The sequence below is a fragment of the Dipodomys merriami genome, unplaced genomic scaffold, assembly GCF_024711535.1.
Source record: "Dipodomys merriami isolate MVZ:Mamm:240054 unplaced genomic scaffold, mDipMer1.0.p SCAF_8, whole genome shotgun sequence".
NCBI classification, from domain to species: domain Eukaryota; kingdom Metazoa; phylum Chordata; class Mammalia; order Rodentia; family Heteromyidae; genus Dipodomys; species Dipodomys merriami.
In genome coordinates this window covers 54747318-54818916 of record NW_027206401.1, presented here as the reverse complement: position 1 = coordinate 54818916, position 71599 = coordinate 54747318, and the positions used below count along the sequence as shown (strand labels likewise).

The 71599-nt window shown below is 45.7% G+C and overlaps 2 long non-coding RNA genes across 4 annotated transcripts; both read left to right on the top strand.

Moving 5' to 3' along the window:
- Positions 1 to 19420: 19420 nt before the first annotated feature.
- Positions 19421 to 68937, top strand: LOC138818937 (uncharacterized). Of its 3 annotated transcripts, XR_011369278.1 has the most exons (5): positions 19421 to 19496; positions 19629 to 19751; positions 30444 to 30615; positions 30835 to 30958; positions 32378 to 32661. It is a non-coding gene; the product is annotated as an uncharacterized lncRNA (long non-coding RNA). The 3 variants fall into 3 exon arrangements; XR_011369277.1 differs by lacking the exons at positions 30444 to 30615; positions 32378 to 32661 and adding an exon at positions 68831 to 68937; XR_011369276.1 differs by lacking the exon at positions 30444 to 30615.
- LOC138819471 (uncharacterized) lies at positions 60142 to 66426 on the top strand. The gene is made up of 2 exons (XR_011369448.1): positions 60142 to 60326; positions 60975 to 66426. It is a non-coding gene; the product is annotated as an uncharacterized lncRNA (long non-coding RNA).
- Positions 68938 to 71599: the final 2662 nt, after the last annotated feature.

The window sequence follows — 71599 nt, the reverse complement described above, 5'->3', positions numbered from 1 at the left end:
ACTTTCTCTTTCAATTTCATTGAAGAATTGGAGGAGTATTGGTGTGAGTTCTGCTTTGAAGGCCTTGTAGAATTCCACTGTAAAACCATCTGGTCCTGGTCTTTTCTTAGATAGGAGGTCTCTTATTGTTGTTTCTATTTCAATACTTGATATGGGCTTTTTAAGATGGTTTAACTCATTTTGGTTTAGTTTCAGCATGTCCATATTTACTAGGAAAAGGTCCATTTCTGCCAAGTTCTCAAACTTATTAGCATAAAGGTTTGAGAAGTATTCCCTTATAATGCTCTGAATCTTGGATGTTTCTGTGGTGATGTTTCTATTCTCATTTCTGAGTTTATTTATTTGGGTGTGTTCACTTCTTTTTCTGATAAGATTTGCTAAGGGTCTGTCTATTTTGTTAATTTTTTTGAAGAACCAACTCTTTGTTTTGTTGATTCTTTCTATGTTTTTTTTGGATTCTAATTCATTTAATTCTGATTTAATTTTGATTATTTCTTTCCATCTACTGGATTGGATTTTATCTTGCTGCTCATTTTCAAGGAGGCTCAGATGTCTCACTAAATTGTTGGTTTCAGATCTCTCCAATTTTTTGATGTAGGAGCTCAGCCTATAGCCATCTAATCCCATAAAGGAGCTAAAAAATATAGAATGGAAAAAAGACAGTCTCTTCAGTAAATAGTGCTGGCAAAATTGGTTAACTACTTGTAGAAAACTAAAGCTAGATCCTTATATATCACCCTGAACCAGAATCAACTCCAAATGGATCAAAGACCTTGGAATTAAAACAGACACTCTGAAAACATTACAGGGTGAAATAGGAGAAACCCTAGGACTCCTTGGCACAAGCCCAAATTTTCTTAATAAAGACCCAGAAACACAAGAAATCAAAGAATGGTTGGACAAATGGGATTGCATGAAATTGCAGAGCTTCTGCATGGCAAAGGTCATAGCTAGCAAGATCAATAGAAAGCCCATGGATTGGGAGAAGATCATCACTAGCCATAAAATGGACAAGGGTCTCATATCTAAAATATACCTGGAACTCAAAAAATTAAATCCCCAACAACAAATCTTCAAAGAAACAATTGCCCAATAAATAAGTGGGCTAAAGACTTAAAGAGAAACTACTCTGAAGAGGAAAGAAGGATGGCCAATAGACACATGAAGAAATGCTCAACCTCTCTAGCCATAAAAGAAATGCAAATCAAAACAACATTGAGATACCACTTCACCCCAGTTAGAATGGCTGTAATCAAGAACTCTAGTAACAATAGATGCTGGAGGGGATGTGAACAAAAGGGAACTTTACTACATTGTTGGTGGGAGTGTAAACTTGTTCAACCACTTTGGAAAGGAGTATGGAGGTTCCTCAACAGACTCCACATAGAGCTTCCCTATGACCCAGCAATCCCACTTTTGGGCATTTACCCAAATGTTCACAAACAAGACCACACTAAAGCTACCCAGCACAAATATGTTTATTGCAGCATTATTTGTCATAGCTAAGATATGGAACCAACCCAGATGCCCCTCAGTAGATGAATGGATCAAGAAAATGTGGTATATATACACAATGGAATTCTATGCCTCCATCGGATAGAATGACATTGCTCCATTTGTTAGGAAATGGAAAGACTTAGAAAAAATTATATTAAGTCAAGTAAGCCAGGCCCAAAGAAACACAGGTCCCATGGTTTCCCTTATTTGCAATAACTAGTATATGTCTGAGACAAGCAGAAACGGTCAGATAAGTTGAATTTAGGTGAAATGGACCCCAAGATAAGGACTCAAATGTTTTATTTTCTTGTGATTGTTTCTAACATATTTATAAGATGATTTCTATGTTGCTTTGTATGTCCCTCCCCCATGGTATAACCCCTGCTTTAACTGTATTTGATGTTGGTATAATTTGTGGAGGGGAAGGGGAAAAACAAATCATTTAACTAGGGATACAGGTGGACCCATTGCAAGAATGAGATGTACAAGTCTTTATGTTGAAAATGAACTTTACAACTTTGGTGTGGGAGGAGGACCAGGTGGGGGAAAGGGAGGGGAGGATGGGAAGGGATGGGAAGGGGAAACAAAGAGGAGGCTACAATGCTTGATAAGAAACGTACTCATTATCTTGCCCATGTAATTGTAACTCCCCTGTACAGTATTTTCACAATAAAAAAAAAAAAAAAGAGCACCGAGAGATGGAAAAGAAGGTCATTTCTGAGGCCACTGGTTCATAGATCTTGCACAGAACATTCCTGCATCTGGAGTCTGCTCCCCAGAGCTGCGCCTGCGGGAAGCGGGGTGAGACCACGCGTGGACACCGTGACCAGAAGGTCCATTCTCGCGGGCTGGCCTTTGCCTGGCCTGTCTGCACCCCTGTCTGCGCTCCTGTCTGCGCCCCTGTCTGTCTGCACCCCCCTGTCTCTCTGTCTGTACCTCTGTCTGCCTGTGCCCTTGTCTGTCTGTGCCCCTGTCTGTGCCCCTGTCTGCGTCCCTGTCTGTCTGCGACCCTGTTTGCATCCCATATGTTTACGCCCCTCTCTACCTGCGACCCTGTCTATCTGCGCCCTTGTCTGTGGTCCTGTCTGAGTCTGGTGAACTAGAGCCCTGGCCTCCCTCCATGGCAACTCCGCCCTAGGCCTTGTGAAGAGTCGGTGCACCGCATGTCCTCCCCAGGTCTGTCCTCTGGCCGGCCGCATGGCACGGAGGGAGGGGCTGTTTGACCCTCTGGGGGAGGGTTCTCCGTGAACTACGCAGGACTCTATGGCATCCACGGGTCCCCGAGCATGGACGCCCGCTGTCCCTGCACGTGGACGCCCGCTGTCCCTGCACGTGGACGCCCGCTGCGTCTCCGCACGTGGATGCCTACTGCGTGTCTGCGTGTGGATGCCCGCTGTCCCCATGCGCCTCCTCCTCCATCCCACATGGGCTGCGGATCCTCCAGGACTGGTGCTGGCCCGGCCGGGCTGGACGAGGATGGGTGCACCATCCACGCACCATCCCCACACCCGCACTGCGGTGGGGTCACCATGAACACGCTCGCTGAGATCTGTAGGTTTCCTCCGACTCCCCACAGACCACTCCTGAGTCCCGGGGTCCATTCCTGGGGCGCAGCCGCTCACACCAGTAGAGATGGAGACATGAGCTCCTCATGCAAATCCAGCGGGGCGGGGAAGTCTGCCACAAAAGTGTGGCTCCAGTGATAGAACACTAAAACCCTTGCCAGCTAAATCCTGAGCTCAAGCCCCAGGGCCTCAGTTCAGGAAAGAGAGAGAGAAAGACAGACAGAGAGGAGGGGGGAGGGAGGGAGAGACAGAGAGAGGGAGAGGGAAGAAGGAAGAGAAGAAAGGAGGGAAGGAAGGAAGGAAGGAAGGAAGGAAGGAAGGAAGGAAGGAAGGAAGGAAGGAAGGAAGGAAGGAAGGAAGGAAGGAAGGAAGGAAGGAAGGAAGGAAGGAAGGAAGGAAGGAAGGAAGGAAACTGTTGCTACTCAAAGCCACCCATTCCACTAGCACCTGGGGTTAAAGCCAAGGCCTTTTTCTTACTAGCAGGTGCTCTGCCCCTTGAGTTCCAAGTCCACACTTGTCTCTTTCATTTTGTTTTGAATATAGAGTTTTAAGTTTTCTGACTTGCCATAGTTGGACTAGAAATCATGATCTGTCTTTACATAATAAGTCAAAATATAATATTAAACTTGCACAATTTAGAATTATCTGAATGCTTATCCTATCATATTTAAAATCATCTACTTATCCTATCATATATTGAAAATTGTAGTTGATGTTATTATTTAGAGTAAATGTCTCAGAATGTGCATCTGAGGTGCATGTTACAGATTTGTTTCTGCTTGGGTGTGACTTAGTACACATAATAATGCTACTAAGTCTTCATTAATATGGATTCTATCAACACTAACTTAAAAAATGAAATTTGAATCGAAAAGGAAGTAAAATGTTATCATACAAGGTAAATTTTAATCTTGACTGAAAATTTTAATTTATAAGTGTATATAATGCCTGTTTTTTTAAAAAAAAAAGTGATAAAAATCAATGCAAAAAGATATTTTATAATATACCCGTGTTTTGGAGTTAATTAATAAATAGCAAATCTCTACACTGCTTAGCATAGTTCTTTTGTTGTTGTTTTGCCCAAAACTTGAGCAACAAGGAAACTGAGCTTTCACTTCACTTGACAGGTAGAAGAGTAGAGAAGGAAGCAGGGTGGCCAGATCGTTCTTAACATGGCTTCCCCCTGCCAGGCTCTGCCCCAACCCCGGGCTGGCAGACTCAACATCACCAGAGCCATTGCTGCATCATAGCAACAGTGACAGTCCTGGCCTTTCTGGAGTTCCTCCATAAACAAAGCCTCCACAGACACCTGCCCTTCCAGTTGGCTCTCCAGAAAACAATATTGACAGCTATAGATGTATGTGGAGGCAAAAATAAGTTGTGAGAAACATGAGACTGGCAAAAACTAAACAAGAAAGGAAACCAGCTCAGAAGCCAGGTGCTGGTGGCTATGCCAGTAATCCTAACTACTCAGGAGGCTGAGATCTGAGGATCAGTGTTCAAGGACAGCCCGGGCAGTAAAGTCCATGAGACTAATCACAGGAAAACCTGGATGTGGCATTGTGGCACAGATCGTAGAGGTTGGCCTTGAGCAAAAACAAGCTCAGAGACAGCATCCAGGCCAGGACTGCAGAGAGAAAGAGAGAGAGAGAGAGAGAAGAGAGAGAGAGAGAGAGAGAGAGAGAGAGAGAGAGAGAGAGAGAGAGAGAGAGAGAGAGAGAGAGAGAGGAGTGGGGGTGGGGGAGAACAGAGATCAGATATCATATGGTCTTCTCTAAAAGCCAATGGCACACCTCCAATCCTTGTTACTCAGGAGTCTGAGATATGAGGATGGCAGTTCAAAGCCAGCCTGGCAGCAAAGTCCAGGGTGTTGGTGCTATGTAATTCATTGGGATGCATTTTGTCAAGAGTTTCTGTGCAAAGTATTCATCTGAGGAATACTTGATTTGGAGTATGAACAGAAAATAGCATACCTGACCACTGCATTTGTTAATAACTCGAGCTAATTAGCATCTGCTGAATAAAGGAATAAAATAAGCCTTGCTTCTTTGTGTCCAAATCTTCTAATACCACTAATGTCTTCATTTATAATTATGATTATTTTAATGTCATTTTCCTAATCCAAAAATCATGTTATTTGCTAAAATAAGCCTTGCTTCTTTTTGTCCAAATCTTCTGATACTACTGTCTTCATTTATAATTATGATTATTTTAATGTCATTTTCCTAATCCAAAAATCATGTTATTTGCTAAAATTAAGGAAAAGTCCATTTATTATGATAGTACAAATTGCTATAGAATGTTTCCCCCATAACTTGGTTTTTATAGTAGAATGTAGGGCTATCACTTATATCAAGAAAGCTGTCTTGAATACAAGTTCCCATCATAGATTTTATAATCAGAAGCCAAAAATAGATTTGCAAAACACCATTATGTCTTTTGAAATGATGAATAATCAATTTTTTTCATATTTGAATTACACCATGATTTTGATGGTTCTATTCATTTAGCTAGCCTTTAAAATACATGTAGTTATTTGAAATTCAACTAGAACTATGACATAAAGTAGAATGAGGGCATTTTGCTCTTTTTTAGTTAACAATGTAATCACCTTTAAAATCATTGTAAGAAAGAGTAAACATGACTGGAAGCTAGATCTGAAAAATATTTTTTGGCATTTATTCTTGAATTCTCTCTTTAGGACTCATATTCTTTATTATAGTGCTCAGAAAGCTTTCAAACCATATTCTGATAAATACCAGATCCTTTCTGGGTGCAGTGGCTCACACCTGTATTCCAAATTACTGGATGAAGAATGTCAAGTGTAAGAATCCTAATTTGACTTAAGCTTAAGAAAACTTCACATAATTATAAACATTTGAAAGTAATACTCTAAAATAGAATTGTAAAATACTTTAATTAGTACCAATGTTTTTCCTTTTCATGTATTCTATAAAATACAGGCAAGAATTCATTGTAAATACCACAATGTGCAGTTACTTAAAGATTTTAAATATAATTTTAAAAATACTGAATATTTCACTAATACATTGATAGAGACTCTGACAATGTATAGCTTTTCACTTCTAATAATTACAGATACTGTTATTGGTTTATTTAATTAGTGGATGTGGGCATTGCTCTATCTATATGGTTTCAAGGGCTTTACTGCCTTCGCATTTATTGACTTAGAATGTAAAATGGTATGTGTCCTTGAAGGTCTAGCCTGCAGAATTTGCCTTCTTCCATCTTATCTACATCTACCCGTGATGCTTTATTCTTGTAATCTTTATGAGCTTCAATATAACCACATTTTCTCCTTTTGTGACACTTGCAGAGCGTAGCAAGGCTCGCTCTCATCCCCATGACTCCATTTCTCTCTGACCCTGTCAATGACCGCATAGCTGTCTCAGTTCTGTATGTTTTTTAAGTGATGTTTCCAAGAGCCTAAGAAACTTCTCATTTCATAGATTCTGCCAGCTCTCCATTGTATTGACACATAAATGAAACTGTTTCTACATTCCACATTCTGGCCTAGTCTTTTTCTTTTCTTCATCTGATTTTTTTCCCCTACCAATTTTATTACAGATTTTCTTGGCATTGATTTTTCTTAGAATTTTTCCAATGAGACAGAAAGGTCATCTTCATGTTAGATACATAATTTTCCTCTGCCTCAAAAAAAAAAAAGAATGTCTCCCAAAAATATGCTTCCATCTATTTCTTTCTACTAATTATTCTCTGTTTGGGAAACAAAAATCAATTTTAGGATGGTGACTTGTTCTGTCTTAAAGTCTGCCTTCCAAATACATTTTTAGCTTATCCCTGTCATATTTTAAACAAATGATTGTGTTATCAGCACAAGTATATTTAATTTTGTTACTACTCTATAGCTTTTCTATTTCAATTTTCTTGCTTTCCATTTATGTTCTGAAACATGAGGCCGGAGAGCTACGACTGGCCTTGTGATGAGTGAGGGGAATTTCATCTCACTTCTGTTTTCTTGTATCTCAAGAAGGGCATCTTGTCAGCTTCTCTTCTCCATTTTTATTTGGAAAACAATATGAATCTCATTTCCAACACTCTCTTATTTCTGCTTTGGGAATGGCCTGCCTGCATGATGGTGGATCTTTAACTGTTCATTTACTTGATGAACAGACTTTAATCATGGCCTTCAACATGCAGAAATCACAGGGTAAGGAATGAAGAAATGAGCACAAATAGCTTCAAACTGTTTTCACAATTGCCATCCTATTTTCTCAGATTCTCGCTTTATTTCCTAGTATGGATGAAAATGCTGTCCAAATTTTTTTCCATTTGTCAGATTTGACAAGGCTATTCCCATAAATCATTGATAGCAAACTACAAGGCTAGGATGAGTAGGAACATAGCTTACGTGATAGAATGCTGGCTCCACCAGCCCAAGCACTGAATTCAAATCTCACTCATAAAAAAGGTAAGGATCTATTTCCTCGAATTTAAACTTCTCTCTTCAGTTGCACCTGGCCAATTAAAAAACAAACAAACAAACAACAACACAAAACCTCCAGCAAAGGAAAGGAAATTGACTCCAATTGGGAAAACTAAATAAAGGAATGAATTTATTTTTTTAGAATTTCTTTCATGACATTCTTTTTCTGTGTTCCTGTGCCCCTGCTCTGGGCTTCTATCCACACTCCTGGACAATCATTTTTGTCTTGTTCACGCCTTGGCTTTCAAACTTACGTTATTTAATATCTAGGAAAATATGAACTTCCGCTGTTCTGCAGTGTATTTCAGGAAAGAGGCTTGTCCCTAGAATTGAGAATCATTGAGAAATCATGACAAACCCTCTGTTTGATCTTCACTCACAGCCTCATGAGTGTGGTGGTACACGCCTGTAATCCCAGAGACTCAGGAGGTGGAGGGAAGATGCCTCCCTCCTCCCCAGCAGATGAATAATAGAGCTACTGCCACACAGTCGGAAATAATCCAGTACTCTTCTCCATTTAAGTACTAGAGAACACAACTTCTTTCCATAGCTTGAAGATAGTTTAAATCAAGATAACCGTGGGCATTCTGAGCTCCCATGATGGACAGCTGTCATGCTTTTGGTGGCGCACACAGGCCTGGCTGCCCTGATGAGCTCTGCTTACCAACGTCTGCCTGGAGAGTCCTCCATTTGCAGCAGGCGCCGCCACCTGAGGCGGGCAGCCACCAACAAGCTTTTGTGGGCATGGCGACCCTTTCCACCTCTTGTTCAGCTTCCATCCTGGTGTCTCTGTGCGCAAACCACACCACTTTCAGAAGCAGTTCCGTGGATCTGAATAACCAGGACTCCGGCATCGGGTTATGGTCGCCACAACTGACTGAGACAACAAGTGTGTGCTTTGGATTTCACACGTTTCATTTCAACAGCTCTTCCAGAAGATCGGTGTGGAAGCACCTGCCTGTAATCCCAGCTACTCGGGGAATAGAGGCTGAGGGTTGTGAGTTCACAGCCAACTAGGGAAAGGGTACAAATTACACAAAGCATCAGTGAAGAGGATGGAGGAGGAGTTCGTGGAATCTAGCCTGTGCCGGGATGTGGGCTGAGGCCTTGGAATGGAAAATCCAATGATACAACGCGCATCCTTGATCATTCCCGCAGCTGGGGACTTGGAAAGGTTCAAGGGATGCTCACTGAGCTCAGGGTTCCGGGGTGCAAGGCGCCGGGCTTCTGCCAGTCCATGCTGAGGTCCTCCTGTAAGTGGCCACGCGGTGTGGGAGTGGACGGGGTCCGCACTCCACCAGTGTCACACCACGGGGTGGGTGGTGGTGTCCACACCCAATGGCGCAGGGCAGAGTGTGCAGGCAACCCTGGCTCACACAGAGCAGAGCTCGGAGGAAAGCCCACTGGGTGAAACCCAGGATTCCCTGAGATTGATCCAGGAGGCTGGGCGGGTTAGTTGCACAGCGCGGGCAGTTTGGACATGTCTGGCCACCCCTAACATGGGGCTGCTCTCCTCGAGCAACCACGTGAAAGGAAAGCTCTGAAGTCCTCCACCACCCACCAAACATGACCACAGGGGGCCAGCCTCTGACAGACGAGTTATGTGAAGTCCACTTCATATCCAGAACACAGTACAGTGTGCCAGGAGAACACAGACTGCACAACAATGTGTTTCCTGCCAGACGCCCCAGGCTCGGGCCTGTAATCCTCTCTTCTCAGGAGGATGGGATCTAAGGACTGCGATTTGAAGTCAGCTGGGGCAGTCTGTAAGACTTGTATCTCTAAAATCTAAGCCCTCACCTCTCCCCCACCCAAAAAGCCAAAGGAGAGGTGTGGCTGAAGCGGTAGAGTGCTAGCCTTGAGTAAGATAAGCTCAAGGACAGTGCCCAGGCCCTAAGTTCAAGTCCCAAAACTGACACAGAAACAATAATAGTAATAATAACAATAACATATGATATGAGCTATAACATAGTGTGAATGTACAAGATCCAAATGTCAATCATCTGCAGAGTGGAGAGTCAGACATACCTTTATGACAGAGGCCAGGCTAATGCCAGTATTATCTTTCTTTCACACCAAAGCTGTCACACACAAAATCTGCATCCAACTTCTTTGCTATTAAATGACTCAAAGGCTCTTTATGAGTGGGGAATCAGTGAAGACTTGTTACCTTTTTTATTGTTGTTGTTGGTGGTGGTGGTGGTTGTGGGGCTTGATCTCTGGGTCTGAGCACTGTCCCTCAGCTTTTCAGCTCAAGGCTAGCTCTACCACTTGAGCTACAGCGCCACTTCTAGTTTTCTGGGTGGTTTATTGGAGATAAGAGTCTCATGGGCTTTCCTGCTTGTGCTGGCTTTGAACCATGATCTTCAGATCTCAGCCTCCTGAGTAGCTAGGATTACAGACATGAGCCACCAGCACCTGGCTTTCAAGTTACCATTTTTTACTGTATCTGGAGCATAAATCTGAGAGTCTCAGCATTGGGCTGGGTAGGTTAGGAGAGATGGGAGAACAGTAGAAGGGCAGACATTGATCAAGCTACATGTACTAATGAACTGGCACATTGAACTGAAGCCTCATTGTACAACTACTTAAAGACAACTTAGAAAAAAAACCAAATATGAAAGAAATCTTCCTAGTCAATGGTTAAAAAAATTAGTAGGTCTTACTCAACTGGGATGTGTATGTGTGACGGACCAGCTCGGCCAGAGCACTGGAACCGACGGGACAGGGATCTTGGGATAGGTGGGCAAGGAGTCGGTGAAGTGACAGACAGACTCAGACTCAAAAGAGTTGCATCTGAGTGTATCTTTATTGAGAAGAATTAACATTTTTATACAGTGTGTGTTTGTGACATAGATTCTTTATTTAAGCACATAATCAATTTTTTTAAGGCAAAGCATTGATGAATTACATGAAAATTGATGACTATCCCACCAACTGTTTAAGCTAAGTGGTGTGAAACAAGTCTAGCATATTGTTTAATAGAATGCTTCATCTATTCAGCCTTTTTATGTTTAATAATTAACAAACCTAAGACAGGGCTGTACTTATATTCTACTCTTTTTACTTTTATTTTTATCCAACTATTTTCATCTTTATAAGCTCCTGAATAAGAAAATGGTTCTTCAGTTGGTTCAGGAAATATGATGTTACTAACTTTATATTTTGTGTGAAACCACCATCTATTCCCTATAACGTAAGTTGGACTAAACTTAATCATAACTGTTGGGAGAATCTTTCTTTTTCTTTTATAATCAGAGGTCCCTTTTTTTTAGAACTCTCTGAACTACTGGGATAACTCTTTCTAACTTAGTTTAATTCACTGATTTTTGTCTGTTGGACATATCTGGAAATTTTAAGTCTCTATATTTACTATGCGTGAGCTGCAAAACCACTTGTGAAGTTGTAGGAGTTTCTGGAGGCAGCGTCACATCAGATGATAGATTGATTGGGGCATTGCCCACATTTAATCTTTGATCTTAGTCTTTATTACTTAGAGAAGCCATCTCTATTGGACTGGAAAGATACAACATGCTCTGTTCGCAGATCAATAGAAAAATAGCCAAAATGAGAATAAAGGCAACGAATGTACAGCCAAGAAGAATATAGTAAGAATAAAGGTAGAGGCTATAAACGTGCAGCCAAGTGTATGGGAAGCCTTGAACCAACACCCCTTCCTGCAGGCATGCTTCCTTGAAGCTCTTTGTCTAACGTGATCTCATGCAGACTCCGCAGAAGGTGGCGTGGCACCCACTGGCCACAGAAAGAGTTCCACTCAGCTGGAGATATCAGGAACCACTGGAAGTGCAGAAACTTAAGTGTTTGGCCTTGTTTCTCTGGCCAGAGACTATTCATTGAATTGGCAGCCCCTTATTCTGTTGCCGATGTCAAATCAGAAGCCATCTATCCACCACATGCAGCTTTATTAGATGTTCAAATTGGTTATGGAAGTGCCCTGCCCACCTGCACTGGCCTCTCTGCTGAACCCAGCTAAGGACTCCTTGCAGACACATCTTCATGGCTGCTTTGCCTGCTGTGATCTCTGCTCCTTTCCAAACGCTTGCTTCGGCAGCTTCCCCTCCATTGTGCCTGTGCCTCTCAGACTGGGTTCCCATGGTGGTTGGATACTGAGCTGCTTGTTAGAGGAGGAAACAGGGGTTGTTGTGTACAATGGCAGGCCTGAACTGGCCTGGAGGCAGGACAGATGCTCTCCCAGGTGGGACTTGTCAGGGCACAGGGCAGGCATCCTGCCACTGGGCCCTGGGTCACTGTGGTGAGCAGCAGTCACACTGGAACTTCTCTTTCTCAGAGAATAACGGGTTAAGTCTGACCAGATTGTCTTTTTTAGAGAATCCGGTTCTCCACCAACTCCTGGGGGATGCCTGGGGCTTGAGTCTATGCCAGGCTCCACTCCTGTCCAGAACCTTTCATTCCAGAAGTTTCAACCAAGCGTATGTGGCGTGGCACATATGCAATACCATATGGACTTAAAAGTGTGTATGTTTTGGTCATTACTAGATAATTCCCAGGGGATACTATGTGTGAAATATGAAATTCCCTTATTTAACTTACATTCTCAGATTGACTTTGATAATATCTCAATGAACTTCTTTGCCTTAAGACCCTAATGTGTTTTAGATAAGTTGATGAGTTTTATCATCTGCTTTCAACCTTGGAAGTACTTTTTGAGCACTGTTCTGAACCTACTTTGAGGTTAAATAATTGCATGGTTAATATTTTAGGAAGAGTGAATGGGAAGAGTAGCTCATAAAGACCAGACATCTTTGTCACAGCTATAATCGGAGCCTGAGATGACCCAGCTCCCGAGGAGAGGAAGAGAGTTCTGTCTGCACTGTGCCAGCTCATTTGTCTCTGTTACATTGATGAATTCATTTTCCTGACAATACTGGGTCTGAATAATGAAAAGCTGAAGGAGAGTCTGATGGTCAAGATGGAATATTTAAAATTTTCATTCCAATTATGGCTAAGCATCTTTTTGTGATTCACTACTGAGGCGATCAATCATTTTGGGAGAACAAAAATTGTTACATGCTATTTCTCAGCTAGATTACAAGTCAGTTAAAGCTATCATCTTTTTTTATTATATATTTTAATTCTCAGGCCATGGCATAGTCTTAAAAACAAATACTTAGAATACATAGAACTTTACAATGCATTTCCAAATTTTGGTTTGCTAATGGTTTGAATATGTATTAGAAAGGCTGTCTGAAGGAAAGGCAACCTTTATAAAATAAATCAGTGTTATCCTGATATGCCCATTCCCATATGCTTTTGCTACTTTAACGAATTCATTCCATTTGATCTGAAGATAGAGTCAGACAACGGTTTCTAAAAGTTGTTGCAAGTCATCTTCTCAGAGCTTCCTCTACCTATGAAGCATATGAGAATAGTAAAGAGCAAGACAAAGCATTGTAGGATCTGGCCTGGGGCCTGAACTCAGGGCCTGGGCATTGTTCCTGGGCTCTTTTGCTCAAGGCTGGTGCTCTACCACTGTTTCCACAGCACCACTTCAGGCTTATGGGTAGCTGATTGTCTCACAAGATGTTTCTGCCCAGGCTCGTTTTACACTGCAATTCTCAAGTCTCAGCCTCCTTCCCGGTCAGCTAGGATTACAGACGTAAGCCACTGACACGGGCTGTTATTTGCCACAGATGTGCACTTTGTGTTTGGTGTAACTCTGTAGGTGAGCAGTCCCTGTGTGTGAGTGTTGTCTGTTGAGGATTTCATGCTCTATGACAGCACACTTGAAATTCTCACTATTCAGATTTGAATCTGATTTTCTAGAGGCAATCTGAGCAGAGTAGGAAGCATGCCTTTAGTCTAGAGGAGGTCTGAGCAGACTAGGAAGCATGCATTTAGTCTAAGAAGGCCAGCATGTGCCCTGCTCACTCCTGTTTTCTCATGTCACACTCCCAGATGCTTGCTTGCTGGTTTCCCCAAGACTCTCGGGTCCCCTGACTCCCGCTGGCCTCATCTGAGGGTTCATTGCCCACGTCTCCCTCTCCCTTCCCCAAGCTCCACTTTTTCTGTTTAAATGAGTGGTTTAGCTTTTTATCTCAGAGCTTCTCTTACTGATAGCATTATTTACCTCTAGCTCTCAATAGTTTTTAATGAAATTATTAGTTGGCCAGAGGCGGTGGCTCACACCTATAATCCTAGCTACTCAGGAGGCTGAGATCTGAAGATCATGGTTCAAAACCAATCTGGGCAAAGAAGTCTGTCAGACTCTTGTCTCCAGTCAACCACCAAAAAGCCAGAAGTGGAGCTGTGGCTCAAGGGATAGGGTGCTACCTTTTATGGAATAAAACTCAGGAACCACTCTCAGGTCCTGAGTTCAAGCCCCAGAAATGGGTGTGTACACACACACACACACACACACACACACACACACACAACCAAAGTGACTTTTTAAATACAGGTAGTAATGCTTTTATGGACATTATAAGAAGGATGGAGGTGGTGCAACCTTTTGAGAAATAAATCAGTGTCACTCATGATCTCTGTTAGATGTCTCTTTGCTTGAAATAGCTCAAACAATTTCACCTTTCCTGAGGGGTTACAGTGTGACAAGTCTGGGACATTAAACTGAATCCAAGGAAAGCTCCACTTCTCCTGTAATGTAAAATTTTCTAGGCTATTGGAGAGGGATTTCTACTGATTGTTGTGGAAGTGATACAACTGAGGGAATTATCTATGAATAGTTTTGGAGAACCCTGAAACAAGATGCTCAGGTGCACAGGTGAGCATTGAATTAGTGCGGAGGCATGGTTTGCTCAAACAGGTAGAAATTCCAAGATGGACCTGGGTCACCCGGGTGCAATGCCTGCAGAAATTTCACAGGGCTGACAAAACAACCCCATGAACAACAACTCCCTCACCAGAAATGCAAGCATAGAGACACTTGTTCTCAGCTCCAGACTTCCATTCAGGGTTTGGATACATAAAAGAACGTAGTTACTTAGAAGGTTGTAATTTTTTTCTCGCTAGATTTCAGGATTCACAACAGTATAGATTTGGTAGGGTATCTTAAAGTGCTGACCACAGCCATTCACATAACTCAGTATGAAGCCTGGTGGTTGAGATCTGAGGAGCACGGTTTGAATCCAGCCTGGGCAGATAAATGTGACAGACTTATCTCCAATTAACCAGTGAAGAAGACAGAGGTGGATCTGCAAATCAAGTGGTAGGACACTAGCCTTGAGCAAAATAAAAAAAGCACAGGGACAATACCTAAGTCAATGTTCAAGCCCCAGGGCTGGCACAAAATTAAATGCATAAGTGAAAGGACTATTACACAGAACTCCAGTTATTTGTAATTCTCTGATTAAATCTACTTTATTCCCTTACTTGCTCACCTATAGGCAAAGAAAACCACCATTGTGACTGATAAAGTCGGATGAATATTCTTGTTAACAACTCTGGCACTACTTCCAAGAATATTGGAGAGAAATAAACTATCTGCACTTTGGTGTCTTTTACTTCATAAGCAAATTTTAAGATCATACCACAGTATGCCTCATCAAGACCCCGCTCCATTTCACTGGCATAATTTTGACAAAAATGCTTGGAAAAATCAATGCATCCTCTCTGGACTTGGATTCGCTCCTGAATCCAATTACATTGTTTCATCATAAAATGCATCAAAGTGAAAATTATTGATGGGGCTTTTTTGTGAGCCCTGTTGACTCTAAATATAAATATTCTAATGGCACAATTTCTCATTATTATGGAAAAGAAAACAAAGAAATCAAATTTCCAATATGAAATGGTAAACCATTTACTTTCCTACAAAGCTCTTACTCAAAATATATACGCAATGCTAGTTCATCAACAATTTGCAAGCAAGAGTGTTTTAAACAGCTATGATTAACCATTCTAGGTTAAAATTATATGAGAATATAATTAAACAAAAGTATTAGTTTGCCAATACTGGGTCTTGAACTCGAGGCCTGGGGGTGGTCACTTAGCCTTTTGCAATCAAGTTTAGAGCTCTGCCACTTAAGAGACTGCTTCACTTCTGGCTTCTTGCTGCTTGATTGGAGATTCGAATCTCACAGCTTTTCTGCACAGACTGGCTTCCAGATCTCAGTCTTCTGAGGAGTTAGGATTGAAGGTGTGAGCTATCTGAACTAGGCAGCAATTATAATTTTTACTTCTTCAGAAAATGTGTTGTCTATATGTCTTATTTGAAATAACTCAGAAAAGATGCATTGGGTTGAATTTGTTTTTATTGTAGAGGATTTTACTTTCCCTCTGAGGAGCAGATACATATTAAGTGAAAGAAGTGTGGTATATTGCATTTCAGGTCTTATTCCTTGGTGCTAATTCAAATTCACTTTTCCTAGTGTCCTTTTTTTTCTTTTCTTCTGGTTTAATCATTAATCAAGTGTTCTATGTTCTTAGACACTAATGCAATGGAACACATAAATCGAACAGCAGTTACTGAAAGTGAGATTTTGTTTTTAATTTCTTTGCCGGAGACTAGCATAGTACTCTATTTTTCTCTCCAAAAATGGAAAACATAAGGATGAAGATCCAACTATGTAGATTTTAGATTTTGCCAACTATAATCAGACATTAGGAATCTGGCAGATAAGCAGAACCAATAGTGTTTTTAAATGCCAGTGGGTGTCTCTATGATACCCTATGTATTAGTTGGAAACTGATTTCTACTTTGTATATAATTATTAACATTAAATCTTCAGTATTTCCATCACATGGTACATTAATATTAAATGTAAAGTTTCTTTTTGACTACACTTGTTTTATGAAGATGATGTTAAACGTAGTAATTATCTAACAAGCTTATAGAAATCCTGATAGTAGTATTTATTCATTTATTTATTTAGTGCTGGTCCTGGGACTTGAACTCAAGGTTTTCTGCTTAAAGCTGGCACTTTACTTCTTGAGCCGCAGCTCCACTTCCAAGTTTTTGCTGATTAATTATAGGTAAGTATTTCACTAGACTTCCCTGCCCAGGCTGGCTGTAAGCCATGAGCATCGGATCCTGAGTAGCCAGGATTGCACACCGGCATCACACCTGGGTAACTGATATTAATTTTCTATCCCTCTCTTTTACACAGAGGTCATAGATGATGTACAGCAGTGGAGTTGTGTGCTGTGGAAGAGACTATGTGGTCAGTGATTTTCTATCCAGAATCTGCTTGGTTGCCTCTTAGTTTTCAAGACATCGGCTTTGTGTGATGAATCCCCAGAGGATGGGGCAGCTGTCTGTTGTCTGGAATCTCAGTGTGTCTGAGCAGATGTTTCGTGGTTGGCTGACTGGAGCCTCAGTGTCTGGCTTCCTGGAAACTCAGGGGCTGACCGTCTGGCATCTCAGGGGTTGGCTGTGTGGATCCCAGTATGTCTAGATCTCAGAATGTCTAACTTACTACCTTTTTTGAAATGCTGGCTATACCTGCCATCCTCCACATGTTCCACATTTTCAAAAATAGAATAAAACTTTGCCTTAATATGAATAAAAAAGAACATGAAGAAGTGTTCTGTATGTTCATTGGAGATCAGGAGTCTCAGATTTGTCTGCTGCCGGTGGTTTTGAGCCATAATCCTGAATCTCAGCCTCCTAAGGAGTTGAGGGTACAGGTGTTAGTACCAGCAGTTGGCTTCCTTAGGATCCTTCTGGAGAGTGATTCTGTGAGGCAGGTGTGATTCATGGTCATCTTCCAGAAAGGCCTGGTACTCAGGGACACACTGCCTCTTCCAGGCTTCAGTGCACGCACTTCTGCTGCAGCCTCCACTCCAAACTTGCACGTCAAGATTTTAAATGTGCTACTTGGAATATTTGTAATATTAACCATTATTTTATACATTAAGGATTATTACAGCTCCACATGATGATCAAACAAGACTGTTAGTATTGATGAATTGTATCATTATGCGCATATACCCACTCTCAGAACTAAATACATGATTGAGTACAAGTGTTTAAAATCTGTAATGGGTTCTGTATCCCTAAGGATGGTATTGATTGTTGGGCGTGAAGCCAGCCATAGGCCACAAAAGAAATTTTGCTACTCAATTGAAACAGCATGTAAGTGTGGAATTGAGTCAATTACTTTTATTTTACCAACATCAGCACTTTGACAATGTTCCTTGGGGTGGGGCTGACTCAAACAACAACACTTAATGGTATTTGAGTGCTTGCATCATGTATATTTTACATTTTTATTAATGTAAATTAATTGCATAATTGTGCTATTTCCTTATATGCACATATGATGTACTTGGGTCAAATTCACCCTCCCCCATTGCGCACCTCAACTTTCCTTTCTCCTTTCCTCCCTTCAAGAATAGTGGTTAGCCGGGTGCTGTTGGCTCATGTCTGTAATTCTAGCTACTCAGGAGGCTGAGATCTGAGGACCACAGTTCAAAACCAGCCTGGGCAGGAAAGTCCATGAGACTCTTATCTCCAATAAAACCACTAGAAAACCGGAAGTGGTGCTGCGGCTCAAGTGGTAGAGCACTCGCCTTGACATGAAGAGCTGAGGGAAAGCGCCCAGGCCCAGAGTTGAAGCCCCAAGAACAACAAAAAGAAAAAGAAAAAAGAAAATAGTGGTTACTGAGTATCCTTATGGAAGATTTACACATTTTTAATTTAATATATTTTAATTTATATATTATAAAAAATTGCAGATCTATATCAGTATTTGCAGTACGCTTTTATGTTTCTGTGCCGGGCCGGGGGGCTTGAACTAAGGCCTTGGCACTGTCCTGTTTTCCACTCAAGCCTGGTCCTCTACCACTTGAGCCAGAGCTCCACCGCTGGCTCTTTGCTGCCCAATTGTCGAGTGGCCTATTCAGCCAGGCGGGTTTCAACCCAGAATCCGAAGATCCCAGGCTCCTCAGTGGCTAGGATGGCAGCGTGAGCCACAGTGCTTGGCTTATGGTGCAACTTTCAATCTTAAAATACGCAAGGAAGTTTCAGCCCAGAGCCGGGCAAGGGATGGCCCCAGGCTGAGGGTGAGCCCCAGGCCGGGGTTCCCTGGGTGGGGGAGGGAGCTCTGCCCCAGGGTCCTGTGGGAATGGCTGGGACAAAGCCCCGCCCACTTCTGGCCCCGCCCACTACCAGGCCCCTCCTCCCGCTGGGCGCTCCTCCCGTTGAGTTGCTGCAGCTGCTTAGCCACTACTGTGGCACGGCCACTGGCCACGCCCACTTCCAGGCTCTCCCACTTCGGGGCCCTCCCACTTCCGGCCCCTCCCACTAACGGGCCCCTCCTCTCACTGGACGGTCCTCACCTTGGGTTGGGTTGCTGCAGCTGTTGACCACTCCTGTGGCCCAGCCACTTGGCCCTGGCCCCTCCCACTTCCGGCCCCTCCCACTAACGGGCCCTCCCACTACCGGGCCCCTCCTCCCACCCAACGCTCCTGACATAGGGATGCTGCTGCCGTTAAACTGCTCTTGTGACCCAGCTAACTGGCAACACCCACTTCTGGTCCCACCCACTTCTGGACATACTTCCTGCCCCACCCACTTCCAGACACACCCACTTCCTGTCCCACCCACTCTGGCCCCTCAGTACCAGCCCCTCCCATTATCATGTTGCTCCTATGGCCCAGCCACCTGGCCACACCCACGTCCTGCCCCACCTACTTCCAGACACACCTACTTCAGGACACACTCACTTCCTGTCCCGCCTACTGTCTTGCCCCACCCAATACCAGCCCCTCCCATTACCGGGTTGCTCCTGTGGCCCAGCCACCTGGTCATACCTACTTCCGGCCCTTGCCACTACCAGGACCAGCCCACTTCCGGGCCCAACCGCTTCCAGGCCCGCGCACTTCTGGGACCGCCCACTTCCGGACCCCTCCTCCTTCTGGGCACTTTGGCCGTTGGGTTGCTGCAGTTGCTGGTGGCTCGGCCACCAGGCCATGCCCCTACCCGCCCCTCCACACTGGCCATTCCCGAGGGCCATTCCGGCCTCCAGGTAAACCATGTATCTAAAGCAGAATAAAACATGGACTGATGCCAATACTTTAATTTTTTCTAACATTTTATGTGAAAATGCCTGGCCCTCAGATCACTCATATTTCATTGATTTTCTTTGCGTGCCTTCCAGTGTGAAGTGTTTAGATATTACCAACATACCACTTTGAAGCATTGTTAACATTCCTGCCCGGGCTGGTCTTGAACTGCAGTCTTGCCATCTTGAGGAACCAACTCGACATGATTTCTAACCATGGTATGTACATGTGTTCCTGCATCTCATGATAATTTGTGTATTTTATTTTAACACAACCTGTAATAGAAAAATAGTTCAAAATTTAATATGCAATTACCTCTTAATTTAATTTTGAATGTAGTGACCCATGACATGTGCATTTAGAAAGAATATATTGAAGATGAACAAAAATTTCCAAATTAGTATTGTGAAGATAGCTCTCAGAAGTACAAAAAAGTAGAATTCTGATGGTATGATATGTCAATGGATGTATTTCAGTTCAGAGATTTAATTTGCAAAGAGGCTTATGTATCTGGTTTGATGGGAGTTGTTTTCATATATTTGCAATTTTTAATATTTAATTATATCTCTAAATATGGATTTCTTAAAAATAACTCATTTGTGTAATAACCAGCAGGGCCCCGATAATCAGCAATAACAATAAAAAACATATTCCAAGCAATCTCTACATTATTTCCACTTAATTCATTTTCTAGACAAGTAATGGATGGAGATTCTAGTATTTCTTCAGAAAAATCTCTTTAGGGGCTATTGCAAAAGTATTTTAGCAAATATGAATGAAAAAGAAGCTGTGCTATTAAATGAAGAGTTTATCAAATGAAGATTTTCATCTCATTCTGCCATTTCAGAGACCAGGTGCTAGAGCCTTCCCTGTAAAACTTGTTCTCTTTCATCTGTCTCTGTTCCTAAACCTCCTTTTCCCTCCCCTCCATGCCTCCCACACTCTTGCACACTCTCTTCCCCTTGCTCTCTAAATATCATGATTGGAGCATTGCTTCATTAATAATAATCACTTTCTGGTGGCTTCCAATTTAATAGAATTTCCATCTGAAGTTAAACTTAAATTGACATTCTCTTTGGGCACAAGCTTCTTTACAAATATTTTGTACTTGATATATTATTGTATATCAAAATTATTGAAAGCATAAATTGCCTTTCCCCTTTCTGTGTCCTATAATTCATAGATTCCATAAATCAGTCGAGTAAAAAAACCATAAACTGAACTCAATCCTAGTCAGAGTTCGCCAGATTCCCCACTGTCTAGGTAATATGAGTAAAGCATTTTTCTATAAACTCCAATTTTCTACACATAGAGCTCCCCTATGTCCCAGCAATCCCACTTTTAGGCATTCACCCAAACGATCACAAACAAGGCCATACTAAAGCTACCAGCACAACTATGTTTATCTATAGCAGCATTATTCACCATAACTAAGAGATTGAACAAACCCAGATGTCCCTCAGTAGATGAAGGGATCAAGAAAATGTGGTATACATATACAATGGTATTTGCCTCCATCAGAAAGAATGACATGGCCCCATTTGTTAGGAAATGCAAAGACTTGGAAAAAATTATATTAAGTGAAGTAAGCTAGACTCAAAGAAACAGGTCCCATGGTTTCTCTTATCTATAATAGCTAGTATATGTCTAGGACAAACAAAAAAGATCAAAAACAATGTACATATGACCAGATAAGATGATGCTAAGCAAAATGAACCCCAAGATAGGGACACAAGAGGTTTTATCTTTGTTGGTATTCTTTTTAATGTACTATTCTTATAATGTACTATGTAATTTATTTTTTTGTTTCTTTGTATGTTCTTTTCCCATCGTCTAACCCCTGTGGTCACTGTATTTGATTCAGGTGTCCTGCATCTTTTATATACATTTATCTAATTTGGGGAAGGGAAAGGAAATAACAAAATGCTGAAATAAGGATACAGGATGGCCCATTGTAACAATGAAATGTACAAGACACTATATTGAAAACCAACTTTACAACTGTAGGGGGGAGGAGTTGGAGAGGTGGGGAGGGAAGGGATGGTAGGGAAAAATTAAAGGAGGAGGTAACAATGTTCGATAGGAAATGGACTCATTACCTTGCTCATGTGACTGTAACCCCTCTGTACAGCATATTTACAATAATATATATATATATGTATATATGTGGAATAAAAAAACAACATTTCCTTCAGGGCACTGGTGGGTCATGCCTGTAATCCTAGCTACTCAGGAGGCTGAGATCTCAGAATACAGGTTCCAAGCCAGCTGGGGCAGGAAACTCCATGAGACTCTTCTCCTCAATTAGCCACCAGAAAGCTACAAGTGGTGCTGTGGCTTAAAATGTTAGAAAGCTAGCCTTGAGCAGAAAATCTCAAAGACAGTGTCCAGGACCTGAGTTCAAGCCCCACAACAGACAAAAAAATCCTAATATTTTAAAATATAAGTGTATTTTCTGCTATAATTATTTTTATGAGCATATATATCTATGACATATATCCAAGAAAGAATACATTTGTGTCCAACCTTAAGTGCAAAAAAATAGATACTTTTAACTCAAATCCAGCCCACTGATTATATATCTCTGAAGTATTGTTGGGTTGCACCCTTCAGTGAATGTTACAACCCTGGAAATAACTCAGCTTCACATTGGAAAATTACCACATGCTAATGTTCTGTTGGGTCAATAGAAGAAAGGACACCCACATTTCCAGAGATTGTACATTTTTTGATTAAGAGATCTTCAGTTTAATATTTAATTTTAATGTGACCACGATAACTTCTTTGAAAAGCTGGCAAAGTAATCATATTCTCAACAAGTCTGACGTTTTGTACCTACAATTCACATAACAGTAGAGAAAATGAGGTTGAAAGGTGCCAACACAGCACATAAATACACAGGAGAAAGAGTGTTGTCCTACAAAACCACTTCCAGAGTAATCGCTGTATTTAAGGTCACTTTAGTTTAGATAATAACAACATTTAGTGACTCTAAAGGCAACTGTAAATAGCAATCATTATTAAGATATTATTTTGGACCCTCCAAAATCCTTGCAGGATACTTCTGTTTAAGCTTGTGTGTGTGTGTGTGTGTGTGTGTGTGTGTGTGTGTGTGTGTGTGTGTGTGTGTGTGTGTGTGTGTGTGTACCAGTATTGGACTTGAACTCAGGATCTTGCACTTTGACTTGACTCTCTCAAGGCTAGCGCTCTACCACTTGAACTACAATGTGACTTCTAGAGTCGGGGTGGTTCATTGAAGATAGGCCTCTTGTGTACTTTTCAGCCCAGCATGGCTTTGAATGATGATCCTCAGATTTCAACCTCTTACGTAGCTAAGATTGCAGGCAGGAGTTACCAGCACCCAGCTCCTTTAATTACTTGTAATCTTTCCAAATGGACTTTGTGTAAGGGAGCAAGTAGAAATCCCATAGAGTAGGGAAAGTTTCCTTTTATGGAATACAAGGCCAACTTGGTGAAACCAATAATAAAAGGAAGAAGGATAGACAGACATTCATGTTCTTGATCTAGGGGCATCTGGAGCTCCAATTTATGCATATTACATTTGGTGGTGCTGCTTTCTGTGCACTCACTACAAGTAATATCAAGCTTATGACTAGACTTAGGAAGTGTGGTTCTTTTTTTTTCATTCTTTTTTTTTTTTAATTTTGGTTGTGGGGCCTAGGCATTGTCCCTGAGCTTTTGTGCTCAATGCCAACACTCTACCACTTTGAGCCATAGCACCATTTCTGGTTTGCCTGTGGTTAATTGCCTGGGCTGGCTTAGATCTCAGCCTCCTGAGTAGCTGAGATTACCGGTATGAGCCACAGGTACCTGGCAATTGCAGTTATTTCCATCCCTAAGTTTTGGTTAGAGAGGATGATTTCATGTGGTTGGAAATTCTAGTGGAATTTGTGCACCGCTGAAGTGATTGTAATATTTTAATAAATCATTTTTTAGGAAATTGTTTAATTCCCACCTTAGTTGTAATTACAGAATTTGTTCTTTCACGTTTGTTTTTGTTCTTTCACTATCCTTTATTTGATAAAACGATGCAGAAGATGCAGCCTGTCCCTGAATACACAATCCCACCCCCATTTTCTTGTGGTAGCATTCATTCTTTATTTAAGTATCCAGTTATTTTTTTCTTCTTGACAAGAATTAAGCCATAGTAGTTGAATATAATCAGGATCAGCAAGATAAGTATCCCAACATGGAAAAGAAAAAGAACAGCAACTATATATATATATATTTTTTTTTTTTTCTGATACTCTCCTTGTCAGAAATAGCCAGCATTTCTCAGGAAAGAAGCTGGGTCTTCTATTCACCTATACACTTCACATGGTGTCCAGCAGGCCTGCCAACAGTGCTGAGTCATCATCTTAAGGGACATGACTAAGAGTCATCCTGCATAGCTGGGCACTGGTGCTCAGGAGCCTGAGATCTGACAGTCCTGTTTTGAAGCCAGCCTGCCCAAGCCATGTAAGAAAACAAGCCCCAGTATGTGTGTGTGTGTGTGTGTGTGTGTGTGTGTGAGAGAGAGAGAGAGAGAGAGAGAGAGAGAGAGAGAGAGAGAGAGAGAAGAGAGAGAGAGGTGTCGTTGCATGGTTTATTTGGTGATTATTTGGTTACCATATTATAGGATTTCTAGAGGCTCTGTGGACTAAATTACGTGAACATTATGTTTGAAATACTGTTATATTTTCAGTAGACCCAATGATGAACATATTAATTAGGAAAATAACCTTAGTTATTTGTGCTTAAATATTATCTGGGCCATTATTTCTCTTTGAATGATTAAATTAGACTTTTTCCCCCCAAAGTTAATTTGCTTACAGACCTGATAGGACATGAATTTTTTCATACTTATTTGTAACAGAACCTGTCCACATAAAGCACAGAGGTATTTGACTTACCCAGCAGTGTAGGAGAACCATCTGGGAAGTCCGGGCTAAAGCTGGCAGAAGAGCAGGCTCCTGTGCAGGTGAAATGTGTCCTTCTCCTCTCTCCTCTGATGGTGGGCATGCTCACTGGCTAGAAACAGGCAAAAGCTGCAGATGATGCCTGACCCAACCATCGAAATGATGGGCAGAGTAGATCCCTGCCTTGGCACCTCATTGTCTACTGGACACTTTACATGCAGTCACTGGAAGCCCCGATTTCCAGTAGCTATGGAGAGCTAAAACCAATGACCTGCACGTCCCAGTAAAATAGTGCTTCATTTGATAAACTACCAAATGTGTTTATCAATTGCCACCTTACATTTTAAGTATGCATTCTATAATGAAGAATGATACTAAGTATTAATCACATCAAATTCATATGCACTAAGGAAATCTGAGACATATTATTCCAATATTGAATTTAGTGATTCAATAAACACTCATTTAAGTTCTATTATTACCTTTAGCAATGAATAGTTTATACATTACCAAAGAAAATGCACTTTCATAGACCTATTAGAAAGTTTATTATTATTTCAATTTTGATAGATGCTTATGATATTACTCATTCTATTGAACGAGTACTTGAAGACATTGTAATTGAACAAGCGCACTTGTTTCAATGAAATGCTTTCTAATGAAAAATAGATTGTAATGTTCATTGTTAAAGATGACTGAATGTGTTAGTATTATTTATTAAATCTGAGGCACACATATTACCCAAACATATCTAAACCTACACATTTTTGTGTATTACTCTTATCAGCTCTCTATTATCATCATAATCTGTCTCATATATATATGTTTATTAAGGAATAAAATTATCAATAATAGTTTTAGTGCAACACAAGAATATAACATGATTTGTTAGACTGTTTACTTCTTATGTGTTGACTATTAGCATTTTATCTGAATATAAATTAATGATAAAATATCTCTAATAAATGCTGTCTATGCAGTGAAGGGTCTGTGATTTGACACATCTTATAAACCATTAATAAAATTCACAACTCATTCATTATAATACATGGCTTCCCACATGTTAAAAATGAGCTGCAGCAGTATATCTGAGTATTATAAAACTATTATTTGTTAATACATTATCCAATATTTGTTAATGGATCATAAGACACTACAGAACAAACAGCATATATGAATTTCTTTATAAACATAATCATGTATCTATAACTAAATGTTTATTTAATTTCACTAAAAGGAAAATGCCAAATATAAATTTTTCTTCCTCTCTGAATTACATGATTGAGTACCAGGTTGCTAATATTATTTTTTCCTTTTCTTTTTTGGATGGCCATAGGGCTTGGATCTTTTTACTTTTTTAGAAGCAAGATTAAAAACAGTCGAGATGCATAAAATGTATTTAATTCTTCTGGTGGATCTAAGTTTTGTTTGAGAACAGATTTTCTAGGCCAACTTTAAAAACCTGTAAATGAGATGGAAATATAAAAACCACAACTGCTGGTGCCAAATTACAGATGCTGTTGAATTCAAACCATCACTTTTTGTGAAAATATGTAAGTTAAAACTGTTTTGATTGCTGAATGTTGGAATCTGGCCCATGTTTTGCTGGGGCTTTTGTCATAGCCATTCGATTTGAACTTATTCCCTGAATTTAATTTTCTCATCTAGTTGTCTTGTTCTTCTATTGCTTTGTGATTTATTTTTCTTTTCTTTTTTTGACTGTGAGGGTGATGTACAGAAGGGTTACAGTTACACAAGTCAGGTAATAAGTATGTTTCTCCTTGAACAGTGTCACTTCTTCCCTGCTTTCCTCTCAGTTTTTCCCTCCCAACTCCTTTGCCCATAAGTGGTGTAGTTCATTTCCAACATAGTGTCTAGTGAGCAACACTGCTGCATTTGCTCACCCTTTGCCCCTCCATTTCTATGCTCCTCATCAGGAGTCTGAGATCAGGTGTAGGAGCCAGCTTTGACTTTGAAAAAATCCTTGAGACTTTTATCTTCAATTAACTAATGACCAAAAACTCAGAAGTAGAATTGTGGCTCAGGTTGTAGAGCACCAGCCTTGTGGAGAAAAAAGTAAGGGACAGCACCCAGGCTCTGAGTTCACTTCCCAGGACTGGTGCATGTGAGTGCACACACACACACACACACACACACACACACACACACACACACACACACACACAATCTAAGTATATTTGCAATACATGGATGAACCATTTCTGTACCTTTGCAAACACATCAGTGTAAAGCAATTGATAATTTGTGATAAGAAATAAAGCACTAAGAAGATAAGGTACTTCTCAGTCAAGAGAAAGCTTTTGCAGTGATTAAGAGAAATGAACAGGTGGAGAATGCATTGCTCCCAGTTGGGGCAAATTCCATAATTCTCTCCACAGAGCAATGAGCACCAAATCCATCTCACAGTAAATAATTTCAATCAGCCCAACAACACATTCAGTCAAAGCGACATACCATACTCTGCGTTGTTTCAGAGAATTTTTTCCATATATTTCAGTAAGTTCTGTAAATCTCAGTGTGCAAATATAAACACTACACAGGCTGATTCCTCCTGTAGCCACCCTGTCCTCTAGCTAAATTTAGATAACATACAAGATTTAAATAATCCTCTTTGTCTAGAAGAGAGTATACCATCACTCCTGGGAAACAAACGATCTATATCCATGTATAGATAGAGATACTTTAGATGATATAGCTATATAAATAAAAGATATAGATGATACAACTGTAGACATAATGAGAGATAGAGACTAGATAGATTGATACAGAGATTCATAGTTCTGGAATCCGTTAGTTGTGTAAAGGGATTTCTTTGGCACACTTCTGCACAGATAACCAGCCTCACCCTCCCTGTCCTGCTCCTTCAGCCCCTTCTGAAACAACTTTATAGCTTTGCTTTGTTCTGTTTTCACACATGAAATTAAACCACATGGACCACAGTCTCCTCCCTTTCACATCCCCCTCCCCACCACTGCTGCCCACTTTTAAATACCCCAATGTAATTACGTGGGAAGAGAGAGGTAATCGGGGCAGATACATGCCTGTCTTGATCATCATCATTCAGACTACAATGGTCTTTCTGGTTGCAATGGGTGTGGACGTTCAGATCTGCTGTGACTGCTTAATCCCACGTTAACCAGGAAACTTCTTTTTCTTCCCAACAACTGGGATGAACAGACTGGCTCTGTGCACCTCGTCTCTCCATCCTCCTTTCCCACACATAGATTCTTCTCCATGCGCTCTCTTGTTGGGAGAGATGTCTCGCATGCCATGTAGTGCTCCGGATGCTAGCCAATGTGGCCAAGCATGCCGGTCCATCTTGTAATCCCGGCTGTGATGGAGGTGTAGGTGGGACGATGCCAGCCCATGGCCAGCTTTGGACAGAAGGCAGGAGACCCAATACGAAACATAACCAAAATGAGAAAGGAGTGGTGTTGTCACTCAGCTGGAAGAACACTGGCCTAGCAAACGCAGAGTCCTGAGTTAGAACCCAAGTCCTACCAAAACAAAACTAAAAATCTAACTAAGAAGGAAGAACAATAGTGGATTGGGCGTCCTAACAATATAATTTGCAGGTAGTAAAGAATTTCATCCTTTTTACTTTTATTTGATGTCCATGAAAATAAGAAATTACATATCCAACACCAGTCATAGTAACATATTTGGGGAGGGGAGTAAGAATACTGTTGCTATTTAGTTATGTCTTCAGCAACTCAGCAACTCACATCAACCTGATCTATCTCTTCACTTAGTGAAAAATTACTGAACACATGTCCTGGGACCAGCAGTGACCCTAAAGATTCAGTATCTGCTATCTTCTGAGTGAGGAAGAGAAGGATTTCACAAATAAGATCTATATTGAATAATTCATGTTTTATAAAGGGAAAGAACAGAGGGATGCTGGTCCAGGAACTCATTGCCATTTTACCTGCATTGGTTTAGTCAGTCAATGAAGGCAGTTCACTCTTTACATTTCTTTGAAGGATTTGGATTCTCTTCCAGATCATGTCCAACCAATCTCTCCTGTCTCATCTTTATTGGGAAACAAAATCAAATTCCTCCCTGGTTTTGAAAGGCTGAACACCTTCATGACTATTTAAATATATTATGTCTTTTCTCCAGTTTTTGCCCAGCCTGAGGCATGTGAATTATTCTTCTTCTCATTGCCTTACTCACCCAATCCCTGAACCACAGAACTGAGCCACTCAAAGGTACAAAATAAACTTAAGACAATTCTGGATCACTAATCCAGGATAGTGAAATGAGTGTAATAAAGATAGCCAATGGATTCTGAATTAAAAGGAAAGGTGGAAGAAAGTCAACTAGACCCAATAAAGAAAGATGGGAACAAAACACAATGTAAAGAAGGAGAAACAGAGAAAGAAAGAAGAAAGAGAAGAAAACTATATACAGGCATGTAGTTCAGTCCTGGTGGCTCACTCCTGTAATCCTAACTTCTCAGGAAGCTAAGATCTGAGGACAGAAGTCTGAAGCTAGTCACAATAGAAAAGTTCACCAGAATCATTACTCTAAATAACTGTGAAAAGCATGGAAGCAGAGTTGTGGCTCAAGTGGCAGAGATCCTGCCTTGAGTGAAAAAGCTAAGGGACAGCGCCCAGACCCTGAGTTTAAGCCCCAGATCTGGCACAGAAATTTTTTAAAAGGGCTGAGGCTGTAAGAGAAAATCATTGCTGTGCATTAATGTGTCAAAGACATAAACACAAGAACTCTTGAGGATATTAATGAAACCCCTTGATTTACATTTGTAACAGCAAAGAAATTAAGAGCATATTAAGAAATCAACAAAACTAAAGATTGCGTTAAAAAACCAAAGAGATCATTGCCTGTCACTAATCTTAGGTTCAAGAGCCACATTATCTACTTACTACCCTTTAGAAAACTAGTTATGAAGATGTAGGTGAACCTTGATCTACTATCTGATTGTCTGATTAACTTTTAGACATTTTTACCTCTCAATCTCTCTTCCAAGTTTTTAAGATTTTTCCCCCAAAGTCCTACAGACTACTCTCTCCTTAGATTTAACCCATTAATAGTTTTAGGACAAGAAACAATTTTGATTAAAATATTCTTAACTTTCAATGTTTTAAAGTATTTTCAGATATTTATTTCATAACAAAAAAAAAAACACAAAAAATATTCCAGTACTGAGGCTTGAACTCAGGGCCTGGGCATTCTCCCTCAGCTGTTTTTGCTCAAGGCTGGTGCTCTACCACTAGAGCCACAGTTCCACTTGTGACTTTTTAATGGTTAATTGTAGATAAGAGCCTCAGAATTTTCTGCTTGAGCTGGCTTCCTACCACAATCGTCAGATCTCACTCAGCCTCTTGAGCAGCTCAGATTACAAATATAAGCCACCGGGCGCCTGCTTCCTACATGACTCCTTAAATACGCATTCATCTTCATAACCTTTGGGTTATGTTACCTCACCTGCTCAGCTCTGCACACTTCTATAATGTGATTTTGTTTTGCTTTAGCTTTCCAGGGAGGCACAAAGCACTGCAATATCTCCTGAGCCTTCTACGTACAGCACTATGCAAGGAACTTTTCTGAACATATCTTGGAATGCCATTCTATTGATTTCATTGAATGAATTCTTATAATAGCCTATCTCATAATGGACTCAGGAACAGGACTGATTGTCTCAGGCACCAAGCAGGGCTCTACTCTAGGGGAGATGCTTGTTGTGCATGTGTGTGCATGTGTGTGTGTGTGTGTGTGTGTGTGTGTGTGAGTGTGAGCACACATGCACATGCGCATGGGCACATGCACGTGTGCTGATACAGGTGTTTAAACTTTGGGCCTCCATTTCTGGGGCATTTTGCTAGTTAATTGAATACAGGAGTCTGTCTCTTGAGTTCAAATTACAATCCTCGGATGACTACCTCCTAGGAAGCTTGGATTACAGGTGTGAGCTACCAGTGGCTGATGAGAACATCATCTTCATTGCAGCCCTGGTCCTGCTGGGTACTCTTGGTCTAAGGATGAGAGGTAACACCATATCAGTGTGAACACGGCTATGTCCCAGGTGTGGTATTTGCAGGTCATCTTGGAACCAGGGAGAAAGCTGAATGGTGAACGTACCTACACACCTCACACCTCTAGGCTTGTTCCTATTGTGCAGGTTTGTTTGAAATTTTTTTCTTCTTTATAGTTGTATATATGTTACCTAGATTTTGAGTTTTATTTCCAAAGTTTGCCAGCTATTAACTAATTACAAGACAATTAGTGGCTTAACACGAATAATAACACCACCTCTCCTTGCAGTTTAGAGAAGAGAGTTGTGGGGGACACAGCTTTTGGAATGAGGGAGGGTTTGTCTTCCTGTTTTGGATTAATACAGGCTGCCAGGAGTCCAAGAAGCACACAGAGTGAAAAATGGCACCTGACATGCTCCAAAGTTTGGTGGCACAGAACCTGACATACTTTTTCTGCATTCAAAGCATGTCTATCTGCCCAGGAGACAGGTAAGAACCTCATATGTCTTATTTTTCAATTGTCAACAATGATATCTTCTCTCACTTAGGAGATCAAACAATATAAAATTTATTACTTAAAAATACTTTAGAAGCTGTGTACCAGGGGCTCATGTAATGTAAGGCTCAGGAAGCTGAGATCTGAGGATCAGAATTTGAAGCCAGCAGAGGCAGAAAAGTCTATGACACTCTTGTCTCCAATTAATCATAAAAAGCCAGAAGTAGAGCTGTGGCTCAAGTGGTAGAGCGAAAAGGAGCTCAGGGTCAGTGTCCAGGCCTAGAGTTCAAGCCTTAGCACCAGGGAAAAAAAAATACAGGGTGTAGCAGGATGATGGTGGAGAAAGGTTTTCCTGGTGACCGTTTCCCTACAAACACAACTTAACCAGACATTTAAACACCTTCTCTATGGCTGAGGAAGCCAGGGTAAGAGGTTAAACTTCTGCTCTTAATGAAAAAGAAATCAAAACAGGAAAGAACATAACTGGTGCCATTGATCAAGATGCACTGCACCCATACAGTGACAAGCTGAATGGAAATTCCTTTGTACAACTGAAGATAATTAATTTTAAAAAGATGCGGTCACTGAGGAGCAAGATGGCATATAATCCTGCCCCTAGACACGAAGCACAGCGATAGTGCCCAGACATGGCAGATCTGGTCCTGGACAAAGCATGATCCCAAAGCCAGCGCCCCAGGTGGAGCCTCCAGAGAAATTACCTCAGCTCTCCCCAGCCCTGGAGGCCTCGGGATCACCAATTTTGCATTCTTCATGCCTGCAAAACTCGGTGGCCCAGGTCTGCCTCCAGTGCATTCAGGAACCTCCATGATCTTGAGGCATCTGTAGCAGCTGCTGAGGCTCTGAATGGTGAGGAGATTCCCCGAAGCCTTCGCAGGCCGGGGGGAAGGAAGGGGGAACAGAGATTGGGGCCCAGGGCACACTAAAGTTGCCACTGGATTTCTCCATGTAGAAATGCCCTATGCTCTGTTAATTCTGGATAATTACTTGCTGCAAGGTTTTGTTATTACTTTTTATGAGAAGAGTCCCGTACAGAATGATAATATGCAGATAGTCTCGAGATCAGTAAATATAGTATATTCTGGAAAACGGTCAAAGAAAATAATTAATACCTATCTGGTTTTGTTTTACTAATATGTAAGCTCTGCTCCCTGAAAAAAAATACTTCTATTAGAGTTGTCCTCAGACTAAGATTCAACACAGATTGTGTCAAAGATGTGTCACTTCTTTATACATGTATAACAATATATAAAGTGAAATCCCACATGGAATGCTTTGAGGTTTCTTTATCCCTCACTAGTTTATCATTTTCTGATCGAAGGCTGCAGATTAATGGTAAGGATAATTTAAAATCACATGTAGAGAGCTCAAAGCTTCTTCATCTTATTATGCAGGAAAGAAATATTTGTGGAGAGGATCACATGCCATTCATCCTGTTGGAGATGTGAAAGTGAAAAACATTTTCTTTTAAAAGATTTAATTAACAGCTAATATGTTGATGCAATCATCTATGCCAAGAACATTTTTTTAAATTTAATTTTATTTTATTTGTGAACATACTGTACAGAGGGGTTACAATTACATGGGCAGGATAATGCATACATTTCTTACCAAGCATTGCAGCCTCCTCCTTTGTTTACCCTTCACACCCCTTCCCAGCCTCCCAATCCCAATCCCAATCCTTCCCCTCCCCCCCACCCCACCCCCACTCCCGCACCGACAAAAGCTCGTTTTGGACATGACAACTTGTACTTCTCATTGTTGCAACAGGTCCACCTGTATCCTTAAACGACTTGTTTTTCCCCATCTCCTCCACAAGTTATACTGACTATATTTGTGAAAGCAGGGGTTATACTGTGGGGGAGGGACATACAAAGCAACAAGGAAGTGATCTTATAAATGCGTTAGAAACACATGCATGAAAGAAAAAAAACATTAAAATACATATCCAAGGGTTCATTCTCTTAACATCACATTATCTGACCTTTTCCGCTTGACTCACACATATACTAGATATTGCAAATAAGGGAAACCATGGGACTTATGTTTCTTTGGGCCTGGCTTACTTCACTTAATATAATTTTTTCCAAGTTTTTCCATTTCCTAACAAATGGGGCAATGCCATTCTTTCTGATGGAGGCATAGAATTCCATTGAGTATATATACCACATTTTCTTGATCCATTCATCTGCTGAGGGGCATCTGGGTTGGTTCCATATCTTAGCTATGGTAAATAATGCTGCAATAAACATAGTTGTGCTGGTAGCTTTAGTGTGGTCTTGTTTGTAAACATTTGGGTAAATGCCCAAAAGTGGGATTGCTGGGTCATAGGGGAGCTCTATGTGAAGTCTTTTGAGGAACCTCCATACTACTTTCCAAAGTGGTTGAACAAGTTTACATTCCCATCAACAATGAAGTAAGGTTCCTTTCTGTCCACATCCCCTCCAGCATCTGTTGTTGTTAGAGTTTTTGATTTTTGCCATTCTAACTGGAGTGAGGTGGTATCTTAATGTTGTTTTGATCTGCATTTCTTTTATGGCTAGGGATGTTGAGCATTTCTTCATGTGTCTATTGGCCATCCTTCTTTCTTCTTCAGAGAAGTTTCTCTTTAAGTCTTTTGCCCACTTATTTATTGGGCAGTTGTTCCTTTGAGGATTTGTTGTTGGGTGGTTTAATTTTTTGAGTTCCAAGTATATTTTAGATATGAGACCTTTGTCTGTTGTGTGGCTAGTGATGATCTTCTCCCAGTCCGTGGGCTTTCTATTGATCTTGCTAGCTATGACCTTTGCCATGCAGAAGCTCTGCAACTTTATGCAATCCCATTTGTCCAACCTTTCTTTGATTTGTTGTGTTTCTGGGTCTCTATTCAGAAAATTTCGGCCTGATCCAAGGAGACCTAGGGTTTCTCCTATTCCATCCTGTAATGTTTTCAGAGTGTCTGCTTTGAGTTCAAGGTCTTTGATCCATTTGGAGTTGATTTTGGTGCAGGGTGATATATAAGGATGTAGCTTTAGTTTTCTACAAGTAGTTAACCAATTTTGGCAGCACCATTTACTGAAGAGGCTGTCTTTCTTCCATTCTATTGTTTTAGCTCCCTTATCGAAGATTAGATGGCTATAGGTCTGTAGGTTCATTTCTGGGTTTTCAATTCTATTCCATTGGTCCTGAGGTCTGTTCTTGAGCCAGTACCAAGCTGTTTTGATTACTATGGCTTTATAGTAGAGTTTGAAATTTGGTATTGATATTCCTCCAGCAGTGTTCTTTCCATTGAGGAGTGTTTTTGCTATTCGGGGTCTTTTATTGTTCCATATGAATTTTTGGATTGCCTCTTCTATTTCCTTGAAGAATGAGCTTGGAATTTTGATAGGTATCGCGTTGAATTTGTAGATAGCCTTGGGAAGTATTGCCATTTTCACGATGTTAATCTTTCCAATCCAGGAGCATGGGAGGTTTTGCCATTTTTTAAGTTCTGTGTTGATTTCCTTTTTCAAGATTTTAAAGTTTTCATCATAGAGGTCCTTCACTTCTTTGGTTAAGTTAATTCCTAGGTATTTTATTTTTTGTGGGGCTATTGCAAATGGAGTTGCTTTCCTAATTTCAGCCACACTTTTCTCATTGTTCTATGCCAAGAACATTTTGTTTCCCCTGGGTATCATTTGATACTATATGCTTACAATAATGAACTTAGTTTTGAGACAGATCGAAAGTTTTGTAGAACATTTTGGCAAGCCCCTTTAGCCGATTTGAACATTGCATGGCTCTTTGCCAGGACTCTGCTTTCAAAGAGCGCAGTCTAACCCACAGAGATCGATGTCAAAAATGCAATAAAAAAATTTCACCTGTTTTGGTGTTGGTACTGGGACTTGAATTTAGGAATTCACATCCTACCTCAGCTTTTTGCTTGAATCACAGCTCTTTTGTCAGCTTTTAAGGAGTTAATTAGAGATATGTTTCATGAACTTTTCTATCTGGGCTGGCTTTGAACCGACACCGTCAGATTTCAGCATCCTGAGTAGCTAGGATCACAGGCGTGAGCCACTGGAACCCAGCCTGTAATAATTTCTTCACACTCCTTCCCATGTCCCCTACCAGTGCACTGTAAGCACCAGCTCTGGGCTCTGCCCACCCTGTCCCACTGCCTGCAGGACTGTCCTCTCTGTGGCTCGATGGTTCTCTGGGAAGCCAGCTGCCACGTGAGTCAGGGTGGGCCCAGTGTGTCTTCCCTGGAAACAGCAGCTCCGCCATGGCTCCATCCATCTGCAGAGCCTCACAGGCTCTGCCGAGGACAGGGAGCCTTGATCTTGGACCTCAGCTCCATAAATGAGAGCCATCTGTGTCATCACCTCTTTATGAACTAGTGTGGCAGCCTGCAGGATCTGAGGCTGACTGTGAGCACTGAGCATCTGCTCAGTACCACAGCGGAACCATGATGTTCTGGAAGTTGTACGTTGAAAAATAACCCGCAGAACTAGAAGTCCACCATTACAAGTTTTTATACAACTGCCCTCCGGAACCCAAGCCTGCCTTCAACCACAGCCCTTTCGGATTGTGGAAGACTGCATCCTGTTTTGATGTCCTGGCTGACCTCAAGCTCCAGAATCCCTGGGGGCTCACTCCCTCCTCTCCCAGCTCCGTACCTCTCCCCTCCCATCACCTCTCTTCCCCTCCTTCCCACCTCTCCCCCTTCTCTTCCCCCAGGGCGGCTGTGGACTCTCCCCAAGGCCTGGCACCAGGCCATGGCTTCCAATTCCAGAGTCCCAGAGCCTGTGGATCCGGGGTGCGCAGCCACCTTGAGAAATGTAACGGAGTGAATCAAAACGAGCTTTTATTAAACCACTAACGCTACAAATCTATAGGAAATAAACGAAGGGAAAGTGCAGTCCCTGGTGTCCAGGGGAGGGCGGGGCCTCCGGTATTGTCCCAGGAGAGGGCGGGGTCTCCGGTGTTTTCCAAGGGGCAGGCCTCCATTGTTGTCTATTTGGAGGTCAGGAACTAAGATGTTGTCCAAGAGGAGGGCGGGGCATTTTGTGTTGTTCAAATGGAGGGCGGGGACTCAAATGTTCCCCAAGAGGAGGACGGGGCCTTTTGTGTTGTTCAAACGGAGGACTCAGATATTCTCCAAGAGGAGGGCGGGGCCTTTTGTGTTGTTCAAATGGAGGACTCAGATGTTCTCCAAGAGGAGGGCGGGGCGTTTTGTGTTGTTCAAATGGAGGACTCAGATGTTCTCCAAGAGGAGGGCGGGGCCTTTTGTGTTGTTCAAATGGAGGACTCAGATGTTCTGCAAGAGGAGGGCAGGGCCTTTTGTGTTGTTCAAGTGGAGGACTCAGATGTTCTCCAAGAGGAGGGCGGGGCCTTTTGTGTTGTTCAAATGGAGGACGGGGCCTCAGGTGTTGTCCAGGTGGAGGGCGGGGCCTCAGATGTTCTCCAAGAAGAGGGTGAGGACTCACATGTTGTCCAGAGTGAAGGAAAACGAACTTTTATTAAACCACTTAAGCTACAAATCTATAGGAAATAAACTAATGGAAAGTGCAGTCCCTGGTGTCCAGGGGAGGGCGGGGCCTCCGGTATTGTCCCAGGAGAGGGCGGGGTCTCCGGTGTTTTCCAAAGGGCAGGCTTCAGTTGTTGTCCTGGTGGAGGGCGGGGCCTCAGATGTTCTCCAAGAGGAGGGCGGGGCCTTTTGTGTTGTTGAAATGGAGGACTCAGATATTCTCCAAGAGGAGGGCGGGGCCTTTTGTGTTGTTCAAATGGAGGACTCAGATGTTCTCCAGGAGAGCGGGGCGTTTTGTGTTGTTCAAATGGAGGACTCAGATGTTTTCCAAGAGGAGGGGGGGGCCTTTTGTGTTGTTCAAATGGAGGACTCAGATGTTCTCCAAGAGGAGGGCGGGGCGTTTTGTGTTGTTCAAATGGAGGACTCAGATGTTCTCCAAGAGGAGGGCGGGGCCTTTTGTGTTGTTCAAATGGAGGACTCAGATGTTCACCAAGAGGAAGGCGGGGCATTTTGTGTTGTCCAAATGGAGGGCGGGGCCTCAGGTGTTGTCCAGGTGGAGGGCGGGGCCTCAGATGTTCTCCAAGAGGAGGGCGGGGCCTCAGATGTTGTCCGGAGTGAAGGAAACGAACTTTTATTAAACCACTTAAGCTACAAATCTATAGGAAATAAACGAAGGGAAAGTGCAATCCCTGGTGTCCAGGGGAGGGCGGAGCCTCTGGTATTGTCCCAGGAGAGTTCGGGATCTCCGGTGTTTTCCAAGGGGCCTGCCTCCGTTTTTGTCTAGTTGGAGGTCCGGACCTAAGATGTTGTCCAAGAGGAGGACGGGGCGTTTTGTGTTGTTCAAATGGAGGGCGGGGTCTCAAATGTTCCACAAGAGGAGGGCGGGTTGTTTTGTGTTCTTCAAATGGAAGGCGAAGCCTCAGGTGTTGTTCAGGTGGAGGGCGGGGCCTCAGATGTTCTCCAAGAGGAGGGCGGGGCCTCAGATGTTATCAAGAGTGAAGGAAAACGAACTTTTATTAAACCACTTAAGCTACAAATCTATAGGAAATAAACGAAGGGAAAGTGCAGTCCCTGGTGTCCAGGGGACGGCGGGGCCTCCAGTTTTGTCCAAAGAAATGGCGGGGTCTCCGGTGTTTTCCAAGGGGCAGGCTTCAGTTGCTGTCCTGGTGGAGGGCGGGGCCTCAGATGTTCTCCAAGAGGAGGGCGGGGCCATTTGTGTTGTTGAATTTTAGGACTCAGATGTTCTCCAAGAGGAGGGTGGGGCCTTTTGTGTTGTTCAAATGGAGGACTCAGATGTTGTCCAAGAGGAGGGGGGGGCCTTTTGTGTTGTTCAACTGGAGGACTCAGATGTTCTCCAAGAGGAGGGCGGGGCCTTTTGTGTTGTTCAAATGGAGGACTCAGATGTTCTCCAAGAGGAAGGCGGGGCATTTTGTGTTGTCCAAATGGAGGGCGGGTCCTCAGGTGTTGTCCAGGTGGAGGGCGGGGCCTCAGATGTTCTCCAAGAGGAGGGCGGGGCCTCAGATGTTGTCCGGAGTGAAGGAAAACGAACTTTTATTAAACCACTTAAGCTACAAATCTATAGGAAATAAACGAAGGGAAAGTGCAATCCCTGGTGTCCAGGGGAGGGCGGGGCCTCCGGTATTGTCCCAGGAGAGGGCGGGGTCTCCGGTGTTTTCCAAAGGGCAGGCTTCAGTTGTTGTCCTGGTGGAGGGCAGGGCCTCAGATGTTCTCCAAGAGGAGGGCGGGGCCTTTTGTGTTGTTGAAATGGAGGACTCAGATATTCTCCAAGAGGAGGGCGGGGCCTTTTGTGTTGTTCAAATGGAGGACTCAGATGTTCTCCAGGAGGAGAGCGGGGCGTTTTGTGTTGTTCAAATGGAGGACTCAGATGTTTTCCAAGAGGAGGGGGGGGCCTTTTGTGTTGTTCAAATGGAGGACTCAGATGTTCTCCAAGAGGAGGGCGGGGCGTTTTGTGTTGTTCAAATGGAGGACTCAGATGTTCTCCAAGAGGAGGGCGGGGCCTTTTGTGTTGTTCAAATGGAGGACTCAGATGTTCTCCAAGAGGAAGGCGGGGCATTTTGTGTTGTCCAAATGGAGGGCGGGGCCTCAGGTGTTGTCCAGGTGGAGGGCGGGGCCTCAGATGTTCTCCAAGAGGAGGGCGGGGCCTCAGATGTTGTCCGGAGTGAAGGAAAACGAACTTTTATTAAACCACTTAAGCTACAAATCTATAGGAAATAAACGAAGGGAAAGTGCAATCCCTGGTGTCCAGGGGAGGGCGGAGCCTCTGGTATTGTCCCAGGAGAGTTCGGGATCTCCGGTGTTTTCCAAGGGGCCTGCCTCCGTTTTTGTCTAGTTGGAGGTCCGGACCTAAGATGTTGTCCAAGAGGAGGACGGGGCGTTTTGTGTTGTTCAAATGGAGGGCGGGGTCTCAAATGTTCCACAAGAGGAGGGCGGGTTGTTTTGTGTTCTTCAAATGGAAGGCGAAGCCTCAGGTGTTGTTCAGGTGGAGGGCGGGGCCTCAGATGTTCTCCAAGAGGAGGGCGGGGCCTCAGATGTTATCAAGAGTGAAGGAAAACGAACTTTTATTAAACCACTTAAGCTACAAATCTATAGGAAATAAACGAAGGGAAAGTGCAGTCCCTGGTGTCCAGGGGACGGCGGGGCCTCCAGTTTTGTCCAAAGAAATGGCGGGGTCTCCGGTGTTTTCCAAGGGGCAGGCTTCAGTTGCTGTCCTGGTGGAGGGCGGGGCCTCAGATGTTCTCCAAGAGGAGGGCGGGGCCATTTGTGTTGTTGAATTTTAGGACTCAGATGTTCTCCAAGAGGAGGGTGGGGCCTTTTGTGTTGTTCAAATGGAGGACTCAGATGTTGTCCAAGAGGAGGGGGGGGCCTTTTGTGTTGTTCAAATGGAGGACTCAGATGTTCTCCAAGAGGAGGGCGGGGCCTTTTGTGTTGTTCAAATGGAGGACTCAGATGTTCTCCAAGAGGAAGGCGGGGCATTTTGTGTTGTCCAAATGGAGGGCGGGTCCTCAGGTGTTGTCCAGGTGGAGGGCGGGGCCTCAGATGTTCTCCAAGAGGAGGGCGGGGCCTCAGATGTTGTCCGGAGTGAAGGAAAACGAACTTTTATTAAACCACTTAAGCTACAAATCTATAGGAAATAAACGAAGGGAAAGTGCAATCCCTGGTGTCCAGGGGAGGGCGGGGCCTCTGGTATTGTCCCAGGAGAGTTCGGGATCTCCGGTGTTTTCCAAGGGGCCTGCCTCCGTTTTTGTCTAGTTGGAGGTCCGGACCTAAGATGTTGTCCAAGAGGAGGACGGGGCGTTTTGTGTTGTTCAAATGGAGGGCGGGGTCTCAAATGTTCCACAAGAGGAGGGCGGGTTGTTTTGTGTTCTTCAAATGGAAGGCGAAGCCTCAGGTGTTGTTCAGGTGGAGGGCGGGGCCTCAGATGTTCTCCAAGAGGAGGGCGGGGCCTCAGATGTTATCAAGAGTGAAGGAAAACGAACTTTTATTAAACCACTTAAGCTACAAATCTATAGGAAATAAACGAAGGGAAAGTGCAGTCCCTGGTGTCCAGGGGACGGCGGGGCCTCCAGTTTTGTCCAAAGAAATGGCGGGGTCTCCGGTGTTTTCCAAGGGGCAGGCTTCAGTTGCTGTCCTGGTGGAGGGCGGGGCCTCAGATGTTCTCCAAGAGGAGGGCGGGGCCATTTGTGTTGTTGAATTTTAGGACTCAGATGTTCTCCAAGAGGAGGGTGGGGCCTTTTGTGTTGTTCAAATGGAGGACTCAGATGTTGTCCAAGAGGAGGGGGGGGCCTTTTGTGTTGTTCAAATGGAGGACTCAGATGTTCTCCAAGAGGAGGGCGGGGCCTTTTGTGTTGTTCAAATGGAGGACTCAGATGTTCTCCAAGAGGAAGGCGGGGCATTTTGTGTTGTCCAAATGGAGGGCGGGTCCTCAGGTGTTGTCCAGGTGGAGGGCGGGGCCTCAGATGTTCTCCAAGAGGAGGGCGGGGCCTCAGATGTTGTCCAGAGTGAAGGAAAACGAACTTTTATTAAACCACTTAAGCTACAAATCTATAGGAAATAAACGAAGGGAAAGTGCAATCCCTGGTGTCCAGGGGAGGGCGGGGCCTCTGGTATTGTCCCAGGAGAGTTCGGGATCTCCGGTGTTTTCCAAGGGGCCTGCCTCCGTTTTTGTCTAGTTGGAGGTCGGGACCTAAGATGTTGTCCAAGAGGAGGGCGGGGCCTTTTGTGTTGTTCAAATGGAGGGCGGGGTCTCAAATGTTCCACAAGAGGAGGGCGGGGTGTTTTGTGTTGTTCAAATGGTGGGCGGGGCCTCAGGTGTTGTCCAGGTGGAGGGCAGGGCCTCAGATGTTCTCTAAGAGGAGGGCAGGGCCTTTTGTGTTGTTCAAATGGAGGACTTAGATGTTCTACAAGAGGAGGGCGGGGCCTTTTCTGTTGTTCAAATGGAGGACTCAGATGTTCTCCAAGAGGAGGGCGGGGCCTTTTGTGTTGTTCAAATGCAGGACTCAGATGTTCTGCAAGAGGAGGGCGGGGCGTTTTGTGTTGTTCAAATGGAGGACTCAGATGTTCTCCAAGAGGAGGGCGGGGCCTTTTGTGTTGTTCAAATGGAGGATTCAGATGTTCTCCAAGAGGAGGGCGGGGCGTTTTGTGTTGTTCAAGTGGAGGACTCAGATGTTCTCCAAGAGGAGGGCGGGGCGTTTTGTGTTTTTCAAATGGAGGACTCAGATTTTCTAGAAGAGGAGGGCGGGGCGTTTTGTATTGTAAAAATGGAGGACGCGGACTCAGGTGTTGTCCAGGTGGAGGGCGGGGCCTCAGATGTTCTCCAAAAGGAGGGTGGGACCTTTGATGTTGTCCAGAGTGAAGGAAAACGAACTTTTATTAAACCACTTAAGCTACAAATCTATAGGAAAAAAACTAATGGAAAGTGCAGTCCCTGGTGTCCAGGGGAGGGCGGGGCCTCCGGTATTGTCCCAGGAGAGGGCGGGGTCTCCAGTGTTTTCCAAAGGGCAGGCTTCAGTTGTTGTCCTGGTGGAGGGCGGGGCCTCAGATGTTCTCCAAGAGGAGGGCGGGGCCTTTTGTGTTATTGAAATGGAGGACTCAGATATTCTCCAAGAGGAGGGCGGGGCCTTTTGTGTTGTTCAAATGGAGGACTCAGATGTTCTCCAGGAGGAGAGCGGGGCGTTTTGTGTTGTTCAAATGGAGGACTCAGATGTTTTCCAAGAGGAGGGGGGGGCCTTTTGTGTTGTTCAAATGGAGGACTCAGATGTTCTCCAAGAGGAGGGCGGGGCGTTTTGTGTTGTTCAAATGGAGGACTCAGATGTTCTCCAAGAGGAGGGCGGGGCCTTTTGTGTTGTTCAAATGGAGGACTCAGATGTTCTCCAAGTGGAAGGCGGGGCATTTTGTGTTGTCCAAATGGAGGGCGGGGCCTCAGGTGTTGTCCAGGTGGAGGGCGGGGCCTCAGATGTTCTCCAAGAGGAGGGCGGGGCCTCAGATGTTGTCCGGAGTGAAGGAAAACGAACTTTTATTAAACCACTTAAGCTACAAATCTATAGGAAATAAACGAAGGGAAAGTGCAATCCCTGGTGTCCAGGGGAGGGCGGAGCCTCTGGTATTGTCCCAGGAGAGTTCGGGATCTCCGGTGTTTTCCAAGGGGCCTGCCTCCGTTTTTGTCTAGTTGGAGGTCCGGACCTAAGATGTTGTCCAAGAGGAGGACGGGGCGTTTTGTGTTGTTCAAATGGAGGGCGGGGTCTCAAATGTTCCACAAGAGGAGGGCGGGTTGTTTTGTGTTCTTCAAATGGAAGGCGAAGCCTCAGGTGTTGTTCAGGTGGAGGGCGGGGCCTCAGATGTTCTCCAAGAGGAGGGCGGGGCCTCAGATGTTATCAAGAGTGAAGGAAAACGAACTTTTATTAAACCACTTAAGCTACAAATCTATAGGAAATAAACGAAGGGAAAGTGCAGTCCCTGGTGTCCAGGGGACGGAGGGGCCTCCAGTTTTGTCCAAAGAAATGGCGGGGTCTCCGGTGTTTTCCAAGGGGCAGGCTTCAGTTGCTGTCCTGGTGGAGGGCGGGGCCTCAGATGTTCTCCAAGAGGAGGGCGGGGCCATTTGTGTTGTTGAATTTTAGGACTCAGATGTTCTCCAAGAGGAGGGTGGGGCCTTTTGTGTTGTTCAAATGGAGGACTCAGATGTTGTCCAAGAGGAGGGGGGGGCCTTTTGTGTTGTTCAAATGGAGGACTCAGATGTTCTCCAAGAGGAGGGCGGGGCCTTTTGTGTTGTTCAAATGGAGGACTCAGATGTTCTCCAAGAGGAAGGCGGGGCATTTTGTGTTGTCCAAATGGAGGGCGGGTCCTCAGGTGTTGTCCAGGTGGAGGGCGGGGCCTCAGATGTTCTCCAAGAGGAGGGCGGGGCCTCAGATGTTGTCCAGAGTGAAGGAAAACGAACTTTTATTAAACCACTTAAGCTACAAATCTATAGGAAATAAACGAAGGGAAAGTGCAATCCCTGGTGTCCAGGGGAGGGCGGGGCCTCTGGTATTGTCCCAGGAGAGTTCGGGATCTCCGGTGTTTTCCAAGGGGCCTGCCTCCGTTTTTGTCTAGTTGGAGGTCGGGACCTAAGATGTTGTCCAAGAGGAGGGCGGGGCCTTTTGTGTTGTTCAAATGGAGGGCGGGGTCTCAAATGTTCCACAAGAGGAGGGCGGGGTGTTTTGTGTTGTTCAAATGGTGGGCGGGGCCTCAGGTGTTGTCCAGGTGGAGGGCAGGGCCTCAGATGTTCTCTAAGAGGAGGGCAGGGCCTTTTGTGTTGTTCAAATGGAGGACTTAGATGTTCTACAAGAGGAGGGCGGGGCCTTTTCTGTTGTTCAAATGGAGGACTCAGATGTTCTCCAAGAGGAGGGCGGGGCCTTTTGTGTTGTTCAAATGCAGGACTCAGATGTTCTGCAAGAGGAGGGCGGGGCGTTTTGTGTTGTTCAAATGGAGGACTCAGATGTTCTCCAAGAGGAGGGCGGGGCCTTTTGTGTTGTTCAAATGGAGGATTCAGATGTTCTCCAAGAGGAGGGCGGGGCGTTTTGTGTTGTTCAAGTGGAGGACTCAGATGTTCTCCAAGAGGAGGGCGGGGCGTTTTGTGTTTTTCAAATGGAGGACTCAGATTTTCTAGAAGAGGAGGGCGGGGCGTTTTGTATTGTAAAAATGGAGGACGCGGACTCAGGTGTTGTCCAGGTGGAGGGCGGGGCCTCAGATGTTCTCCAAAAGGAGGGTGGGACCTTTGATGTTGTCCAGAGTGAAGGAAAACGAACTTTTATTAAACCACTTAAGCTACAAATCTATAGGAAAAAAACTAATGGAAAGTGCAGTCCCTGGTGTCCAGGGGAGGGCGGGGCCTCCGGTATTGTCCCAGGAGAGGGCGGGGTCTCCAGTGTTTTCCAAAGGGCAGGCTTCAGTTGTTGTCCTGGTGGAGGGCGGGGCCTCAGATGTTCTCCAAGAGGAGGGCGGGGCCTTTTGTGTTATTGAAATGGAGGACTCAGATATTCTCCAAGAGGAGGGCGGGGCCTTTTGTGTTGTTCAAATGGAGGACTCAGATGTTCTCCAGGAGGAGAGCGGGGCGTTTTGTGTTGTTCAAATGGAGGACTCAGATGTTTTCCAAGAGGAGGGGGGGGCCTTTTGTGTTGTTCAAATGGAGGACTCAGATGTTCTCCAAGAGGAGGGCGGGGCGTTTTGTGTTGTTCAAATGGAGGACTCAGATGTTCTCCAAGAGGAGGGCGGGGCCTTTTGTGTTGTTCAAATGGAGGACTCAGATGTTCTCCAAGTGGAAGGCGGGGCATTTTGTGTTGTCCAAATGGAGGGCGGGGCCTCAGGTGTTGTCCAGGTGGAGGGCGGGGCCTCAGATGTTCTCCAAGAGGAGGGCGGGGCCTCAGATGTTGTCCGGAGTGAAGGAAAACGAACTTTTATTAAACCACTTAAGCTACAAATCTATAGGAAATAAACGAAGGGAAAGTGCAATCCCTGGTGTCCAGGGGAGGGCGGAGCCTCTGGTATTGTCCCAGGAGAGTTCGGGATCTCCGGTGTTTTCCAAGGGGCCTGCCTCCGTTTTTGTCTAGTTGGAGGTCCGGACCTAAGATGTTGTCCAAGAGGAGGACGGGGCGTTTTGTGTTGTTCAAATGGAGGGCGGGGTCTCAAATGTTCCACAAGAGGAGGGCGGGTTGTTTTGTGTTCTTCAAATGGAAGGCGAAGCCTCAGGTGTTGTTCAGGTGGAGGGCGGGGCCTCAGATGTTCTCCAAGAGGAGGGCGGGGCCTCAGATGTTATCAAGAGTGAAGGAAAACGAACTTTTATTAAACCACTTAAGCTACAAATCTATAGGAAATAAACGAAGGGAAATTGCAGTCCCTGGTGTCCAGGGGACGGCGGGGCCTCCAGTTTTGTCCAAGGAAATGGTGGGGTCTCCGGTGTTTTCCAAGGGGCAGGCTTCAGTTGCTGTCCTGGTGGAGGGCGGGGCCTCAGATGTTCTCCAAGAGGAGGGCGGGGCCATTTGTGTTGTTGAATTTTAGGACTCAGATGTTCTCCAAGAGGAGGGTGGAGCCTTTTGTGTTGTTCAAATGGAGGACTCAGATGTTGTCCAAGAGGAGGGGGGGGCCTTTTGTGTTGTTCAAATGGAGGACTCAGATGTTCTCCAAGAGGAGGGTGGGGCATTTTGTGTTGTTCAAATGGAGGACTCAGATGTTCTCCAAGAGGAGGGCGGGGCCTTTTGTGTTGTTCAAATGGAGGACTCAGATTTTCTCCAAGAGGAAGGCGGGGCATTTTGTGTTGTCCAAATGGAGGGCGGGGCCTCAGGTGTTGTCCAGGTGGAGGGCGGGGCCTCAGATGTTCTCCAAGAGGAGGGCGGGGCCTCAGATGTTGTCCAGAGTGAAGGAAAACGAACTTTTATTAAACCACTTAAGCTACAAATCTATAGGAAATAAACGAAGGGAAAGTGCAATCCCTGGTGTCCAGGGGAGGGCGGGGCCTCTGGTATTGTCCCAGGAGAGTTCGGGATCTCCGGTGTTTTCCAAGGGGCCTGCCTCCGTTTTTGTCTAGTTGGAGGTCGGGACCTAAGATGTTGTCCAAGAGGAGGGCGGGGCCTTTTGTGTTGTTCAAATGGAGGGCGGGGTCTCAAATGTTCCACAAAAGGAGGGCGGGGTGTTTTGTGTTGTTCAAATGGTGGGCGGGGCCTCAGGTGTTGTCCAGGTGGAGGGCAGGGCCTCAGATGTTCTCTAAGAGGAGGGCAGGGCCTTTTGTGTTGTTCAAATGGAGGACTTAGATGTTCTACAAGAGGAGGGCGGGGCCTTTTCTGTTGTTCAAATGGAGGACTCAGATGTTCTCCAAGAGGAGGGCGGGGCCTTTTGTGTTGTTCAAATGCAGGACTCAGATGTTCTGCAAGAGGAGGGCGGGGCGTTTTGTGTTGTTCAAATGGAGGACTCAGATGTTCTCCAAGAGGAGGGCGGGGCCTTTTGTGTTGTTCAAATGGAGGACTCAGATGTTCTCCAAGAGGAGAGCGGGGCTTTTTGTGTTGTTCAAGTGGAGGACTCAGATGTTCTCCAAGAGGAGGGCAGGGCGTTTTGTGTTGTTCAAATGGGGGACTCAGATTTTCTAGAAGAGGAGGGCGGGGCGTTTTGTGTTGTAAAAATGGAGGACGCGGACTCAGGTGTTGTCCAGGTGGAGGGCGGGGCCTCAGATGTTCTCCAAAAGGAGGGTGGGGCCTTCGATGTTGTCCAGAGTGAAGGAAAACGAACTTTTATTAAACCACTTAAGCTACAAATCTATAGGAAATAAACTAATGGAAAGTGCAGTCCCTGGTGTCCAGGGGAGGGCGGGGCCTCTGGTATTGTCCCAGGAGAGGGCGGGGTCTCCGGTGTTTTCCAAGGGGCCGGCTTCAGTTGTTGTCCTAGTGGAGGGTGGGGCCTCAGATGTTCTCCAAGAGAGGGCGGGGCCTTTTGTGTTGTTCAAATGGAGGACTCAGATGTTCTCCAAGAGGAGGGCGGGGCCTTTTGTGTTGTTCAAATGGAGGACTCAGATGTTCTCCAAGAGGAGGGCGGGGCGTTTTGTGTTGTTCAAATGGAGGACTCAGATGTTTTCCAAGAGGAGGGGGGGACCTTTTGTGTTGTTCAAATGGAGGACTCAGATGTTCTCCAAGAGGAGGGCGGGGCGTTTTGTGTTGTTCAAATGGAGGACTCAGATGTTCTCCAAGAGGAGGGCGGGGCCTTTTGTGTTGTTAAATGGAGGACTCAGATGTTCTCCAAGAGGAGGGCGGGGCCTTTTGTGTTGTTCAAATGGAGGACTCAGATGTTCTCCAACAGGAGGGCGGGGCATTTTGTGTTGTCCAAATGGAGGGCGGGGACTCAGGTGTTGTCCAGGTGGAGGGCGGGGCCTCAGTTTTTCTCGAAGAGGAGGGCGGGGCTTCAGATGTTGTCCAGAGTGAAGGAAAACGAACTTTTATTAAACCATTTAAGCTACAAATCTTTAGGAAATAAACGAAGGGAAAGTGCAATCCCTGGTGTCCAGGGGAGGGCGGGGCCTCTGGTATTGTCCCAGGAGAGGTAGCGGTCTCTGGTGTTGTCCAAGGGACCTGCCTCCGTTTTTGTCTAGTTGGAGGTCGGGGCCTAAGATGTTGTCCAAGAGGAGGGCGGGGCGTTTTGTGTTGTTCAAATGGAGGGCGGGGTCTCAAATGTTCCACAAGAGGAGGGCGGGGTGTTTTGTGTTGTTCAAATGGAGGGCGGGGCCTCTGATGTTGTCGAAGAAAAGTGGGAGGCATATTGTGTTGTGCAAGTGGTGGGCGGGGCCTAAGATGTTCTCCAAGAGTAGGGCGGGGCCTTTTGTGTTGTTCAAATGGAGGACTCAGATTTAATCCAAGAGGTGGTCAGGGCCTTTTGTGTTGTTCAAATGGAGGACTCAGATGTTCTCCAAGAGGAGGGCGGGGCGTTTTGTGTTGTTCAAATGGAGGACTCATATGTTCTCCAAGAGGAGGGCGGGGCCTTTTGTGTTGTTCAAATGGAGGACTCAGATGTTCTCCATGAGGAGGGCGGGGCCTTTTGTGTTGTTCAAATGGAGGACTCAGCTGTTCTCCAAGAGGGGGGCGGGGCGTTTTGTGTTGTTCAAATGGAGGACTCAGATGTTCTGCAAGAGGAGGGCGGGGCCTTTTGTGTTGTTCAAATGGAGGACTCAGATATTCTCCAAGAGGAGGGCGGGGCATTTTGTGTTGTTCAAATCGAGGGCGGGGCCTCAGGTGTTGTCCAGGTGGAGGGCTGGGCCTCAGATGTTCTCCAAGAGGAGGGTGGGGCCTCAGATGTTGTCCAGAGTGAATCAAAACGAACTTTTATTGTAGGGAGCCAGGGTAAACGCCATTACAAGATGGCGCCCACTCCCTTGCAGCTTTGAGGTAACCACTCCATTTCAGGTAGTGCTTGGCGGTACGGTGGGTCCTGGGCTTTGTGCATGCGCGAGCCACGTAAAGTCCCCAGCCAATCCCGTGGCACCTGGTGACGGCAAAAGGCAGATGGCCAATGATAGAACGACCCTTGTTCCTATTCCCTATATAAGCGGCCATGTTTTGGGTGCACGCTCTCTCGCGTTCAAGCTCTCCCATCAATTCAAAGGCTCTCCAATAAAGCGTGATCTGAGAAGACTCCTGGTGTGGTGTTCGTTCTTTCTCGCTGGCCGAGAAGGCACGCGCCACAAGTGGTGCCGAAACCCGGGACCCGCGCGAGAGGCCGAACAGGAGCCAGAACTCAACACGCGGAGAGGGGACGTCGGTAAGTATCCCCTGGTATGCTGTTCACTGTAGATTTAGATATTTATTTGTTGCTTGCATTGCTTCTTCCCTTGTGGTTTGTCTTTTTGATGGTGTGCACTTGCCTCGAGGAGGGAGGGTTTGATTTAATCCAGGAAGGACGCAAAGTAATAATGCAGCATCAGGATAGTCTATCAGAGTCAGCATCCAGTAATGGGGAGGAAAATAGGCCTAAAAGAAAAAGGGAAAAAGGACAAAAGGATCCTAAAGAATTAAAGCAGGAGGGACTGCAGCCCTCACAAAAGGAAAAGGGTCTTAGGGAAGAGGGGGTCTCAAGGAGACCCCTATGCCCTTCTTTAAAGGCAAACCGGTTCTCAGCCCTACATGTGGAAGGGCAGGACCAAGAATGCAGTGATCCTGTGAGTGACTCAGAGGAAGAAATGTTAGAGGAGGAGGGAGAGCAGCTCGATCCAGCTGATAGTGAAGACTTAGAAGAGGCTGCGGCTGAGTATGAGGCAGACAGATATGGGGGGTGGCGTCCCCAAACAATAAGAGTACTGCAGCAGCCAGAAAGGAAGATAGGAGCTGGCCCTCACCCGTCGGCCCCCCCTCCATGCCCGGAGGTGGGGCGGAGTCACTTTATAAAAGGAAGCACCTGGTCGCGGCTGGCGGCCGATTTTCCAGTTTTTGAAAATCCAATTACTACTGAAAGAAATTTTGAGCCGGTTTCCTACTCCCAGCTTAAGGATTTAGTTGAGGCAGTCTGGACTTATGGAGTAACGGCTAATTACACCACTGCCCTGCTCCGAAGACTGACCGTCAATGCTATGACACCCACGGACTGGTTTGAGGTAGCCCGTACCTGTCTCAATCATGGGCAGTTCCTCGATCTCCGGTCTATTGTTCAAGACAAGGCTCAAGCCCAATACAGACAAAATGTCCGTGATGGGCACCCAGACTGGACAGTAGATATGCTTCTCGGGCAGGGACCCTACTCGGTAGACCAGACAGGATATCCCTTTGAAGTATACCGCCAGGTAAATGAGATCTTTTACAAGTCCTGGCGGGCCCTCCCAAACAAGGGAGAGATGGCTGGCAATCTAACAAAAATCATGCAGGCCCCTAATGAGCCATTTTCTGATTTTGTTGCCCGTATGCTAGAGACAGCCGAGCGGGTGTTAGGAAATCTGGAAACAGCCATGCCATTTATACAACAAATCATTTTTTAACAAAGCACCAAGGAATGTCAGAGGGCAATTACCCCAGTAAGAACTCAAAGCCTAGAAGCTTGGTTGAAAGCCTACAGAGAAGTCGGTGGCCCCCTGACCAATGCGGGGCTGGCAGCTGCGGTCTTGTCGGCTGCCGGAGCCGCAAAAGATAGTAAAGGAAAAGGGTGTTTCCGGTGTGGTCAGTTGGGACATTTTAGACAGCAGTGCCCACAAAATGGTGGTCCTGCGCAAAACATACCCAGGCCGCCAAGGACTCCAGGAGTGTGTCCTCGTTGTAAAAAGGGAAAGCATTGGGTCAACGAGTGCAGGTCAGTTAGAGACATCAATGGACATTTTATCCCCCAAATTACTCCAAACGCTGATTCGGAACCAGAGCCAAAAAACGGGAAGGAGGGCCCTCGTCCCCAGGGCCAGAAAATTTACGGGGCATTTCAGACTCTGGCTCCCGGACAGCACCCGCAACAACCCCCCAGCCAAAAAGAGCAACCTCAGGCTCCGCAGGGTTGGACCTCTGTGCCACCTCCGGACGGGTATTAACACAGCAGATGGGAGTCCAGATTGTGGAGACGGACATGACAGGACCCCTAGATGAAGGCACTGTAGGAATAGTTTTAGGACGCTCCTCCTCCACAATGAGAGGATTAATAATTTTCCCGGGAGTGATTGACCCTGACTATACGGGGACTATCAAGGTCCTCTGCCATGTCCCCCATGGAGTGGTGTCCATTTCTCCCGGGGATAGAATCGCACAGCTCCTGCTTTTGCCTTCTCTTCATGGCAACTTCCCTGCTAAGGAGATAAAGAGAGGAGATAAAGAGCTAGGCTCCACAGGAGTCGACCTTACATGCCTGTCCATAACTTTAGACCAAAGACCCATGCTAACTCTCCAAGTGGAAGGGAGAAGATTTGAGGGACTGGTGGATACAGGGGCAGATCGAAGCATCATCCAAAGAGGGGAGTGGCCAAAGCAATGGCCAACTCAGAAATCCTCCCAGACCTTACAAGGGCTGGGCTATGCCAATGCCCCACAGTTAAGTACAAAAGAATTGACTTGGAGAACAGACAAGGGCCAAGTGGGAAAAATGCAGCCATTTGTGGTAGACGTCCCTGTCAATCTTTGGGGAAGAGATGTGCAGCAACAGCTAAAGCTAACTTTAACTAATGATTATTCTGAGGCCAGTCAGAATATGATGAAACAGCAAGGATTTGTGCCAGCCTTGGGGCTTGGTCGGCGTCTCCAAGGACGCAAGGAGCCGATAGAGCCACTTCCTAAACAGGACAGGAAGGGTTTGGGTTTTTTCTTAAGGGCCTCTGAAAACAAAGCTTCCACTGAAGGTGTGGTACCCATACCTTGGTTAACGCAAAAGGCGGTGTGGGTTCCTCAGTGGCCCCTCTCTCGAGAAAAATTGGAAGCGGTTCAAACTCTTGTCCAGGAACAGCTGCAGCTGGGGCATGTTGAGCTTTCAGTGTCATCTTGGAATACCCCAATTTTTGTGATTAAAAAGGCCTCCGGAAAATGGAGATTATTACATGACCTTAGAGCAGTAAATGCCCAGATGCAAATTATGGGACCCATCCAAAGGGGACTTCCATGGCTCTCTGCGCTACCCTGAGAGTAGCCTGTTTTAGCTTTAGATATTAAGGATTGCTTTTTTTCCATACCTCTTTATGAAAAGGATAGGGAGCGCTTTGCCTTTACTTTGCCCTCTGTTAATCATGAAACCCCGGATGCTCGCTATCAGTGGAAAGTTCTCCCCCAAGGGATGGCTAATAGCCCAACAATTTGTCAATTGTTCGTAGGGGCTGCATTAACCCCTGTTAGGGAAAAATTTCCAAAAGTACGGATTGTCCATTATATGGATGATATCTTGTTGGCTGCTCCTTCGGTAGAGACTCTTCATAAAGTGTTTGGGCAGATAACGGAGACCTTAGCTGATAAAAGGACTGATTATTGCCCCTGAGAAGGTTCAACAGAATAGTGTTGTTCAATTTCTGGGAACCATTGTTTCTCCTACTGAGATTAAACCACAAAAACTTTCCATTCGAACTGGTCATCTCAAAACACTTAATGATTTTCAGCAATTGGCAGGAGATATTAATTGGATAAGGGGGTTTCTTAATCTCCCTCGGTCAGAGTTGTTACCTTTATTTGCCATTTTGGAGGGCGACCCTGAAGTCACCTCCTCTAGATCCCTGACACCTTTAGCACTAAATTCCCTACAAAAGGTTGAGGCAGCTTTGTCTAGGGCTCAACTTTCATGGGTTGATTTAAAATTACCTATCGATTTATGTATATTAAAAACAAAAAATTATCCCACGGGGGTTCTTTGGCAAAATGGCCCCTTATGGTGGCTCCACGGCAATTCTGTGGGAGCAAAAACTGTTCAATATTTTCCTGAATTAGTGGCTAAACAGGCAATTTTGGGTATAAAGTATTGTTTGATGCACTTTACAAAAATTCCAGATAAATTAATTATTCCATACACCCGTGAGCAAGTTGAAATTTTAGCAGCCACAGTGGATATGTGGGCAATTCTTGTTTGCTCGTTTCCCAATGTAATTGATAACCATTATCCTAAGCATCCTCTGCTTGACATAGTTAACAAAAATTTAGTGTATTTTCCTGTTGTCACTTCAAGGGAGCCCTTGGTTGATGCCCTGACCATCTTTACAGATGGATCAAAATCTGGACAAGGTGCCTTTTTTGTTCTAGGAAACAAACAGCCAGTGGTCTTTAATTTTCGGCCGAATGCCCCACAGGCTGTTGAATGTTTAATTGTGCTTGAAGTTTTTAAAAGATTTGATCAACCTTTTAATTTATTTTCTGATTCATTATATGTTGTAAATGCCGTTGCTTCTCTTGAAGTTGCTGCTTCAATTAAGCAGGCCAGTACAATTTCTAATGTTTTGCTACAGATTCAATCCCTTATCTTAAACAGAAAACACCCCTTTTATATTGGACATATTCGCGCCCACACTATGTTGCCGGGCCCAATGGCAAGGTGTAATGATTTGGTGGACCAGGCAACTCGGGCTGTGGCCCTGGTTGCTGCTGATCCTGTAGAATTGGCAAAAGACTTTCATAGATTGTATCATGTACCTGCTAATACCCTTAGGAAAAGATATAATTTGTCCAGGCATGTGGCAAGAGATATTGTTAAAGCCTGTAAATCTTGTGTTACCTTTCTTCATCCTCCCCATGTGGGGGTAAACCCCAGGGGGTTGAGACCAAACGCCCTATGGCAAATGGATGTTACTCATCTGACAGAATTTGGTAAGTTAAAATATTTACATGTGTCTGTGGACACCTTTTCTGGTGTCATTCATGCCACACCTCTGGCAGGAGAAAAGGTGTCTCACGTCAAAATACACTGCTTAGAAGCTTGGGCAGCTTGGGGAAAGCCCCTTAGACTTAAGACGGATAATGGCCCTGCTTATACTTCCCATGGTTTTCGCACCTTTTGCGCACAAATGCAGGTTGCCCACACCACCGGATTGCCCTACAATCCTCAAGGACAAGGTATAGTGGAAAGAGCTAATAGAAGCATTAAAAAAATGCTTCAAAAACAAAAAGGGGGAATTGCTGAGTCAGCATCCCCCAGGGAAAGACTCTCTTGCGCACTTTACCCTCAATTTTTTAATTCTAAATGACAACCATCAGTCTGCCGCAGATCAGCATATGACAAGAGACCCCATGGATACTAAAGACATGGTTATGTGGAAGGATGTTATTAATAATAAATGGTATGGACCGGATCCGGTAATAACGAGATCCAGGGGAGCTGTTTGTGTTTTTCCACAGAGTCAAGAAGTACCTCACTGGGTGCCAATGAGACTGACCAGGCCAGTGGAGACTGCAGAAGAACCCCATCTTGAAAAAGAAGACCCGCAAAATGAAGATGCCATCCACTCGTCTCCTGATGCAGCTGATCTTCCTGCTGTTAGCAACAGTGCTAATAGCAATCCCTGTGATAGCTAAACCAATGATGCTGTGGGCTGTTACAATTTACTGACTGGATTGCCTCTGCGGTGTCCTTTTTCAAAGAGCAGGTGGGAGTCGGAATGTTTTTAGCCTGCTGCCTGGGAGGATGCGTGGTCTGCCTATGGTTGGTCTGTCGCCTTCGAGCCCAAACCAGAAGAGACAAGGTTGTTATCTCACAAGCATTAGCAGCTTTGGAGAGTGGATCCTCACCCCAGATCTGGCTGTCGGCCCTGAGAGGCAATTAAGCCTTACCATTCTGCATAGCCTTAGCACCCCGAGGGATCAGGGGATCCCATTGCACCGGGACAGGTATGCAATTTGCAATTTGGGACAGGGTGCGAGGCAAGTGCACTGCACTTGAGGGTACCATCTCCTCAAGAAGAGCATGCTGGGTTGCAAGTGGGTTGATGCCCAAGATCCCACCTCTGCAAAAAAGGCATCGGACGGGCCTGGTCATCACTGGGGAAGGTGCCCCTCAGGCGAAGACCAGTGCAAGGTCCTCTCATTAATGATTTAGACAGAGGCCCAACCTCTACTCTTACCTGTCACCAAAAAACAAAAAGGGGGAACTGTAGGGAGCCAGGGTAAACGCCATTACAAGATGGCGCCCACTCCCTTGCAGCATTGAGGTAACCACTCCATTTCAGGCAGTGCTTGGTGAGACGGTGGGTCCTGGGCTTTGCGCATGCGCGAGCCACGTAGAGTCCCCAGCCAATCCCGTGGCACCTGGTGACGGCAAAAGGCAGATGGCCAATGATAGAACGACCCGTGTTCCTATTCCCTATATAAGCGGCCGTGTTTTGGGTGCACGCTCTCTCGCGTTCAAGCTCTCCCATCAATTCAAAGGCTCTCCAATAAAGCGTGATCTGAGAAGACTCCTGGTGTGGTGTTCGTTCTTTCTCGCTGGCCGAGAAGGCGCGCGCCACATTTTATTAAACCACTTAAGCTACAAATCTATAGGAAATAAACGAAGGGAAAGTGCAGTCCCTGGTGTCCAGGGGAGGGCGGGGCCTCCGGTATTGTCCCAGGAGAGGGCGGGGTCTCCGGTGTTTTCCAAGAGGCGGGCTTCAGTTGTTGTCTTGGTGGAGGGCGGGGCCTCAGATGTTCTCCAAGAGGAGGGCGGGGCCTTTTGTGTTGTTCAAATGGAGGACTCAGATGTTCTCCAAGAGGAGGGCGGGGCGTTTTGTGTTGTTCAAATGGAGGACTCAAATGTTCTCCAAGAGGAGGGCGGGGCGTTTTGTGTTGTTCAAATGGAGGACTCAGATGTTCTCCAAGAGGAGGGCGGGGCGTTTTGTGTTGTTCAAATGGAGGACTCAGATGTTCTCCAAGAGGAGGGCGGGGCCTTTTGTGTTGTTCAAATGGAGGACTCAGATGTTCTCCAAGAGGAGGGCGGGGCGTTTTGTGTTGTTCAAATGGAGGACTCAGATGTTCTGCAAGAGGAGGGCGGGGCCTTTTGTGTTGTTCAAATGGAGGACTCAAATGTTCTCCAAGAGGAGGGCGGGGCCTTTTGTGTTCAAATGGAGGACTCAGATATTCTCCAAGAGGAGGGCGGGGCGTTGTCAATGAAGAGGGTGGGGCCTCCAGTCTTTTCCAAAGGGAGGAGGGGCCTCCCATGAGGTCAAATGGGAGGGCAGGGCCTCCAATTCAGGGCGGGGCCTCTGGGGTGGGTCACCAGTGATGTCCAATGGGAGGGCAGGGCCTCCAGTGTGGGGGCAGGACCTCCAGTCCTGTCCAATGGAAGCGTGAGGCCTCCATTGAGATGAGGGGCCTCTAGTGCTATCCAGAGAAAGGGCGGGGCCTCCCGTTTTGTGTAAAGGGAGGGCGGGCCTCATGTTCTCCAAGAGGGTGGGCGGGGCCTTTTGTGCTGTTCGAGGGCGGGGCCTCAGGTGTTCCTCAAGAGGGCGGGGCTTCTGATGTTCTAGAAGAGGATGGCGGGGCTCAGATGATCTCCAAGAGGAGGGCGGGGCCTAAGGCATTGTCCAGGTGGAGGGCGGGGCCTCAGGCGTTTTCCAGTTTTGGGGGGGCGGGGCGTTTGGTGTTCTAATAGAGGGCGGGGCCTCTGGTCTTGTCCAGGTGGAGGGCGGTGCCTTTTGTTGTTGAAATGAAGGGTGGGGCTTTCGGTGTTGTGCAACGGGATGGAGTGGCCTCAAGTGGGGGTGGGGCCGCTGGTGTCGTTAAAGAGGAGGGCGGGGCCTCCGTTGTTGTCAATGAAGAGGGTGGGGCCTCCAGTCTTTTCCAAAGGGAGGAGGGGCCTCCCATGAGGTCAAATGGGAGGGCAGGGCCTCCAATTCAGGGCGGGGCCTCTGGGGTGGGTCACCAGTGATGTCCAATGGGAGGGCAGGGCCTCCAGTGTGGGGGCGGGACCTCCAGTCCTGTCCAATGGAAGCGTGAGGCCTCCATTGAGATGAGGGGCCTCTAGTGCTATCCAGAGAAAGGGCGGGGCCTCCCGTTTTGTGTAAAGGGAGGGCGGGCCTCATGTTCTCCAAGAGGGTGGGCGGGGCCTTTTGTGCTGTTCGAGGGCGGGGCCTCAGGCGTTCCTCAAGAGGGCGGGGCTTCTGATGTTCTAGAAGAGGATGGCGGGGCTCAGATGATCTCCAAGAGGAGGGCGGGGCCTAAGGCATTGTCCAGGTGGAGGGCGGGGCCTCAGGCGTTTTCCAGTTTTGGGGGGGCGGGGCGTTTGGTGTTCTAATAGAGGGCGGGGCCTCTGGTCTTGTCCAGGTGGAGGGCGGTGCCTTTTGTTGTTGAAATGAAGGGTGGGGCTTTCGGTGTTGTGCAACGGGATGGAGTGGCCTCAAGTGGGGGTGGGGCCGCTGGTGTCGTTAAAGAGGAGGGCGGGGCCTCCGTTGTTGTCAATGAAGAGGGTGGGGCCTCCAGTCTTTTCCAAAGGGAGGAGGGGCCTCCCATGAGGTCAAATGGGAGGGCAGGGCCTCCAATTCAGGGCGGGGCCTCTGGGGTGGGTCACCAGTGATGTCCAATGGGAGGGCAGGGCCTCCAGTGTGGGGGCGGGACCTCCAGTCCTGTCCAATGGAAGCGTGAGGCCTCCATTGAGATGAGGGGCCTCTAGTGCTATCCAGAGAAAGGGCGGGGCCTCCCGTTTTGTGTAAAGGGAGGGCGGGCCTCATGTTCTCCAAGAGGGTGGGCGGGGCCTTTTGTGCTGTTCGAGGGCGGGGCCTCAGGTGTTCCTCAAGAGGGCGGGGCTTCTGATGTTCTAGAAGAGGATGGCGGGGCTCAGATGATCTCCAAGAGGAGGGCGGGGCCTAAGGCATTGTCCAGGTGGAGGGCGGGGCCTCAGGCGTTTTCCAGTTTTGGGGGGGCGGGGCGTTTGGTGTTCTAATAGAGGGCGGGGCCTCTGGTCTTGTCCAGGTGGAGGGCGGTGCCTTTTGTTGTTGAAATGAAGGGTGGGGCTTTCGGTGTTGTGCAACGGGATGGAGTGGCCTCAAGTGGGGGTGGGGCCGCTGGTGTCGTTAAAGAGGAGGGCGGGGCCTCCGTTGTTGTCAATGAAGAGGGTGGGGCCTCCAGTCTTTTCCAAAGGGAGGAGGGGCCTCCCATGAGGTCAAATGGGAGGGCAGCGCCTCCAATTCAGGGCGGGGCCTCTGGGGTGGGTCACCAGTGATGTCCAATGGGAGGGCAGGGCCTCCAGTGTGGGGGCAGGACCTCCAGTCCTGTCCAATGGAAGCGTGAGGCCTCCATTGAGATGAGGGGCCTCTAGTGCTATCCAGAGAAAGGGCGGGGCCTCCCGTTTTGTGTAAAGGGAGGGCGGGCCTCATGTTCTCCAAGAGGGTGGGCGGGGCCTTTTGTGCTGTTCGAGGGCGGGGCCTCAGGTGTTCCTCAAGAGGGCGGGGCTTCTGATGTTCTAGAAGAGGATGGCGGGGCTCAGATGATCTCCAAGAGGAGGGCGGGGCCTAAGGCATTGTCCAGGTGGAGGGCGGGGCCTCAGGCGTTTTCCAGTTTTGGGGGGGCGGGGCGTTTGGTGTTCTAATAGAGGGCGGGGCCTCTGGTCTTGTCCAGGTGGAGGGCGGTGCCTTTTGTTGTTGAAATGAAGGGTGGGGCTTTCGGTGTTGTGCAACGGGATGGAGTGGCCTCAAGTGGGGGTGGGGCCGCTGGTGTCGTTAAAGAGGAGGGCGGGGCCTCCGTTGTTGTCAATGAAGAGGGTGGGGCCTCCAGTCTTTTCCAAAGGGAGGAGGGGCCTCCCATGAGGTCAAATGGGAGGGCAGGGCCTCCAATTCAGGGCGGGGCCTCTGGGGTGGGTCACCAGTGATGTCCAATGGGAGGGCAGGGCCTCCAGTGTGGGGGTGGGGCCTCCTGTCCTGTCCAATGGAGGGTGGGGTCTCCATTGAGACGAGGGCCTCTAGTGCTATCCAGGGAAAGGGCGGGGCCTTCAGTGAGGGGCGGGGCCTCGGTGTTGCCAAAGAGGGCAAGACGTCTGGTGTAGGGCGGGGCCTCCAGTGAGGGGTGGGGCCTCCGATGTGGGGCCTGGCTTCCAGTTCTTCCAATGTAGGGCAGGCCTCCGGTGAGGGGCGGGGCTCTGGGTCTGTCCAAAGAGGCCCGGACCTCCTGTGAGTGCAGGCTCCTTGGGCTGTCAAGTGAACCCTGGGGCATCAAGGGCCTCCACCCCACACCCCAAGCCGGTCCCAGCGTGGACAGGGTGGCTGTGTTGGGCACGGCCTCCTCCCCAGGGTCAGTGGAACTGCTGGACCTCAGCGTCCCAGACTCACAAAGACTCCAGGATCATGTTGGAGCGCACCGGCACTAGTCGTCCAGGTCACTGTCGACGTCTGAGTGCCCTGAGGCGGACTCGCTGAGAGAGTCACCCGGGCACCGCTCTCCCAACACCAGGCTCAGCAGGGCCAGCTCCGCCTCTAAGACCTCCTCGGCCCCCAGGACCTCCCCGGCCTCAGTGCAGGCCGGGGCTTTCCGGTCCCCCAGGCCTTGTGCGCGGTCCCCCGCGCCGCAGCCGGCCTTCTGGGGCTTCAGCTCCTCATCGCTCTGCGGCTCGTCTTCTTCCACCAAGACTGGAAGATGGGGTACCCAGGGCCTGGGCATTACCAGGCGGGGCCCCAAGATGACTCTGTGTTGCAGTGGCCTCCCCGGAGCCTCGGCCCAGGGCCCTGCCCTGAGCATCAGACCTCCGCCCCTGGGGAACCTGGCTTGGCCACGGGCGGTCACTGGACGCTTCGGTATCCTGGGCATCCGGCCTGGGCTACGGGTGGTCACTGGATGTTTCTGGACCCTGGGCATCCGGCCTGGGCTGCGGGTGCTGTCTGAGCGCCCCTGGATGCTGAACTGGGTCACATTATGGGCGTTCACTGAGCGCCCCCGGATCTCCAGCCTCTGGGCTGGTTTGCGGGCGGGCACTCGGCGCCCCTGGATCTCAAGGGTCTGGGCCCGGCCGCGGGTGTTGAGTGGGCGCCCCTGGATCCCGGGCAGCCGGGCTGGGCCGCTGGTCAGGGCGCGCCTCTGGGCCACAGGCATGCTGGCTGGGCCATAAACGGTCTGGAGGTCCGTCCGGACCTCCGGGGCCCGCCCCAGGCTGGCAGGGGCCACCTTCGGGCTTCTCCAAGAGAAGGGCCAGAGGTGGCGGCGGCCCGGCTGAGGTCCGGGCTGGGGTCTTGGCTCAGCTCTGGGCTGGGGGCCTGGCCGGGGTCGGACATGGGGTAGGGGCTGGGGCTGGGGTTGGGGTCGTGGCTTGGATCCGGACTGGGGTGTCACCCGGGTTGTGGTCCAACGTCGCAGGGCGCGGACCAGCCTTCCTCTCCAGGATCCATTTAAGCCTGAGCTAGCTGACGCGGGGAGATCGCAGGACGACATGTCGCTGGCTCCACGGTCGCCTGAGAAATGAGCCAGGGACGCGGGCGTGGCTGTTAGGCCTGGGTTCCAGGTTCCAGGTTCCATTCGTCAATTGTGAAGCTGGTGAGGTCATTTCCGTGTCCGCGTGGGCCTCCCCACCCCCACCCGGAAGCCCAGGCTGACCGCCGTTGGGACTGTACCGGGTCTGCACCGCGTTCTCTACTCCTCCCACCCCCTCCCCCCCTGGGCGGCCCGGGACAGCAGCGCTGGGCCTCCGGGTGGACTCAAGCCCTCCTCTTCTCCTCGGTGGTGATTCACCCTGGATGAACCACAGTCTCTTGGGGCTTGTGCAGCCCGCCTGCCCCACGTGTCCTGGGTGCGGGTGAAAGATTAAAGTCAGGACTGGGCCCTCTTTTTGCAATTTACTAAGTTCTTTTGACAATTTAGTAACTGCTGATTCTGCCACTGTAAATATGCCTATGCTAGCACAGACCCTCCCTGGAAATAAGTAAAAAGTTACAAAGTCCAGATACAGGCCCAGGGACAAGGTCTACAAACATAGATAAAGAACAAAAGAGTATGTTCTCCTAAATTCCTGTATAAAAATTCCTGGCAAGGGGGCTCAAGATAAGGACCATCTGGCGAGCCCAGCAAACTAGGTCAAATGTCAACCAATCACAAGCCTGTAACTATGTGGACTCCCCTTCAGCGAAGCCTCCCCCTAGGGAACCAACCAGTTTACAACAAGTGTTACAAAGTTTCCCGCGCAGTAAAATGATTGCTGGAGTATATGATGATTTTTAAACTGGGCCAATCCTGGAAAGCTTGGGGGTCTTATGCTAATCCTGTGGTCTTTGTCTTTAAAAGAGCCTGTAACCGGTGCTCAGGGCTTCCTGTCTACCCTGGACAGAGAGCCCGTTTGTGCAAATACCAAATAAACTCCTCTTGCTTCTTGCATCTGCTGGCTTGGAGTCTTGGTTCTTGGGGTGCCCTCCCGTTAAAGAAAGCATCCCAGAGGGACTGGGGTCTTTCAGTGGGGGGCTCGTCCGGGATAAGGGGCCCCCAGACCCAAAATTTCAAGACCAGTTGGAGGTAAGACAGAGCTCTAATTTGTTTTATGTTTTGGGGATCCAAAAGTGCCTGTACAGGACTTGGTAAATTGGTATTGGACCAGAGGGAAAAGCAGACGTGCCCACTACCCTGGTCCCGCCCTGGAGCAGGGTCGTTTGGGTTTGGGCCAGTGGGAAAAGCAGACATGCCCACTACCGCTGGTCCCGCCCTGGAGTCTCACTCCGGGGTCGTTTGGAGGGGGGATGAGATCCGAGTGTCTCTTTGGTCTGGGGAGCTAAGGCACGGCGGGCCTCTCCCTTCTGAGGTGTCCCTCCGCATTTGTACTCATTCGGGGACCGCACGGCATTTGTCTAGTCTCGTCTGTCTCTGTCTGACGTTAATTGTCTTCGGTGTTTGTTTTGCGGCTTTCAAGAAGATGGGTCAACAACTAACCACACCCTTAAGTCTGACTTTAGATCACTGGAAAAAAAGTTACAGCTCAAGCCCATCTAGATTGTCAGGTTTTAGTAACTTGCTTGTTTGTCAATTATGAAACTGCCACTGACCACCTGCGAGTGGCCCCAGTTAGATCTCAGCCTCGGGCCTTGGCTCAGGGGGGTCTGAGCGTGGGGGAGAACCTGTCAGTCTGAGGGGAGGCCGCTAGGGATTTTTCTTTTCCCTTGCCCCAAGATGACTGGGAATTCTCCTCCACCTTGGAAGGCCCCTGGGTCAACGCCTACAGGAATCTTAAGAGAAAAATCCTCCGGAGGTGAGTAGGGGGGATTGAGTCCCCTGGTAAGTAAATGATGGTGAGATGTCGCCCCATTCACTGAGACTTGATTTTGTCTTTGTGGCCACTTGTTTGTCTTGTTAACTTTAGTGTGTGTTTGTTTTATGTTTTCTGGGGTAGAAAAGTTCTGGGTGAGTGTGGCAGGCTCACTCAGCAGACTCTGGATTCAGCTTGCTGAATGAAAACAGCAGAGTTCCGGTAGGGATAAATTGGGTCCCATTAGTCCCCAACTCAGCCTTCAGTTCTTGTCTAGTTCTGTTTTAGAATTGGTACCAGTTTTAAATGTGGATCCTTGGTTTTTGTGTGTATCTGTGTTTTTGTTATTTATTTATTTAAACATCTCTGAGGGAATAAAAGTTCCAGCTGGGCTCGGTCACAGACCTGCTATGCCCACCCTCCCTGTGAGGCATGGAAGGTTACTGGGCTAGTTTGGTTCCCTTCAAGCCTCAGGCCTCATTTTCTCCTTGTGGAGGCTGCCAGCAGGGAGGGTGTAGAAGGCTGTGTGCCTAGTTTGGACTTTTTCAGCTAGTCCTGACTATGTAACAATTTGTGAAGTGCTCTTGTCTAAAATTGGATTAAAAAATCTGGCCAGTTTAGTTTTAGGTGACCCCCTCCCCCAGCCCTCCTCCAACAAAAGGGATTCAAAAGACTAATTAGTGAATTGCCTTGCTAGACAAACAAGCTCTGGAAAAATAAAGCCCAACAAAGGTACCTAGTTTAAAAAAATAATAATACTGTCTTAAATTTTTGTTTAAAAACTTTAAAAGGGCCGGGCACTGGTGGCTCACGCCTGTAATCCTAGCTACTCAGGAGGCTGAGATCTGAGGATCGCGGTTCAAAGCCAGCCCGGGCAAGACAAACCGTGAGACTCTTATCTCCAATAAACCACCAGAAAACCGGAAGTGGTGCTGTAGCTCAAGTGGTAGAGCGCTCGCCTTGTGCTGAAGAGCTGAGGGACAACGCCCAGGCCCAGAGTTCAAGCCCCACGACCGACAAAAAAAAAAAAAAAAAAAAAAAAAAAAAACTTTAAAAGGTGTACGTACGACTGATTTTGATTTTTGCGCGCTTTAAGATCTGTATAAGTGTTTTGTGTGTGTCTGTGAACATGTTCAAAGATAAGAATTGTCAGCATGCTGTAACAATTGGGTGAGTTTAAATTTAAAACTCAAAAGGTTATGAGGTTTGGACATTACTAAAAATTTTTAAAAATCTTCACATTGTTTTAAATGGCTTTTTAAAGATTCTTTAACTTGCAAATTAGAAAATCTGGTATTTTAAAAACTAATATTTTAAAATACATAAGACTGTATACTGTAATCAAGTTATCTGGCTTAACCAAAATGCATTGGCTGTTTGGGATCTAGTTCCCTTGGCTAAAATTTGGGATAAATATTAGAAATTTAAATGTAAAGGTTAGTTTAACACTGTCAAAGATGTTACTTGTTCTGTCTGTCTAAAAACTGTATTTCATTCAAGAACCAAGAGAAGAGACAGGAAAAAAAAAACCTAGAAACCAACAGAAGACCTTTAGGGGTGAGGGGTGAACAAGCAGAAGTGCAGTTCAGCTGGTCATGCATGGTGGGACAGGCCCTGGGAGGAGTCCACGCATGGTGGAAGAGGACAAGCTGGCACAAACGCAGTTCATCTAACCCTAAAGAGTCGGATTGGGTGTGTGCCCATTCCATAGAAGGGGCGAATGGCCCATCTTTGTTCTCTTTTCCCTACAGATAGACACTGAAAACATGATGGTTAAAATGAGTGATGTGATGATCTGATTAGTATTGCTAAAACTTCCCCTTGGATGTGTTAACATTAAAATTAGAAAGGCCTTAAAAAGAGGGTTAAAAAGTTATTTGTATAATGTGACTTGCTTTTACTGTTTTACAATTAGGATGTTTTTAAAAGTCATAAAGATGCTAGGTCTAGCTTTTTGGTTCAGTTATGATGATTGTTATTTTCGCATTAAGGGAAAATTGTCATTTAAATTTAAAAATCTAAATGTGTGTCTGTTTTAAAACAAGCAGCCAAGAGGCAATGAGTGACACTTGGCCTCAAGATTTCAAGGGATCTTTTCAAAATACAAATGAAAACTAAAGTATACAATATTAAAAAAAAAAGATTAATAAGAGACTTAAAAAATAAAAAATGGATTTTTGGATATAAAGTTTAAATATAAAATTGTTCTTAACATTGGCTTCAATGTACACAGAGGAAAAATTAGGATTACCAAAATAATTGCTATTCTAGTTTGCTCTTATAGGTTTTTTTTAGGTTTCCAGCAAGCCCAGAGCAAAGCACAGAGGATTCTTACAAGTTTGTCAGATGTAACTTTGACTCTTAATAAGTTTCAGGTAAGAGCATGCTTAAAAGCTACTTCTATGTTGACCACCTTGTTGCCTTTAATTGGAGTAAAGTGGCCTTTTATAAGACTCATTGATCTGCAAACTGGTTCAAAGCCAGCCCGGGCACAAAAAGGTCCCTGTGAGACTGTCACCTCTACTCAGGCAGCAGAGTGCTGAAAAAGCAAGCAGAGATGTTTTGGGACTCAAAGTGGCAGAGTGCTAGCCTTGAGCTGGAGAGCTGAGGGACAGTGCTCAGGCCCGAGTTCAAGTCCAGCAGCCAGCTAAAGGGAAATGCCAATGAGGCATTTATCCTGGAGAAGACACTCCTGGGACAAAAGCAATGGAGGAGCATCCAGAGGCAGTAAGCCACTGCTTGGATGGCAGAAATGTCAGATCCTAGAGTCATTTGTGCGTGGCCCTTCAAAACTGGTCAGAGCTGGAAGGTCATAAAAAGAGTTTGTAAGCATGCCTAATGTCCATGACTATCTACCTTGTAAGGGTCAGGAACTTGCCAGTCCTCTGTGATAGTAGTAAAAAGCTAATGTTATAAAATGTGGGGGATAGTTTAAATCTCAACCCCTTTATGTGCCAAATGCTCTAATTGGCAGCTCTAATTGAGCTGACACTAGTTACATGAAGTTCATCTGCTCAGGAAAAATACAGAGAGTGTGTTTCTATTGATATCTGTCTTAGGCATTGTTGGGATCATTAGAGATCACATTCCTAAGCCATCTAGGAAGATGCTTTGGCAAACCAGAGTGCTAAACAAGCTACACCGCTGTAGCCGGAAAAAAGGTCTGTGCAGTTGTCAAAATATTGTTCTTAATGACATCTAACCCTGATAGCCTCTTTGTAAAATAGGCTAAAGTTATAGGTTCCTGGCTAGGTAAGATCAACGCCCCTGAAGTCAGCTTGAAGAAGTTTCAGAAGATGGACCTTCGCCCTTCTACCCCCAATTTAAGATCAAGGGCCCAGAGTCAGTTTTGGAGAAATGAGGCAAAATAAATAAAATAATTTTTTTAAAAAGGCATAAAAAATAGTGTTAACTGTTGTAGGTGTTCAAGGTGTGGAGACTGCATCTGTCAGAGATGGCTACAAGTCTAAGCCTTCTGAGCCTTCTGTGTCTATTTACAAAAATATCTGGTTAGTAAAAAAAGTTGTAATTTTGGTAAATTTTCCTTGGCTATTGTTTAAAGATCTTAAAAACCAGCAGGACCAAAGCCTGCCAAGCCTATGCAATGTATCCTTAACCAGTCTGTGTAGGAATTTACAGCCCAGCATGAGGTGTGACAGTCCCTCGGAGCCACTGAGAGACCCTGTTGTTGCGGCTGCTGCTGCTGCTGCATACCCTAATGGGTAAAGTTCAACTAAGGCCTGACAGCCACCTGGAGAAACTCCTGCCTGATTCCATCACCTGAGTCTGCTTCCTGGTTGACTGCTGCTAAATCCAAGATCTCGTGGGACATTCTTCTAGGTGATATCCAGAAACCCTCTCTTCCCACAGTGGATATTGGGGACAAGGATATCACTGGCTTGCTTGCCTTAGGCAATTCAGTGCATAGTGACTAAAAATCCACTCGATGGTCACAGCCTAGTTTGGCTCTGGTAATAACCTGAGTGTATTATCAATAAAAGTAATAAACTGAAAAGGAGAGGGGGGTAGTAAAGAAAGCCTTGGGAAAGGAATTGGGAGGAAAAAAAGTAAGGATTGTCTTTAATTGTTTAAAAAAAAAAGACAAACCTCAAAAAGTTTAAGTATGTCGCAAATGGTATGAGTATGTCTTACAAGTACAGCTGGTATAAAATTAAGTTCACTGTGATACACGGAGTCAGGACTGGTAAAAAAAAAAATGTAAGGGGCTCTGGTACTGTTACTTTTACAATCCGACTTTGTATAACTCTAGCTGAAGTGTCAGGCCAAGGACTATGTCTCGGCACACCCCCCCCCCCCCAGAAGATCCAGCCCTGTGCATGCACAGAGAGAGTTCCAGCCTCCACCGGCAAATACCTGATACCCTCGGATGGGGGATGGTGGGCATGTGACACCGGATTAGCCCCTTGCATCTCAGCAATGCTGATAAACCAGACTGGTTTCTATGTTCTAGGGCACCTCTAACCCCGGGTTAATTGGCAAAAGGCCTGGCCCCCCGCAGAAACAAAAGAGAACCCATCAGTGTAAATCCCCCTGGCTCACTACGTTGCTGTCGGTGGTAGCAGGACCTGTCATTATCTCACTGTTGCTTCTCACCTTTGGCCCTTGCATTCTTAACAAGCTATTACAGTTTATTCGTAAAAGGCTGTCCATCATACAGGCCATGGTATTAGCCCAACAATACCAATTATTACAGACAAGTGACTCACCTACAGCTCACCTACAGATAAAATAAAAGCCCCCTAGATTTTAAGATTAAAATCAGTCCCAAGACAAGAGGAGGGAATGAAAGATTAAAGTCAGGACTGGGCCCTCTTTTTGCAATTTACTAAGTTCTTTTGACAATTTAGTAACTGCTGATTCTGCTTCTGTAAATATGCCTATGCTAGCACAGACCCTCCCTGGAAATAAGTAAAAAGTTACAAAGTCCAGATACAGGCCCAGGGACAAGGTCTACAAACATAGATAAAGAACAAAAGAGTATGTTCTCCTAAATTCCTGTATAAAAATTCCTGGCAAGGGGGCTCAAGATAAGGACCATCTGGCAGCCCAGCAAACTAGGTCAAATGTCAACCAATCACAAGCCTGTAACTATGTGGACTCCCCTTCAGCGAAGCCTCCCCCTAGGGAACCAACCAGTTTACAACAAGTGTTACAAAGTTTCCCGCGCAGTAAAATGATTGCTGAAGTATATGATGATTTTTAAACTGGGCCAATCCTGGAAAGCTTGGGGTCTTATGCTAATCCTGTGGTCTTTGTCTTTAAAAGTGCCTGTAACCGGTGCTCGGGGCTTTCTGTCCACCCTGGACAGAGAGCCCGTTTGTGCAAATGCCAAATAAACTCCTCTTGCTTCTTGCATCTGCTGGCTTGGAGTCTTGGTTCTTGGGGTGCCCTCCCGTTAAAGAAAGCATCCCAGAGGGACTGGGGTCTTTCACGGGGACGGCCTGGCCTGTTGTCACTGTGCATGGCCCCAGTGCTGTCCACCGTGATCCCCAGTGCCGACCGTGAACCCCGGTGGTGGGCACGGCTGCCATCCCTTCTGGAGGTGACCTGTGGGACAGGTACAGACTGGCTGCGACAGGGTAGCTCCAGTCCCCACTGGGCACCCAGGCAAATGTGAGCACAGGACACACATGAGTGCACACCATGTACACACTCAGACAGACACAGATGTTCACGAGTACATGTGCGCAGGACCGGCCCCATGTGGTCTGAATGGCCGTGAAAATCTCCTCTCCTATTAACCACCAACATTGCAGAAGAGGAGCTGTGGTTTAAGTGGGAGAGCACCAGCCTTGAGCAAAATAAGCTCAAGAACAGCACCCATATCCTGAGTTTAAGTCCAAGTGTGCACGTACACACACACACACACACACAAACACACACACACACAGAGTAATTTACTAATTAGAGGCCATGCAGAGAAATACAACTCAATCCAAGTATGTTTGTTTCATCATGTAGTGTACACTTTATTTGGCGAAGATTATGCAAAAGAGGTATAACTGTTCTGCACAATAAGCTAAAACAAATGGTGATGGCCTTTTCCCTGAAGAGAGGGCCTACAGTCTCACATGTCATCCAGGCTTCTCTCTCCCTTCTATTTCCAGTGCCAGGAGGTCAGGTGTCTTCATCCCAGGCCCCCAGCCTGGTGAAGCTTACATGAAACTCTCTCACTTCCACAAATGTCTGTGTGTTTTGCTTGGCAGATACAGAAATGTACACTGAGGCTCCAAGATATTAAAATTGGATTGATACATCCAACATGATGATTGTCAACACCAAAAGATAAAAAGTTGCATCTAAAGGGAGATGACAGTTTCCACATACTGTCTCTGACATTAGTGTGCTATGCTTGTAAGAACTTGGAGAATACGTATGTCAAGCTATAAAAAAAAAATCTCTGATACAGAGACGGGTGGATAAGGATAGAAGGGGGGGACACTGAACAAGATGCATTGTACTCACAAACTGACATTTCAAATTTAAACTGCTTTGTGTAACTACATAATGAAAATATTAACAAAAAAGCCTACAATATTCAACAGGAAAACGGGGATGATCTTAAATTTAATACATTGTTTAACACTCAAAATAGGCAATGCACATAAAGCATGTGTGTATATATGTGTTAGCAAACAAAAAGAGGGGAAAGGAAAAAATTACTTATAGAAGTAGTAATAGAATATTCTGTGTACCGTGAATAGCTATCTTTAGAGTCAAGTAAAAATGTTTGGAGAGAATGATAGAAATGACTTGGTATGTGGCTAGAAAGACTGAAAGAAAAATTGAGGAATGCTAAGAAGAAGGGGGAGGAGAAAGAGGAGGGGGAAAATCAGAGAATAAGGCAATTATGTCAATAGCTTTCTTTTGAATGTTGCACAAAGATGTCCCTCTTAGATGTTTATTTAAAGTTTCTGGCTTTAACTTCTTTCTCAAATAGCAGAAAAACAGGAGATACATGTCCTCACCTTTCTGAGACTTTATGGCTTACAAGTTTTAAAACTTTACACACACAAATTTTAGTAAGAAATTCAACTTCCCATGGTGAAACAGCTCTTGAAATCTTGTATTGTTTTGTTCTCACTAAGTTAAGTAAAGGTCCCACACATTCTAATGTATAAATTTCCACTCAGAGAATGAGTATTACTTCAGCCTTTGTCATAGTCTCTCCGGAGTGATTGCATTTCAGCACCTCTTATGACAGGAAGCAGCGAAAATCAAGGCTGAGATTTGTTTTGGAGCCTCAGAAGTAAATATTTTAATCTTTCACCATTTCTTTCTCTAGCAGAGTCAAATCTGATCATTCTCCCTTGCTAAAAGACTTGTGATCATCTGATTGGCATTGTAATTTCCCTGATTTAGGTATGTACCATTTGTAATTCCTATTTAGCAATGGTGGAATGGCTACTATTTATAGCCCTTTCTGTGTGGAAAGCTGAAGGTCTGAACAGAGACATCTGTATCTCTAAGGAACGAATTCATTTACTAACAATGACAAACCACTTGGGCTCAAAGCGATTATAACTCTAAACTTCCAATTTGAAGAACTGGATTACTACCTTCTTGTCAGACCCTGACACCATGATTCTTCTAGCTGGTTTGGTTTGTTTTTGCTTTTGTGTTGGTGGTGACATGTGTCTTTGGTGGTATTTTGTTTCATGTTTTGGAGGGGAAAGGATAAAGCAGCCAGAGGAGACCTGCTGTGGATCTGTTATAAATTACCAAGCCAGGTTAACATTATGAGAAACACCTTCCACAGGACTTGTGCCATGACAGGCAAGGGCGGAGGAACATTGCAGTCACAGCTCTTGAGCAATGCCATGTGGAGCCTGCACCTGAGCCTGGATTCCAGCCTGTGGATCTCGTGGGGAGTGATGAAGCGGTCACATGCAGCAGAAGTTTTCCCACAAGGAGGAGGGTCTGAAAGTGAGGTTTGAGGCTGGTGAGTCTTGATATTTGAGGGTCCAAGGAACCTATGTGGCTGGTCATGCCGTAATCACAAAAGTTTGACAAAAAAAATTATCTGTCGCAATTAAAGATCGCTTTCAACAACTGGTGTTGAGAAAACTGGGCCTCTACACGCAGAAGGCAGAACTGGGTGCTGCCCTGTGCTGGTGGGACAGGACCTGAGTGTGAAATCTAGGGGACGAGGTGAGGAGACACCAAGGCAGGACCTGAGAGCGAGAGCTAGGGGATGGGGAGGAGAGACACTTAGGCACACTGGCAGAGGGAAGTAATTCCCGAATAAATTCCAGGGGAACTCAGCAAATAGAGGAAAGGATCTGTCAAGCTTAAAAGCCTCTGCACAGCCAGAATATGGTTTCTCCGCTAACGTGTCTGAAAATGGAATGAAATCATGACCAGCTATACACCTGACAAGGTTAATTAACCAGAATGTACAAGCAGCTCAAAAGACTAAAACATCAAAGAATCAATAACTCAATTACTATATGTGCGAACAGGCCACGTAGACACTTCTGGAAGGAAGAGGCACATAGGGTCACAAGGACATAAAGAAATGTTCAAAATACCTGAGCATAAAGGAAGTGTAAGTGAAAACTTCTGTGAGCTTCCATCTCACACACATCAGAAGGGCAGAACACCCACAAAACACAAATACGTGCAGAAGGCACTAACACACTGTTGGTGGGAATGTAAGCGAGTGCAGCCATAATAGCCATCACTGCACGGTGAGCCCGACATGCCCCCGAGCGCCTACCCACATCACTGCCAGCGAGGACGCAGTGGTAAGCCTCAGCCAAGCTCATCACCACACTATTCACAAGAGCCAAGAAAGGCAAACCACCCAGGGAGCTCCACAAAGGGAGAAGAGATTCTTTTAACTGTGGTAGATACACAATGAAATGTGGTACCACTGTTGAAAAGAATGCCATGATGTCATTTTCAAGGAAATAGAACTGGAAAACATTACACTAAGCCAAGTAATCCAGATTGACAAAGACAAAGGACACAGGTTTTCTCTTATATGAGGATTTTAGACCAAAATAACGTCTCATACAAGCACACACGGGGGCATAAACTTCTGTGTACACAATGTAATTCATGGAAGTGTCAGTGTAAGATAGTGTAAGAAAGTAAGTATCAGGAAGCTGACAGGGATTGCAAAGTGGAGGAGAAGTGGGAGTGGATGGATGAGAAAGGAGCAGCAGAGCACTCAATGAAACCTGCAATGGAGAAGGGGAAGTGTGAGAGGAGGCTGGGGCGGGAACAGACAGCACGGGGAGAAAGACAGAGACCATCAAGAAGCCTGGGGACTCAGGTGGACATGGCCCCTTGTAATACCCTTGTGCAACATTTGAAGTTCAGAAAAAGAAATAAATAAGCCATATTTTTTATTTTAAAACGATGTGTTGTAAAGGTGATGAACAGGGGTTACAGCTACATAAGTCATTAATGAATGCATTTCTTTTTAAACACCATTACCCCCTCCCTCATTTTCTCCCACTTACCCCTCCCTTCTTCCCCCTCCCCCCCAGTTGTAAAGTTCATTTCCAACATATTGTTATATATATCATTGTTACAATGGGTCAACCTGTATCCTTGTTACAGTGTTTTATTATTTCTCTTCCCCTCCCCAAATTAGAAAAATGTATATACAATATGTGGGGCACTGACTTCAAATACAGGTGTTATACCATGGGGGAAGAACATAGAAGAGAAACAAAAAAATCACATAGTACATTTTAGATACATTAAAAACAATAGCAAGAAAGATAAAACCTCTTGTGCCCCTATCTTGAGGTTCATTTCACTTAACATCAACTTATCTGGTCATATGTACATAGCTTTTGGCCTTTTCTGCTTATCCTCAACTTATACTAGTTATTGCAAATAAGGGAAACCATAGGACCTATGTTTCTTTAGGCCTGGCTTACTTCACTTAATATAATTTTTTCCAAGTCTTTCCATTTCCTAACAAATGGGGCAATGTCATTCTTTCTGATGGAGATATAGAATTCCATTGTGTATATATACCACATTTTCTTGATCTATTCATCTACTGAGGGGCATCAGGGTTGGTTCCTTATCTTAGCTATGGTAAATAAATGTAGTTATGCTGGTAGCTTTAGTATAGCCTTGTTTGTGATTGGATAAATAAATGTCCAAATGTAGGATTCCTGGGTCATAGGGGAGCTCTATGTGGAGTCTTTTGAGGAACCTCCATACTGCTTTCCAGAGTGGTTGAACAAGTTTACACTCCCACCAACAATGCAGTAGGGTTCCCTTTTGGCCACATCCCCTCAAGCAGCTGTTGTTACTAGATTTCTTGATTATAGCCATTCTAACTGGGGTGAGGTGGTATCTCAATGTTGTTTTGATTTGCATTTCTTTTATGGCTAGAGAGGTTGAGCATTTCTTTATGTGTCTATTGGCCATTCTTACTTCCTCTTCAAAGAAGTCTCTCTTTAAGTCTTTAGCCTACTTATTAATTGGGCCATTGTTTCTTTTAAGATTTGTTTTTGGGCAACTTAATTTTTTGAGTTCCAAGTATATTTTAGATATGAGA